Raw genomic sequence first — 59,002 nt, 5'->3', positions numbered from 1 at the left:
TTACTGGTGTGAAGGATGGGTCTTTATTTAGTTTGTGAGCCATCATATCCGGTGGTATCCCTGTCATATCAGCATGGGACCAAGCAAAATAGTCCACGTTAGCTTTTAAAAATTCAATCAACATACCTCGCTTGTCTGAGCTTATATTGGCTCCAACATAAACCTTCCGTTCAGGCCACTGCTCAAATAATATCACAGCTTCGAGCTCTTCAATTGTTGTTTTGACATTTTCATTCTCTTCAGGTTCTTGAATTGTATCAGGTCTCGAGTCTAAATCTGTCTTTTCTTGTTTAGTTGAGGTTTGATCCTTGATACCTTCAACTGTTTCCTGTAATTGTTATTTCTCTTTATTTACGGTGCTCATATCTGTTACAGCATTGATACTTCTGGCTGTCTGCTGATCCCCACGAATTTGGCAAATTCCCCACGGTGATAGGAATTTAATAACTTGATGTAGAGTTGATGGGACAACATCCATATCATGAATCCAAGGTCTCCCCATGATCATATTGTAAGCCATTTCCATATCTATTACCTGAAATTTAGTTTCTTTAACAACACCTGCAGCAAAAATTGTTAGAATTACCTCTGCTTTTGTTACCACACTTGAATTGTCAAACCAGGACAAGGTATGCGCCTTAGGTATCATTTTGTCTTCAGCTTGCATTTCACGTAATACTCTTAATAGTATAATATTTACGGAACTTCCTGGATCAATCAAAACTCGTTTTACATTAGTATCATGTACAAGTAAAGATATTACCAATGCGTCGTTATGTGGTGTCATTACTCCTTCGGCATCTGCGTTATCGAAAGAAATACTTTCGTTTTCTAAAACCTGCCATAACCGTTTCCCGTGTGTTATCGTTACTTTAGAAACCTTGTTGGAAGCCGTATATGTTACACCGTGAATATATTCTCCCCCACTTATAACGTTCACGGTTCTCTTGGGTGAAGGAGGCTTTGGTGGCTCTTGCCTATTTTTCATATAGGTTTGCTTACCTTTCTCACTAAATAACTTAGTGAGATACCCCTGTTTCAATAGATGATCCACTTCACTTTGTAAGAATCTACATTCTGAAGTTTTATGCCCGTGATCATTGTGGAATTCGCACCAATGGTCTGGATTGCGCCTATTTGGATTTGACCGCATCTATTTTGGCCATCGTACTTTATCTCCCATGCTCCTCAAAACAGCTACGAGCTCAGAGGTAGTGACATTAAAGTTATATCCACCAAACCTTGCCTTTAAACTTCTGTCATCATCTCGTGACTATTGTTTGTTTCGGTCATGTCTGAACCTTGATGAAGAACCAGATTCCTTGTTCCTCGATTTTTAATCATATCGTTGACTATCCTGCTTTGACCGTAAGTCATTCCCTGCAGGACCTATGTATGGATCGTACCTATTTTTACCTGATCTTTTTTCTGTTTCTGATCTCCTGGATTTGCTCCTTTCTTTATGATGAAACTGAGGTACAGTATCTTCCTCAATTCGCAACTTCGTACTATACCTGTTATAAACGTCATTCCACGTGGTTGCAGGGAACTCTCGAAGGCTTTCTTTAAGTTTTCTCGTGGCGTCTGAACTTTTGTCATTTAAGTTGCTTGCAAAAGCTATTGCAGCCCAGTTATCAGGTACACGAGGCAAAGTCATCCTCTCACGTTGGAATCTATCAACAAAATCTCTAAGCAACTCTGTGTCCCCTTGTTTAACTTTGAAAATGTCTTCCATTCTTTTTTAAACCTTTTGAGCTCCTGAGTGTGCTTTAATAAAAGAATCTGCAAGCTCAGCAAAAGAGTTTATAGAATTTTCAGGTAAAAGAGAATACCAGGTTAATGCACCCTTGGTGAGTGTTTCTCCAAATTTCTTGACCAACACTAATTCAATTTCTTGCTTGGTCAAGTCGTTGCCTTTTACACATGTAGTAAATGCAGTTACGTGGTCGCGTTGGTCTGTTATGCCATCATATTTCGAGATGTCAGGCATTTTGAACTTTTTAGGGATTGGAAGGGGAGCAACACTTGGTTTCCAAGGTTGTTGTGAGTATTTATCCACATTCACTCCTTTGATTACAGGGGGAACTCCAGGGATTTGCTCGATGCGCTCATTTTGTTCCTTAAGCTGTTTCTGCAAAGTTAGTATTAAATTTTGCAAATGAGAATTATTTGAATTACCTGGTTCTCCTTCCTGTGGTTCACTAGGGGTTCCTCCAGAATTAACAAGGCCAGAACGAGGATTCTCCAATGTATTATTATTATTAGGTGTAGGTGTTGGTGGTGCAACAAGTAATCGACTAACTAGAGCCTGAAGAGCTTTGCTAACCCGTGCATCAATTACTTTTTATAAAGCTTCATCTGCCCCTTCAAAATGTTCAGATTGCTCTTGTTGATCAACACGAGATTCAGGAGCAGGAGTGCCTTCGTGAGATTGACGTGGTGAATTTTTGGGGGAGGGAACCACGTCAATGTTCTGTAAATCTCCTTGATTTTGATGGATTTGATTTTCATGGTTTCCCAAGGTGTTTTCACTATTATTGTTGTTGTTGTTATTGTTGTTTGACATGATGATAACAACGGATAGAATGTAGCTTAAAAGAAAAGATTATCAGTTTCCCGGTAACGGAACCAATTTGTTTAACCAAAAATCTGAGTCTTTGGTCAAAACTAGAAATAAAGAGAAATTCGGGTTACTGATAATCTGGAGACGAACATAATAGAAGATTTCTGAGAATAAGTAGTTTTGTATTTCAGTGTAATCTCGATAATATTTCGTGTCTACAAATGTTGAGTCCTTCTCCTTTTATAGTTGATTCTAGGAGAAGATGTAATGCTTTTGTCTTAATGAGACAATTATGAGCAATAAATGACATTAAAAGAAATGTTACACAATCATTTCTATTTAATTCAAATATTCTAACGTATTTGATATTTAATGCTGTATCTAGACTCTTTTACGTCATCAGATTCGTATCTTCAACTTCTTCCGATCTTCGGTCTTTAAATGACTCGAATAGGTTCGAGACTCGTACCTATTTGAGTAACGGTCCACACCTATGTTGTTTTCTTCCCCCTATCTGTTGTCTCCCGTGCCTCTTGGCTATTTATTGCGTTTTGACCTTTTGATCAGTCCACGTGTCATGACATGTCATCTTCAATATTCAGACTCAGTTTTTTTCCAATACAACTATGAGTAGATAGCTCCACCAAATTGTGTAGGATAGTCTCCACAAAGTTGACTTCAATTTCAGCTGAATACTCATTTTGGATATTGGCATAACATCCTGATTGTATTTCCGCCTTTAAATCTTGCAGGACATCAACATAGATCTTGCGAATGCACGGTTGAATGGGCTTGATCCTCATCTGCAACAAATCAGAAAGCAAAGTATTTATTTTCTCTGGAGCCAAGTCTTGTCTTCCCCCTCTGACAGGGCCTTTTAAATACAACTAGGAAAGAATTGTTGCGTCGCCGGACACAGCTAAAACATGATTTAAGAAATTGACATGAGGTTGGCTCTGAATCTCTATGGACCTCTCTGAAACAAAGCAGATGAAAGTTTTCAGCAATTTCAATTCCTTTAGAACATCTTCTATACGTTCCTTCATTTCCGGAACATAAAGAAGCGAGTAACGGGGATCATCAACCTTCACTAGATTGCAAAGATTCTCCACGACAGTATCAATGAATTCTGTTACAAATTTGGCTGGAATTGGTACTAATGATATTTTAGGAAAGGAGTATTTGGCTCTAGTTGCCATTTCAGTCAACCAAATCTTTTTTTCTACCTCAGAGGCATAGTAATCAAAGTTGTAGGGTCGGTAGATTTTAGAAATGTGAAGTAGAGAATCTTGAAACAAAGCTTCAACTTTCTGAATGAGATCTAGGATGTCGGGTTCATCTGTGAAGCTATGCAAGCTGATAAAAATATCCAGGAATTTGAATTCTCGTTTAAAGAACTTGACTAAACCTATGGAAGCTATAGGGAAGTAGAAACCATTGTCAAGCTGTTGTAGGCTTTCGAAAAGACGATTCTTTGAAGACAGATATTCGTTGGAAGACATCTCTCAAAAGTTGTGATTAGAAGAAACTGTAATGAACTTGAACTGTAAAGAGGAAGAAGCAAAACAACTTAAGCTTCAGATCTGACAGCTTGAAAATTTATTTTGTCAATGTGGACCCTCAATAAGTTTTGATAAACTATTTTGTTTAGAGAAATTTGCATGGTTCTTATTAATTGTCACGTTAAGGATAGTAGACTTTAAGCAATTGCCAGCCTTCTTCCTTTGTCAACAGTTCCTATAGAATATATTCAATATCTGCAGCTTATGGTGATTGGTTGATGAGTTCAGTTTGACCTCTTGACACTAGGGAGAAGCCACAAATATTTTAGAATTCAATGCTAGACAGTGACTTAAAAATTACTACAGTATTGGCAAAATAAGTATGTTCCTTTTCTGAAATCTGTTGTGTGATTGCGTCTGAAAATGTTTTTAATTGTAATTTTCTTTTTTTGAACTTGATAACTAGTTTTCTATAAGCCTAGAGACAAAATCCATTCATATACATTAGTAAATTCTTATAAATATATATATACTCATTGAGAGCATTTTAAAAGGAATCTATACACGTCACTGTGGAAGATAAATGTTACAGGTTTCTGATTGACTGGTTCAGTTGGTTGTCTGATTCAGTTTATCTCTAAGTAACTCGCTTAATCGTTCCAATTTATTAGTTTACACAGATTAATTCTGAAGGGGCAAACTGCATAGACTAAAGTTTTTGGGAATTAACAGTCTACTTTGTAAGATGTGCAAGTAAGGGAGAGATAGGGGATGACATACTGAAGGTATGAATTAATAGGGACTTTTGTTGTGTACTTCCTCCGTTCACTTTTACTTGTTCACTATATTAAAAATATATTTTTACTTTTACTTGTCTATTTTAGCAAATCAAGAGAAAGATAATTTTTTTGTCTTGTTTTACCATTATCATTAATTACTCGTTCTAAAAGTTATTTCCCAAAATTTTTTAAAATACAACCATTATTAGGGGTTACATGATAAAATATATATTATAATTATTATTTCTTAAGGGGTGTGAAAAGTCAAATGTGAACGGAGGGAGTATAATACTATCCCAACAGTGTACCAGCAAAACTTGGCATAATGAATTATCAACTATCTATTAATGGTTCCATTCTTATACCAAAGTAGGCATACTCTCTATTTGGTATAGAGTCCTGATTCAAGAAGAATGCTTTAAAGAGCTGCAAGCACAATGCAAGTAAAATCCTAGACAGAATGCTTTAAAGTGCTGCAAGCACAATGCAAGCAAAATGCAGTCATTAGATATTATATTTACCTGAATCTTAAAAGAGAAGAAAGCAGAAGATGTAAAATACTGTTATGTTCTTTTATTGTATGGCAGACCATTTATACAGATATGTACAGCAGATGCAGCAACAAGATAAACTTGAAAAATATAACATCTATCAGAAAAGAGCCTAAATAGGAGAAGAGAGTTACAACAAATTCCTAAAGATCAGTAACTACAAAATAGAATTCTACAATAGTAAAGAATCCTAGAGTAAGCAGTAATCAGCCGTTATTACGCCCCCGCAAGTTGGTGGTGTCAACAACACCCAACTTGGAAAATTGCTTGACAAATGAGGCTCTTGGAAGTGGTTTCGTAAGTATATCTGCCACTTGATTAGCCGAGTGAAGGTGTTGAACTTCGATTTCCTTGTTTTGAACTTGTTCACGAACAAAGTGAAAGTCAATAGCAATATGCTTCATTCGACTATGGAACACCGGGTTGGCGCAAATGTAGGTGGTACTGACATTGTCACAAAAGATCTGAGGAGTGGCTGATATATGGAAGCGAAGCTCATTGAGTAAACTTCTTAGCCAATTGGTCTCAGAGACAGTAGCTGCAACAACCCGATATTCTGCTTCTGTGGAGGAACGAGAAACAGATCTTTGCTTCTTAGAGGACCATGATATCGGAGAGCTGTCAAGGTAAACAACATAACCTGTAGTGGAGGTTCGATCAAGAGGATCTTCAGCCCAGTCAGAATCCGAGTAGGCTAGAAGACGATGATCACGTTCTTTAGCAATTCGGAGACCAAACGAAGATGTCTGGTGTGTTGCGGAAGCCAAATATATATAGTGTGAATGAGTCACAACTACTATACCAAAAATTATGGCAGCCACTAAATAATAAATAAGACAATGAAGCAACAATAAAAGGAACACCAGAATTTACAAGGTTCGACCAATTTTGCCTACTTCATCAGACACAACCAATATTTTATTCCACTCCAAAAATACAAGTGAAATAATACTAAAGAGAGAAGATACAAATGCCTTAAGAAGATAAGAAGGCAAATGAGAGGTGTGTTTAAATCCTAAACATTAGGCCTCCTTTTATAAGGGAAAAATCCCAACAATTTTTCTCCCCAACCGATGTGGGAGTTTGACAACTTCAACAAATCTCCACCTTGGCAAAATTCCACATCTTCAATTTTTTCTCAATAACAAATTTTGGTTGTGTCTTCATCTTCAATCTTCAGTGTTCAACAATGTTGATCAAATCCAAACAATGTTGAAACTTGACCGCAGTCACCACCTTTGTCAGCATATCAGCAGGATTCTCTGTAGTATGAATTTTCTTCACCGTGACTCCACCTTCTTCTATGATTTCTCGTACGAAATGATACCGAACATCAATGTGCTTCGTCCTTGCATGATAAACTTGGTTCTTCGCTAATTGAATAGCACTTTGACTATCACAAAAAATTGTGATACCTTTTTGTTCAACACCAAGCTCCTTTAGCAATCCTTGAAGCCAAATTGCCTCTTTCACAGCCTCTGTAATAGCCATGTACTCTGCCTCTGTTGTAGACAAAGCAACTGTTGACTGCAAAGTAGACTTCCAACTAACTGGTGCCTTTGCAAAAGTAAACACATAACCAGTAGTTGATCTTCGTTTGTCCAGATCACCCGCAAAATCTGAGTCACAATATCCAACTACAGACTGATTGTCTTCCTGCTCAAAAACTAACCCGACATCTACAGTATTATGAATATACCGTAGAATCCACTTCACAGCTTGCCAATGCTCCTTCCCTGGATTGTGCATATATCTGCTAATAACTCCAACAGCTTGTGAAATGTCAGGCCTTGTGCAAACCATTGCATACATCAAGCTACCAACAACATTTGCGTATGGTACCTTTGACATATACTCTCGTTCAGCTTCATCCATTGGCGACATAGTAGTACTTAGCTTAAAATGGGGAGCAAGTGGAGTACTAACTGGCTTAGTCTTGTCATCTATGCCAAAACGTTGTAGTACTCTCTTCAAATATTCTTTCTGAGATAAACAGAGTTTCTTTGAACGTCTATCTCTAATTATCTCCATGCCAAGAATTTTCTTTGCCTCACCCAGATCCTTCATCTCGAACTCCTTCTTCAGTTGAATCTTCAACTTATCAATTTCTTCCGAATTCTTGGAAGCTATCAACATATCATCAACATATAGGAGAAGATATACAAAGGAACCATCTTTAAGCTTGCGCAAATACACACAATGATCGTATTTGCTTCTCTTGTACCCTTGCCGCAACATAAACTCGTCAAATCGCTTGTACCATTGTCTAGAAGATTGTTTCAATCCGTACAACGATTTTTCAAGTTTGCACACCATATTTTCTTTTCCAGCAACTTTGAATCCTTCTGGCTGAGTCATGTAGATTTCCTCCTCCAAGTTTCCATGTAAAAACGCAGTTTTTACATCCATCTGAACTAGTTCCAAATCCAATTGTGCTACCAAAGCCAACATAATTCTAATGGAGGAATGTTTTACAACTGGAGAAAACACTTCATTGTAATCAATTCCCTCCTTTTGAGCATATCCTTTGGCCACCAATCTTGCTTTGTAGCGAACATCTACTTGGTTAGGAAATCCTTCCTTCTTTGCAAATACCCATTTGCACCCAATTGCTTTCTTTCCCTTCGGGAGATTGGCCAATCTCCATGTATGATTCTGATGAAGGGACTGTATTTCATCATTCATGGCAATCCTCCACTTATCTTCTTCTGAACTTTGGACTGCGTCTTTATAAGTGGTAGGAACATCATCAGCTACAATTGAGGTTGCACAAGCAACTGTCTCTATGAGACGAACAGGTTTCGTTATTGTTCTTTTTGGCCTGCTGGTTGCTATTGATTCAAGTTGTTGTTGAGGTTCCTGAGTTGGAATCTCCTCTACTGGCTCTCCTTCCAGAGGGTAATCTTCATTTGTTTCCTCCTCTGCTTCTTGTGTAGGAAAAATAAATTTTCCCTCAAACTCCACCTGCTTAGAAGCACCTTCATTTTGTTTGGTATCTTCTGTTACCTTATTTACCATAGCAGATTCATCAAAGGTAACATCCCTGCTGAATATTACTTTCTTTGTCATAGGACACCATAAGCGATATCCTTTGACTCCAGAAGTAATTCCCATAAAAATAGCCTTCTTTGCCCTTGGATCCAATTTTGACTCTGTCACATGATAATATGCAGTTGAGCCAAACACGTGCAAAAAGTCATAATCTACAGCAGGCTTTCCATACCATTTTTCAAATGGTGTCTTGCCATCAATAGCAGCAGATGGTAGACGATTAATGAGGTGACATGCATATGTAATTGCCTCAGCCCAAAATTCTTTGCCCAAGCCAGCATTGGACAACATACACCGTACCTTCTCCAGCAAGGTCCGGTTCATACGTTCTGCCACTCCATTCTGTTGTGGTGTATGTCTAACAGTGAAGTGTCGGACGATGCCATCATTTTCACAGACCTTATTGAAATGATCATTTTTGTATTCACCTCCATTGTCTGTGCGAATACACTTGATCCTCCTGCCTGTTTGATTCTCCACCATCGTCTTCCATTTGAGAAAAATTCCCAGCACTTCATCTTTGTTTTTCATTGTATACACCCACACTCTTCGAGAAAAATCATCAACAAAGGTTACAAAATAGTGCTTCCCACCCAATGAAGGTGTTTTGGAAGGACCCCAAACATCAGAGTGTACATAATCCAAAATGCCTTTAGTATTATGGATCGCTGTACCAAATTTAACCCTTGTCTGTTTCCCTTTAACACAATGCTCACAAAACTCCAAGTTGCAAGCCTTTACTCCTTTTAACAATCCTTGATCTGATAGAGTTTTCAAGGATTTTCCTCCAGCATGTCCCAAGCGCATGTGCCATAGCTTGGTTGCTTCTGCCTCTTTGTCGTCACTGGATGTTACTGTCGCTGTCCCAATAACTGTACTGCCACGATAGCGGTACATATTATTATTCTTCCGATTAGCCTTCATTACCACTAGTGCACCGGAGCATACTCTCATCACTCCATTTTCTGCAATGATTTTGAACCCTTTTGATTCTAGGGCTCCCACAGAGATGAGATTCTTCTTCAAATCCGGTACATATCGAACATCTGTTAATGTTCTGATCATTCCATCATGGTTCCTTAATCGTATTGAACCAATGCCATATGAGGTAAGAGGGCTGTTATCCGCTGTGTGGATGACTCCATATTCTCCTTCTTGAAATTCCACGAACCAGTCCCTGTTGGGACACATATGATAGCTACAAGCCGAGTCCATCAACCATATGTCTGATGATGTTGATGACTCTGTTGTAACTAATGAGAAGTCTGAATCATCACAATCAGCTACATTTGAATCCATAATGGCCTTTCCATTGTTATGTTTGGCCTTATTCTTCAACTTCGGACAGTCTTTCTTCCAGTGCCCTTTTTCTCGACAAAAGGCACATTCATCTTTGCTGGGTCTGGATCTTGACTTGGATCTTCCCTTCTTTGTCCTCGTTTGATTTTGAGGACGACCCCTCACAAACAGTGCTTCTCCTTCTCCGCCCTTCTGTTTTTCTCGCTTTCTTTGTTCATAGCTGTACAAAGCTGAACAAACTTCTCTGAGAGAAATTTCGTCATTTCCATGGAGTAGAGTAGTTTCAAGGTGCTCGTACTCATCAGGAAGTGACGCCAACAACATTAAGGCCAAGTCACCATCATCATAAGTTGTATCCATATTTTGCAAATCTGTGACCAACTTATTGAAACTGGTGATATGTTCATTCATCGTGGTACCAGGAACATAGGTGAAGTGAAACAGTCTCTTCTTCATGTACAATTTATTTTGACTGTTTTTCTTCAAAAATTTATCCTCCAGTGCTTTCCATAATTTACTTGCAGAAGTTTCCTTTGTGTATGGATATTTCTGCTCTCTAGCAAGGTAGGATCGAATGCTACCGCAAGCAACACGGTTGATAATTCTCCAATCTTCTTCTCCAATAACATCTGGTCTTTTTTATTCAATGGCAAGATCTAGCCCTTGTTGAAAAAGGACATCTAGAACATCTCCTTGCCACATCCCAAAATGTCCGGATCCGTCAAAAATTTTTACCACAAATTTCGCATTTGACACAATTCTTGTCATAAGCGAAGATGCCAATGATGACGTATTGTTGACACTTGATGTAGATTCTTCTTGTTTATTGTCTCTCATCTTTGACACAAATATTATTTAATAGCTGACGACACAAATCAAGATTATTTCCTTTCTGGTGTGGAAGATCAGACTAAGCTGCAACCACAGAGCATACTCAGACAAAACCTTGACTCAGTTACCAAGATAAATCTTTTCTGATGTGGAAGATCAGACTATGCTGCAACCACAGAACATACTTAGAAGTACCTTGGCTCTGATACCAATTGTTGCGGAAGCCAAATGTATATAGTGTGAATGAGTCACAACTACTATACCAAAAATTATGGCAGCCACCAAATAATAAATAAGACAATAAAGCAACAATAAAAGGAACACCAGAATTTACGAGGTTCGGCCAATTTTGCCTACTTCCTCGGACACAACCAATATTTTATTCCACTCCAAAAATACAAGTGAAATAATACTAAAGAGAGAAGATACAAATGCCTTAAGAAGATAAGAAGGCAAATGAGAAGTGTGTTTAAATCCTAAACATTAGGCCTCCTTTTATAAGGGAAAAATCCCAACAATTTTTCTCCCCAACCGATGTGGGAGTTTGACAACTTCAACATGGTGAAGATACCGAAGAAGACGCTTCATGGCTGTCCAATGAGATATTAAGGGTTGGTGCATGGACTGTGAAAGTTTTCTAACAGCAAAAGCAATGTCCGGACATGTACAGGAAAGATAATGAAGTTTACCAATTATCTGCCTATAAAGAGAGCCATCTACTAGATAATCTTCAGCAGATTCTGGGAAAATAACGGTAGAAGCCATTGACTTTGGAACACCCTTGCAATTGTGCATATTAACTTCCTGTAACAGATCTGTAATGTATTTTTGTTGAGACAACAAAAGGCTACCTGAATAAGAAAATACTTCAAACACCAAGGAATAATGAAGTTGACCAAGATCCTTTAGTGAGAATCGGGTTGCAAGATTTTCAATAATGCTTTGAACACCACGAATTTGATTGCCCGTAACAATTATGTCATCAACATAAACTAGTATATAAGCAGTAAACTCAGAATTATGCATGATGAACAATGATGAATCAGATTGGGATTTGATAAATCCTGAAGCAACAAGATAATTTTTGAGTTTAGTCTACCAAGCCCTGGGAGCTTGTTTAAGGCCATATATAGCTTTGTGCAGCTTGCAAACATGTGTAGGATGTGTAGAAGTTTCGAAACCAGGTGGTTGACGCATATAGACCTCCTCATCAAGACGACCTTGCAGGAAGGCATTATTGATATCAAGTTGATGGATGGGCCAACTCTGTTGTGTCGCAATTGCAAGAATGAGTCAAACAATTGCGGGCTTTATCACAGGACTAAAAGTACATTGAAAATCAAGGCCAGGTCGGCGTGTGAAACCTTTGGCAACTAGGCGAGCTTTGTACCTGTCAATAGAACCATCAGGATGATATTTAACTCGAAAAAGCCACTGACAATCCACCATGTTTTTCGAAGGATCACATGGTACCAAATCCCATGTCCGGTTCCGAACTAAGGCTTCAAATTCATTTTTCATAGCTTCATACCAGTGTGGGACTTGTTGAGCTTGCTTATAGGTTCTAGGTATGGAGGAAGTGGTTTGAACAATAGTGTGAAATTGTTTGGGCTTAAGACTGTTGGTTTTAGACCGAGTAATCATATGATGAGTGGACATCAATGTAGAGTCAGAGGCAACAGGGGAAGGTTGTGAGGCGATGGAAGGTCCAGTGGACTTATTTCGGCATTGTGGATTGAGTCTGATCCTTCAAATGGGGAGAAGGGTGAACTGGTGAGGCAGAACGATTTGGTTGAGAGGAATCATGGCTGGCAACTGAGATTGGTGTGGCAAGAGGAGGGGGCAGCAGAGATGTTGGAGAAGGAGAGGAAGTTTCAGATAATTGAGTGTCGACGCCCCCTTTTTCTATGGGTCGAAATCGGGTATACGACATTGGGAGGACAACTCTATTCCCTTTCGAGAATTGGGTTTAGAAGTTGAAGAGTCGCCACCTAATGATTATAGTGCATTAGGACAATTTTTAGAAGAGTTTAAGATGAAGAGACCAGAGATTAGGGTAAAGGCTAGAAATTATCTCGAGGGGAAGGTGTTAGGCACCCCTCAAGATCCACTAGTGTGGTCCCGACCATGTTACAATTGTGACTTTACAAGTAAACAATCAAGGCTCAAATAAGGAGGGCTTCTCACATACGTTTTGGAAGTAGGTTGAAAGTTTGAAAATAAAGAAGGCAGAAATTTGAAGAAATGATTTTAGACAAGTTCTAAAAAAAAAACAAAGGGGAGGGGGTCCTAGGTTTGTGAACAATATGGATCACATCAATGCAATACCCAGTAATCACTCCTCAGAAGAGGGGCTACATGAGATATTAGCTCATCGGTCATCATCTCCATATTCTACCCTTCCCGTAAAGGTTATTAAAAATGCATGATTTGGTCACGAAAGCTTATTACGTGCTATCCCGTCCCATCCTAAAAGTCCTAGAGGGTATTTTGGACCACTATTCTTACAAGGTAAGGACTAGGCTGAACTCTTAGGTTTAAAGGACAAAATGCTAAGCGACATACATAACAAGTAGGACTACACATAAAGGGAACGCAAAGGCAAATAAAAAGCTCACAGATCCCTCCACAAATAAACATGTAATCAACACGTCTCAAACACATTTAAGGTCTCAAAGATAGGAGTTTTCAGAAAACAGGAATAGAAAACAGCAGTTGAGTTTAGCGACAAATAAAAAATCATTAAAGCATGGTTTTTGAAAATCAAGTAGTGACAGTAGCTTAACGAGGTGCTGGACAAGTATTCAAAATAGCACGATTCTGGGCAGAGAATGGTAACCCAGTAGTTTGAAAACATAATAGAACAAGAATCAGAAAATCAGTGAGAGTAAATAGATGCACAATTTCAAGATTTTGTTTCCAGATAGAGCGGGAGTTTTTTTTTAAAAAAAAACAGAGTGAACTTCAGCAAGAATGGGAGCAGCAAAGTTCAAAATTATAAGAGGCTGATTGGTCTTAAACCGGTAAAACATGATTAATCGATTCTTATTAGGCCTAAAGTTTGTCTAGGCGTCGTATGCATTGCCTAATTACCTTAAAGGGGGTGAACATGCATATTAATTCCAGTTTTAAAAGGACGCAGTTAACCAAACTTGTATTATTAGATTAAACATACTGGTGAGGTGTTCAACAATTGCAACTCAGAAAAAATAAAAACCCTAAGTAACAGGATGTCTAATGCACATAGAAGCTCCTAAAACATGGTCTCTAAATGCTAATGAGAATGTAGCAGTAATTTTATAACAGTTACTTGTTGGTTATTAACTAATCGTGATTACAAAATGAGTATAATAACAGACTGAAAGTAAAGAGCCTAAAACAGGATTACTAATATGTGAGATGCATGCTCTATACATGATATCTATTGCGCAAGTAGGTAAATAAAGTTTTATAAGCATGTTTTCTACCCATTACTTGAACTAAGCATGCATAACCCCTCCCATATTCACTATTCGACCCCAATCATTCGTTTACAAATTATTTCAAACCAAAGATAGCCGAATTACAGTAATAATGAATAAAAAATAAGAAGTTATTCTATAGGGAGCCTTCAACCAGGCCCAATCTTCCAACCTCACTCCTTTCGAGTTTCACAGCCTTTGCCATGGTCTGGGTGCGACAAAGATCCCTAAGGCCCCATTGGGTCCCTGGCCAATACCATCACCCAAACATTGACCAAAAAATGTTGAACAAGTGCAGTGTGGAATTACCAGCCTTGTGCATCAAAGTTCAGTGAGTACTCAGAGGTGCCCAAAGCAATGCTTACACGAAGGGGGTAGAACCTAATCTCTAAGAGTAGTGAGAGTGCGTGATATAGTTTTAAGGAAATTGAGTTGAAAAAAAAACCAGTTTAAAAATGATCCATATAGAATCAGTTCTTGAAAGAAAAACAATAGAAGAGTGTGACAGTTTTGTAAGAAGGTGAGTAAGACAATCTCAGAACTAGAATATCACACATGGTTCAGGGAAGCAAACACAAACATGGTAAAGGGGAAATGGGGACAAGTAGTTCACATATAAGAGCATAGTTGCACATACGTAGACATCAATGAAAACATTTCGGAACTTAAACAGTCACAACACATTTCATCCCAAAGTGCTCATAGAAGAGGTTCAGGATTATTTAGTAGCTAGGAAGGGTCGTGAATACATGCTAATAATGTACTGGGGTTAGGGGGTAAGGAAGAACTGTATTAAACAAGTAAAGGAAGTAGTAGACATGCTGAATTAAGGGAAGGGTAATCACATCAATGAACAAGCTAAGAGGCACGCTAATTGCAATGAAAACAGCATAACCATAAGTAGAAGCATAAAAGAAATAAGAGAAAGTGCAATATGCATAAAAACATGTTGTTTTGGAAGCTGTAAATCAAATAACAGACATACTAGTCAAGAGTGGGATAATAGAGCAGTAGTGTGCAGGGGAGTAGAGCAGTAGTGTGCAGACCAAGAGAGAAGCAATGTATAGAGCAATAAAACAGTAGAGTAACAAGTTACTCAGTCTTGGCTTTTAGCCGACTAGGTAACTAGTAGTCAATAAGAGAAGCGAGCGAGAATGTATAGGAAAGTAAGAGAGAACAGTGAGTATGCTTGCGTGTGTAAGAGAGAGTTCAGAACAGTGTGGTTGTTCGTCTATTATGCTAAACAGAGGGTAAAGTATTTATAGTTTTGAAAACAAGTAAAGAATAGGGTAACAAGTACACAATTATAGAAGCAATACCAATTGAATCAATCACAGGATCAAACTCCTTTTAATTAGGGAGTCATGATTCGAATGGGTACAAGTTATATCAGATAAGGAAATAATCACTTTGACTACTGAATCTACCATAATAGGAGTAGTAAAGCATGTAACATGTAATAAGGGTCAAATACGTAATATTTCAAGTAAGGAAAATATATACTGAATATTTGAAAGTATGTTTATGCGCATAAATATGGTAAAAATATAAATTAACTCTGAAAATTAGTCAAAGAATCACGGATGGGACTAAAAATCACAAGGAATTAGTTCTAAGGAAGGAAAACATCTCACAAATAAGGAAGTGATTCAAAATCAGTGAAAAACTTCTAATGAAAACATATACAAAATCAGGGATTCGAAGAGATGCACAGAATCAACAGAATATTTGGTAAACAATGAATAATTAGACCTATTAAACACAATAGGCACGAAAATCAGAGAACCATAAGCAAGAAATCACAGAAACAGTAGAAGGTTGGAACCCTAACAACAAAATTAAAGCATAGAACTCGGAGAATAACCCAGAAGATCACACAAACAAGCAAATAATATAAACACAAACATATAGTACTCAAAATCAGAAGATAAAGTGATTTCGAAAAGGGGTTCAGAAACCCTAGTTTGAAAAAAAAGGGAACAAAACGTTTAAAACTTGAGGAATCGTAAAGATCGAGTAGAGAATAGTGTAAAACATAAAGGTGTGAGTTAAAATCGTTTAAAAAATACAGAGATTTAAGAGGTCTGGGTAGAGATTAGGGTTTCATAAGAAACCAGTGAGAAGTAGGAGAAACCTGGCTGTGAAACTCAGCAATAATGGTGTTCATAGCACCATCGGACCAAAACCCATCGGAGAAAGACCGAAGACAAACCAGGCAAAACTTTCAGTGACCATCTCGTATGGTGGAGGCTCCTGGGGTCTCCAGGATAGAGGGATTCAGCGAGATAAGGTTTCACGGCGGCTGGTGGTCGAAAGAGGTGAGGCTGGAGGTGGCCGGATAGATGGTGAAGGCCATCGGAGAAGAACCAGAAGGTTCTAGAGAGAAGGAGGAGAGGAAGATACCAAGTAGAGAGAGAGACCGGTCTCGATGAAATGAGGGGTCGAGGGGGGGGGGTAGTTAGAATTTAATTAAGGAAACGAAATCTGGGCCGTTGATCTCATTTGATCAACGGCTCAGATTAAATCGAAGCTGGGCCGAGTTATTCGAAGATTGGGCTGGGCGGATTTGGATGGGGTATTGGGTTAATTAAAAATCTTATGGGGTGGGTTACAATTGGGGCTAAAATTGCAATAATAATAGGTTAGGTATTAAATAGCCAATTTCTCCCTCTTTATTTTATAAAAATAATGAAAATGATTTTTAAAAAAAAATTAAAAGTACTGAAACCATTAGTAATACAAAAATATTGGAACTGATTTTGCAATTATAAAAATACTATTAATCGAAACATGGGCTATAATTGCAATTATATGCAAATTAGCTTTAAAAATACCAAATAAATTTGTAAAAATATGCAAAAATCACCTTAATTATATTTTGGTGTAAATATGAGAAATAAATAAATTATTCACCAAAATAATAATTTTGGAAATAATTATTGGATTTTGCACTGCTAAAATAAATAATAAATTTGTTTTGAAATTTCCTTAAAAAATTTGGGAAAAATACCAAAATACTTGGGCATGCTTATGTATGCACATATATGTTATTTTGAAAGTATTTTGAGTTTAAAAAATACTTAGGGAAAAATTGGGTATTAACAGCTGCCCCTCTTTACCCGGGAAGGATTAAAGAGTTGTCGGGTAAAGATAAGATGACCAATTTTGACCGGAAGTGGCAATTTGAAAGGAGTTCTGACCGAGCTCTGGTTTCTGAGCCGCCTACATATCCCTGGTCTTACAGGAATCAGGCCATATGTAGTTCAGGAACCATTGACGGAATATGCCGATGGAGATTTGAAATGGACGAACGCGGTGTTTAGATTGAGAGAGGTTTCTGAAAATCGATAGGCTGCGGGAACCGGAGCGGGATCGCTCCTGATGAGACGGTCATTGCCAGTCGGTGTACCTGCAAGTAAGCAATACGAGCATATATTGTGCATAAATTTAAACGTGATGCAAATTCCCATTGGACCATGAATGTTGTCTTTGGACGGTTAGGATGATGTCCTTGGACCATGATGTCCCGGGCTATGAAGAGCGTAAATAAAAATTCGCAGGCCATGAAATGATGTTCTCGGGCCATGTAGATGATGCCTCCGAACTATGATGCCTTTGAATAATGATATGCAAAAGATAAAATGGGGTCCTCAGGCCATGGCATGACGTTCTCGGGCTATGCAAATGGTACCTCCGAACAATGACGTCTTTGGACAATTTGGCGATCTTTCAGCCCATGAAATGCAGAAGGTGGCGATCTTTCTGCCCATGAAATGTAGGATATGGCGATATTTCAGCCGATGCAAGACGTAAATAAAAGGTGGCGATATTTCAGCCATGCGAGAGAGATAAGGTGGCGATCTTTTAGCCGATGCAAGAAAATAAAGTGGCGATATTTCAGCCATGCAAGATGGAGACAGAGCTTAGTCTCGGAAGGCAGAAAGGTAGCCTTATGCAATGCAGGAAATGCAAATGGAGGTAGAGCTTAACCTCGGAAGGCAGAAAGGTAGCCTTATGCAAAATGCAGATGGAGACAGAGCTTAGTCTCGAAAGGCAAAAAAGTAGCCTTATGCAGATGATGATGGAGGTAGAGCTTAACCTCGGAAGGCAGAAAAGTAGCCTTATGCGAAATGCAGATAGAGACATGGCTTAGTCCCGAAAGGCAGATAAGGTAGGCTTATGCAATGCAAGGAAATGCAAGATGGAGACAATGCTTAGTCTCGGAAGGCAGAAAGGTAACCTTATGCAATGCAGAGAAATGCAGGATGGAGACAATTCTTAGTCTCAGAAGGTAGAAAGGTAGCCTTATGCAATGCAGAGAAATGCAGGATGGAGACAATGCTTAGTCTCGGAAGGCAGAAAGGTAGCCTTATGCAATGCAGAGAAATGTAGGATGGAGACAATGCTTAGTCTCGGAAGGTAGAAAGGTAGCCTTATGCAAATAATGATGGAGGTAGAGCTTAACCTTGGAAGGCAGAAAAGTAGCCTTATGCAGTGCAAGAATGTAAAATGGCGATTAGTAGTAAGATCTCTTAGCTGATAGCCGATTATGACAATATGACTGCTGGGGAGATTGTGTACGGATAGCAATTGCAGGAACGTGATGGTTCTGAGAAGTTGAATTCTTGGGAAAGTGTGAGTGCATAAATATATCTAATGATATTATGAATTGAGTGCCTGCATCTAAAGAAAAATCGTGAGTTCTGTAAGGGGAAAAGGTTAGTTTGTCTTCCCCGGGCTCTTGACGTTGTGTGTCATTGGGGTAGCATCGCTAAACAACAACAATTCGGATAATAGTTATGCATGATATAGTAAATATAACGTAAGTATATAATCAAAAATAGTTTTCTTTAGATGAACCAACGACTGCGACGTGGTTCCAGACATTGCAACCTCTTTCGCTCCGGAATTTTGAGGGTCCTCCTTAAAATTCTGCCCTAGTTTGCTGAGCGGACATTTTTGACGGCTGTGCTGAATGACTAAAAAAAATCATCTTCGGAATTTTGAGGGTCCTCCTCAAAATTCTGCCCCAGTTTACTGGGTTGGCGCATCTGGCGATGCATGAACTAAAATCAACTTCGAAATTTTGAGGGTCGTCCTCAAAATTCTGCCCCAGTTCCAATAGCGGGGGGAAATGGAATTTTTATTAAATTGTGACCGAACCCATAGGGCTGCCTATGTATCCCCTCTTAAACGGGAATCAGGTCAGGCGTAGTTCAAATTACATCATAAAGGGAATCATAAGTGGTTACACATAGTATCGTTTCACTGCATCTGAATTGATTGGCTTCGGCCAGACTTCTCCGTCAATTTCTGCAAGAATAAGGGCTCCTCCAGTTAGAACCCGGTGAACCATGTATGGACCCTGCCAATTGGGAGAGAACTTCCCCTTGGCTTCATCTTGATATGGGAATATTTTCTTCAACACCAGCTACCCCGGGGTGAACTTCCTTGGCTTAATTCTTTTGTTAAAGGCTCTTGTTCTGATACAACTGACCGTGGCAAACTGCATTCATCCTTTTCCCATCTATAAGAACTAACTGCTCGTAGCGACCTTTTACCCATTCTGCATCATACAACTCTGCTTCTTGTATGATCCTTAAGGAGGGAATTTATACCTCGGTGGGGATGACCGCCTCTGTACCATAAACCAGCATGTAGGGAGTTTCTCCGGTCGATGTGCAGACTGTGATGCGGTATCCCAATAAGGCGAATGATAACTTCTCATGCCATTGTTTGTGCCTTTCGACCATCTTCCTTAGTATCTTCTTGATATTCTTGTTGGCTGCCTCCACAACTCCATTCATCTGAGGCCTGTAGGCTGTAGAGTTCTTGTGTTTGATCTTGAATGTTTCACACATTGCTTTCATCAAGTCGTTGTTGAGATTGGAACCATTATCAGTGATGATTGATTTCGGAATTCCGAACCGACAAACAATGCGATCGCGGACGAAATCTGCCACAACCTTCTTAGTGACCGCCTTGTATGATATTGCTTCGACCCATTTGGTAAATTAATCGATTGCCACTAAGATGAACCTATGCCCATTTGATGCGGCAGGCTCGATAGGTCTGATAACATCCATTCCCCAAGCGGCGAATGGCCATGGTGAGCTTGTTGCAGTAAGCTCGTTTGGAGGCACCTTTATCGTATCTGCATGTATCTGACAGCGATGGCATTTGCGAACATACTGGATATAGTCTATTTCCATAGTCATCCAAAAATACCCTGCTCAGAGTATCTTCTTTGCTAAGACAAAACCATTCATGTGCGGCCCGCAGGTCCCTGCATGCACTTTGTCCAATAGCCTGGATGCTTCTTTTGCTTCGACACACCTTAGTAAACCCAAATTGGGAGTCCTCATGTACAGGATTCCTCCACTGTGAAAGAAGTTGCTGGATAACCTACGAAGTGTGTGCTTCTGAGTAGCGTTGGCAAGTTCTGGATATTCCCCTGTTGTCAGGTACTCCTTGATGTCATGGAACCATGGTTTTCCATCCGCTTCTTCCTCAACGTGGGTGCAATAAGCTAGCTGATCATGAATCTTTACCGGGATGGGATCAATGAAATTTGTATCTGGATGCTGGATCATGGACGATAAAGTAGCTAATGCATCAGCAAACTCGTTCTGGACTCTGGGGACGTGCTGAAATTCTGTCTTTGTGAACCTTTTCCTCAACTTCTGTATGTGATGCAAGTGGGGAAGTATCTTAGAGTTCTTGGTTGCCCACTCTTCTCGAACCTGATGTATGAGCAAGTCTGAATCCCCGATCACTAGCAACTCCTGAACGTTCATGTCAATGGCCATTTTGAGCCCCAAGATGCAGGCTTCATATTCGGCCATATTATTGGTGCAAGGGAACCTTAGCTTGGCGGATACCGGGTAGTGTTGGCCGGTTTCTGATACTAGGACTACTCCTGTGCCAACTCCTTTGAAATTTGCAGCTCCGTCGAAAAACAACCTCCAACTATCATAGGATTCTGCAATATCTTCTCCTATGAAAGATACCTCTTAATCGGGAAAATACGTTTTTAAGGGCTCGTATTCCCCGTCCACGGGATTCTCGGTGAGATGATCCGCCAAGGCTTGCCTTTTGATTGCTTTCTGAGTAACGTAAACAATGTCGAATTCACTTAGAAGGATTTGCCACTTGGCGAGCTTGCCAGTGGGCATGGGTTTCTGGAAGATATACTTCAGAGGGTCCATTCTGGATATGAGATAAGTAGTGTAAGCACAGAAGTAATGCCTCAACTTCTACGCGACCCAAGTCAGAGCACAACAAGTGCGTTCTAAAAGAGAATACCGGGCCTCACACGGTGTGAACTTCTTACTAAGATAGTAGATAGCCTGCTCCTTTCTCCTTGTTTCATCATGTTGTCCCAGAACACAACCGAATGCTCCATCCAATACCGCAAGGTAAAGCAATAGGGGTCTTTCTAGCTTAGGCGGAACCAAGACTGGTGGCGTTGACAGGTATTCCTTGATTCTGTCGAAGGCTTTCTGACAATCATCAGTCCACTTGGTAGCAGCATCCTTTTTCAACATTTTGAAAATAGGTTCACAAATGACAGTGGACTGAGCTATGAACCGACTGATATAGTTGAGTCTCCCCAGGAAACTCATCACGTCCTTCTTATTCTTTGGCGGCGGCAATTCTTGGATAACTTTGATCTTTGATGGATCCAATTCTATTCCTCGATGACTCACGATGAAACCCAATAATTTTCCAACAGGAACCCTGAATGCACACTTGGCGGGATTCAGTTTCAGATTGTACCTCCTCAGTCTGTTGAAGAACTTTCTTAGGTCTTCCATGTGATCCCTGACTTTCTTGTATTTGATGATGACGTCATCCACATATACCTCGATCTCCTTGTGTATCATGTCATGAAAGATGGTAGTCATGGCTCTCATGTAGGTGACACCAAGATTCTTCAAACCGAATGGCATCATTTTGTAACAGTACATTCCCCATGGCGTGATGAAAGCCGTTTTCTCTGCATCTTCCTCGTCCATCCATATCTGATGATACCCAGCGAAACAATCAACGAAAGACTGTAACTCATGCTTGGCGCAATTGTCAATTAGAATGTGTATGTTCGGTAAGGGGAAGTCATCTTTAGGACTGGCAAGGTTAAGATCCCGGTAGTCAACACAAACTCTAACTTTCTTATCATTTTTTGGCACTGGCATGATGTTGGCTAACCATGTCGGATACTCTACTACTGTGAGAACCTTGGCTTTGACTTTCTTGGTAACCTCTTCTTTGATTTTCAAACTCATGTCGGGTTTGAATTTCCCGAGCTTCTGCTTTACCGGTGGACATGTTGGATCTGTTGGCAGTTTGTGAGCTACAATGGATGTACTGAGACCAGTCATATCATTATACGACCAGGCGAATATGTCTTCATATTCCTTTAGGAATTCCGTGTACTCTTTCTTTTCTGATGGTGACAGGTGAACATTGATGCGCGTTTCTTTGACATTCTCTGTATCTCCCAGATTAACCACCTCATTTTCGTCCAAGTTAGACTTAGGCCTATTCTCAAAATTCTCAACCTCTCTGACGACCTCTTCTGGTATATCATCCTCTTCTGAATCCATATCCATTTGTTGCGTTGTCTCGTTGCAAGTCACAATCGTTGGTTCATCGTCAAGGCAAGTAATAGTAGTGCTGTATAAAATAAAGTGAATGATAGAAAAAATAATAAGAGCGAGATATATAATAAACTGAAATGCTTTCAATTGAATTCATAATTGTTTTGAATATCAGAGCTCTTTTCAAAATTAAATACAATGCAGAAATAAAATCAGCTAGTAAAAAGTAAAAATGTGATGCATGGTGCTTTTGTTTAGCCTTGCTACCCCGAAGCTTTCCGGGCCCTGGTGGTTCTGATTGACCAATTGTCGAGGCGCTCTCCTCGGTTCACAACTCGTATAGAAGGGACTTCCTCTCCTTCCTTGAAAATAACACAGCAGTCCATATCATCATCCTCTAGGAACAGATTCTTCACGGCTGCCAATGCTCCATCTTTCTCCGACCCATATATAGTATCTACCGGCTGGAAAGTCTATCCAGGTGAGGTATCAGATGCTCCAGTGGGTAGTAGGAACCGCGCCATGGTGGCGAGCAGTGATTGAACTCTTCCCAAGTGTACTCATACCCCAAACCAAATGTAGTATCATGTTTCTTCAGCTTGATGGGTTTGGTGATTCCCTGGAGGTTTTTTGCCGATTCCCTTTCCAGGTTCGTACCCACACCAATTCAAGATACTTTCAATCTTGTTATCCCACCATTTATCCTTGTCTACAACGTTGACCCTTTCAATGTGGTGGTATGTTTCTCCGCCTATTCTCCTTCTGCCTCCAATCACCGGGATGGTCTAGCGACTATATATGGGGTTGCTACCATCGCCATGAATAATCACCTCTTGGTGATTCCATTTGAACTTCACTGCCTGATGCAGGGTCGATGCTACAGCTCCAGCGGCGTGGATCCATGGTCATCCCAACAGCAAATTGTAGGATGCTGGGACATCTATCACCTGAAAGTCAACGTCGAACCAGGTTGGCCCCATTTGCAAGCATAGGCTGATCTTTCCGATAGTGGACCTTTGGGACCCATCGAAGTCTTTGACATTGATGGCCCTATCTTTGATCTCGTGCAGGCTCTTTCCCAATATTCTGAGAGTTATCAACGGATAGATATTGAGGCTGGAGCCTCTATCGATCAAGACTCTAGTGATGAAGTAATCCTCGCATTGCACGGTGATGTGCAGGGCCATGTTGTGATTCAGTCCTTCCGGAGGCAGCTCATCTTCGTGGAAGGTGATTTTGTGGCTCTCCAGTATTTGTCCTACCATATTTGCTATTTCGCCTCCAGTTATGTTGCTGGGCACATAAGCTTCACTCAATATCTTCATCAAGGCATTTTCGTGTGCGTTAGAGCTCTGTAGAAGAGCTAGGATGGAGATATGCGCTGGTGTTTTGTTCAATTGCTCAACGACTGAATACTCCTTAGCTTGTATTTTCCTCCAAAGATCATCAGGCCCAGTTTCAATATTCCATCCAGAGGCTTGCTTACTGGACTCGGCTAGATGCTCTGGAGTGTAAACTCTGTCTGTTCTGGTCATACCCTACGCAGCAATTGCTTCTCCCGTCTTGGTCTTCCCTTTCCTCCTAGTTTCAACTGTGTAATCCCATGGTATCGCATTTAAGTGGAATGGTGTTATGTCTGACATTGCTACATGAATGGGTACCCTTGGTGGTAACACAACAACTTCAAAGGGTACAGGTGCTTTTGGATCCCCAAACTCAACCTCAATTGGCCCGACCACCTTCGCAGAAGAAGGTTATTCAAATTCGAGAGGTATAGACATGTTTACTTCATCGCCCCTGGAGGGCTGATTCTGCACAACAATTGGGCTAAGTATGACTGCCGGTTTCTTTGGCTCATCATCCTCAGCAATCAATCCTATCGACCCCTTGGGGTCCCAGTCATCTTCGATCTCGATCATGTGAATGTCTCCACCGTTGTGGTCAGGCAGAGGGTTGTTGAGGACATTAGGAGCAGGCTCCTTTGCTACGATAACCTTATTGTCGATCAGAGTTTGAATCTTGTCCTTCAACGAGCGGCACTCGTCAATGGTATGTCCTTACATGCCGGAGTGGTACGCACAGGTCTTATTAGGGTTGACCCACTGGGAAGGATTTTCTAAAGTTATGGCAGGGATAGGGGAGACGTAACCAGCAGCTTTAAGTTTCTCATACAGCTGGTCAATTGGCTCAGCGATGGCTGTATATTGTCTGGGAGGTCTGCGGTCAAAATTTGGTCTGGATCTAGGGAAATTTTGGCGAGTGGGAGGTGATTGGTAGTGAGAGGGTTGTGCATTATAAGCTTGGTAAACAGGTACAGGTTGAGAGTATCTAGGTGAACTGGGTTGATATGCGGGAAGTGGAGATGATTGGTAAACGAGTGGTGGATTTTGGTAAGAGGGTGCAAGTGCTTGGTAATTTGGGATGGACTGATATGTAAGTGGAGGTGACAGGTTAGTGTGGTATTTTAGTGGTGATTTGGCTCCCTGTGTGACCATCACGACACTCACATCCTTCTTCTTGGATGTGCCACCAGACTGTAAAGCCTTGTTGGTGGCCTGCAATGCTTCAAGATTAGTAACCATACCATTCTTAATGCTTTCCTCAATTCTTTCTCCTAGTTTGATGATATCGGAGAATTTCTGGCCCTCAATCAGCATCAACCTCTCATAATATTGTGGATCCTAAGCCCGGATGAAGAATCTATTCATCTATTCCTCTTCTAAGGCCGGTCTGACCTTAGCAGCCTCTGATATCCAATGAGTAGCATACTCGCGAAATGTCTCGGTAGGCTTTTTCTTCAAATTCTGGATGTAGAATACATCCGGTGCATTCTCTGTATTGAATCGGAACCTATCTATGAAATCCGATGCCATACCTACCCATCTTGTCTATTTCTTGGGGTCCTAACTAATGTACCAGGATAAATCATCCCCCTTCAGACTTCTCATGAAGAGTTTCATACGGATTTTCTCATTCCTTCCGACTCTGACCAGCTTATCACAATACTTCCTCAAATGGACTCTGGGATCTCCCGTGCCATCGAACATTTCGAACTTGGGAGGTTTGTACCCCTCTGGAAGTTCAACATTTGGCTGAATGCAGAGGTCTTCATAATTTAGCCCCTCTATACCTTTGTTTCCTTCCATGCCCTGGACTCGTCTGGTCAACTTCTTGCGTTCTGTTGCCAAGTTTTTGATAAGAGAGTCCTTGTCATCAAACTCAGGTGCACTTGAGATTGGTTGAGTATAGTGGGGTACGGTATCTACGTAGATGGGAGTGTTGTGGAGGTGGTCGTTTGTGGTGTTCAGTGGTTCAGGAATGAGTAGTGGAGTGTTGTTTGGAGTGTGGCATGTGTTTCAGTGTTGAGCATGAGTGGTTTGCATCTGTGGTTGTGGGGTGTTCTGTGGAGGTGCGGGATTTTGAGCATTTGGAAAGTTGACATCAGGAGCGGTGAGAGAGAATGATAAATTTGCCAAGTTCCGAACTTGATCCAGTTCTTCTCGGAACTTTAATAATTTTTGCTCAAGTTGGGCAGCAGTTTCCTTAGTAACCGGGGTATCCTGAGGAATCTCAATTCTTTCAATTTCCTTTCTGGCACTTGAATCTCCCATCCCGCCTTTGTTCTTGTTCCGGATAGGACTCGGAGGAGGAGGAGGTGGAGGGCCCTTGGATCTCGTACTATATGATGATGGTGCCAGAATACATGGACTAACCTTTGGGGAGGGGAATAAAAAATAAAAGAAAAACAAAAAACAAGGTAACAAGTTAGTGCGGGTTATGAGAAGAAAATGTTGCAATATTTAAACACATTGTGCAAGAATATAAATCGCGTCCTAATTTGGGTGCCTCGTTGTGCCCGAGGTAGGTCTAGCGACAAATTAATTTGGAGAACTTATAATGCTAAATGCCTCATTTTATTGATAAAAATAAGACGAATCCCAAACGACACTAAAATAGCGAAAAGTAAAAATGTCACTAATGGCCATTGGCCTTATTACATTAAAAGCGAAAAGAAAGACTCCTAACTACTTGGTCCCAGAAGGGACTTCTTCAGGTTGAATGTTCTCGTTGATCAAGTCCTCCAGCTCGCGCAGATTTTCCAGTAAAAATGCTATCGCCAGACGTTCTCCTTTGCCTTCTTCAGCATTTTGACAGTCGATGACTCTTTTCCTCACTTTCCCTTCCAATTCCAGCAAGTTGTACTCCAGGTATTCTAGCTTCTCACTAGCCTTGGTGACTCTCTCTTTCCATTCGTTGATTTGGTTGCTCGATGGGAGGTTTCTCCACCAAGTATACAAGAGTGAAGGTATGTTTACCATACCGAAGTGAGGAACTTTGTCATTCATTTTCTGCAAAACAAAAGGGTTAAGACCTCACCCCCACCGGACTCAACTATTTAATACCAATAATCAGCATAAAAAACATTTAGTTCTCCAAATAAATGTACAAAATATGGTGGCGTCCATTTGGGTTTCAAGGAAACCCAGTGGACTTCAGACAGGGCTATCTTAATGAGTCATTATGTGGACAACATAACTGACTCGGCTAGGTTTGACCATGATGCATGCACAGTTAAACAAAGTAAGGTTTCTATCGGGTTATTAGACAGGTACCCTTGAGCGGACAACTCAAGAGGGAAAGGCACGGAACCGTCGACTGCATCGTTGATCGACTGGTTTTACCGTAAATACGCCTTTGCCGAATTTAAAGGGTGATAATATTGGAAGAGCGCAACCACTCATTATAAGCGTTGCTATGGTATTTGTTTGGCACGAGTGGAATATGATGTTGAAGATGCAGTTTACAAGAATGAAACAAATTGACATGTATTTCCACGTTCATAAGATAAATGATTACAATAATTGCAGTAATTACAACAGTATTGAAATAAAGCAGTAAAGGAAAGCAGTTAAAGGAAAGAAAAGACATGAAGAGCCAAGTCAGTTTCGTAGTGAAAGAATAAAAGACAGTAAATAAAGCAATTAATGAGATAGTAAAGTCACAAGAAACATGCAATGGTAAAAGCCTAAAGAATCCCCAGCAGAGTCGCCATGCTGTCGACGCCCCCTTTTTCTATGGGTCGAAATTGGGTATACGACATTGGGAGGACAACTCTATTACCTTTCGAGAATTGGGTTTAGAAGTTGAAGAGTTGCCACCTAATGATTACAGTGCATTAGGACACTTTTTAGAAGAGTTTAAGATGAAGAGACCAGAGATTAGGGTAAGGGCTAGAAATTATCTCGAGGGGAAGGTGTTAGGCACCCCTCAAGATCCACTAGTGTGGTCCTGGCCATGTTACAATGTGAATTTACAAGTAAACAATCAAGGCTCAAATAAGAGGGCTTCTCACATACGTTTTGCAAGTAGGTTGAAAGTTTGAAAATAAAGAAGGCAGAAATTTGAAGAAATGATTTTAGACAAGTTCTAAAAAAACAAAGGGGAGGGGGTCCTAGGTTTGTGAACAATATGGATCACATCAATGCAATTCCTAGTAATCACTCCTCAGAAGAGGGGCTACATGAGATATTAGCGCATCGGTCATCATCTCCATATTCTACCTTTCCCATCCCGTAAAGGTTATTTAAAACACGTGATTTGGTCACGAAAGCTTATTGTGTGCTATTACCCGTCCCATCCTATAAGTCCTAGAGGGTATTTAGGACCACTATTCCTACAAGGTAAGGACTAGGCTGAACCCTTAGGTTTAAAGGACAAAATGCTAAGCGACATACATAACAAGTAGGACTACACATAAAGGGAACACAAAGGCAAATAAAAAGCTCACAGATCCCTCCACAAGTAAACATGTAATCAGCATGTCTCAAATACATTTAAGGTCTCAAAGATAGGAGTTTTCGGAAAACAGGAATAGATAACAACAGTTGAGTTTAGCGACAGATAAAAAAATTGTTAAAGCATGGTTTTTGAAAATCAAGGAGTGACAGTAGCTTAACGAAGTGCTGGACAAGTATTCAAAATAGCACGATTCTGGGCAGAGAATGGTAACCCAGTAGTTTGAAAACATAATAGAACAAGAATCAGAAAATCAGTGAGAGTAAATAGATGCACAATTTCAAGATTTTGTTTCCAGATAGAGCGGGAGTTTTTTTAAAAAAACAGAGTGAACTTCAGCAAGAATGGGAGCAGCAGAGTTCAAAATTATAAGAGGCTGATTGGTCTTAAACCGGTAAAACATGATTAATCGATTCTTATTAGGCCTAAAGTTTGTCTAGGCATCGTATGCGTTGCCTAATTACCTTAAAGGGGGTGAACATGCATATTAATTCTAGTTTCAAAAGGACGCAGTTAACCAAACTTGTATTATTAGATTAAACATACTGGTGAGGCGTTCAACAATTGCAACTTAGAAAAAATAAAAACCCTAAGTAACAGGATGTCTAATGCACATAGAAGCTCCTAAAACATGGTCTCTAAATGCTAATGAGAATGCAACAGTAATTTTATAACAGTTACTTCCATATTCACTATTCGACCCCAATCATTCGTTTACAAATTATTACAAACCAAGGATAGCCGAATTACAGTAATAAAGAATAAAAGATAAGAAGTTATTCTATAGGGAGCCTTCAGCCAGGCCCAATCTTCCAACCTCACTCCTTTCGAGTTTCATAGCCTTTGCCATGGTCTGGGTGCGGCAAAGCTCCCTAAGGCCCCATTGGGTCCCTGGGCAATACCAGCACCCAAACATTTACCAAAAAATGTTGAACAAGTGCAGTATGGAATTACCAGCCTTGTGCATCAAAGTTCAGTGAGACTCAGAGGTACCCAAAGCAATGCTTACACGAAGGGGGTAGAAACTAATCTCTAAGAGTAGTGAGATTGCGTGATATAGTTTTAAGGAAATTGAGTTGAGTAAAAAAAAGCAGTTTAAAAATAATCCATATAGAATCAGTTCTTGAAAGAAAAACAATAGAAGAGTGTGACAGTTTTGTAAGAAGGTGAGTAGGACAATCTCAGAACTAGAATATCACACATAGTTCAGGGAAGCAAACACAAACAGGGGAAAGGGGAAATGAGGACAAGTAGTTCACATGTAAGAGCATAGTTGCACATACGTAGACATCAGAGAAAACATTTCGGAACTTAAACAGTCCCAACACATTTCATCCCAAAGTGCACATGGAAGAGGTTCAGGATTATTTAGTAGCTAGGAAGGGTCGTGAATACATGCTAATAATGTACTGGGGTTAGGGGTAAGGAAGAACTGTATTAAACAAGTAAGGGAAGCAGTAGACATGCTGAATTAAGGGAAGGGTAATCACATCAATGAACTTGCAAAGAGGCATGCTAATTGCAATAAAAACAGCAAAACCATAAGTAGAAGCATAAAAGAAATAAGAGAAAGTGCAATATGCATAAAAACATATTGTTTTGGAAGCTGCAAATCAAATAGCAGACATACTAGTCAAGAGTGGGATAATAGAGCAGTAGTGTGCAAACCAAGAGAAAAGCAATGTATAGAGCAATAAAACAGTAGAGTAACAAGTTACTCAGTCTTGGCTTTTAGCCGACTAGGTAACTAGTAGTCAATAAGAGAAGCGAGCGAGAATGTGTAGGAAAGTAAGAGAGAATAGTGAGTATGCTTGTGTGTGTAAGAGAGAGTTCAGAACAATGTGGTTGTTCATCTGTTATGCTAAACAGAGGGTAGAGTATTTATAGTTTTGAAAACAAGTAAAGAATAGAGTAACAAGTACACAATTATAGAAACAATACCAATTGAATCAATCACAGGACCAAACTCCTTTTAATTAGGGAGTCATGATTCGAATGGGTACAAGCTATATTAAATATGGAAAGAATCACTCAGACTACTGAATCTACCATAATAGGAGTAGTAAAGCATGTAACATGTAATAAGGGCCAAATATGTAATATTTCAAGTAAGGAAAATATATACTGAATATTTGAAAGTATGTTTATGCGTATAAATATGGTAAAAATATAAATTAACTTTGAAAATTAGTCAAAGAATCACGGATGGGACTAAAATCACAAGGAATTAGTTCTAAGTAAGGAAAGCATCTCACAAATAAGGAAGTGGTTCAAAATCAGTGAAAAACTTCTAAGGAAAACATATACAAAATCAGGGATTCGAAGAGATGCACAGAATCAACAGAATATTTGGTAAACAATGAATAATTAGACCTATTAAACACAATAGGCACGAAAATCAGAGAACCATAAGCAAGAAATCACAGAAACAGTAGAAGGTTGGAACCCTAAAAACAAAATTAAAGCATAGAACTCGGAGAATAACCCAGAAGATCACACAAACAAGCAAATAATATAAACACAAACATATAGTACTCAAAATCAGAAGATAAAGTGATTTCAAAAAGGGGTTCAGAAACCCTAGTTTGAAAAAAAAGGGAACAAAACATTTAAAACTTGAGCAATCGTAAAGATCGAGTAGAGAATAGTGTAAAACATAAAGGTGTGAGTTAAAATCGTTTAAAAAATACAGAGATTTAAGAGGTTTGGGTAGAGATTAGGGTTTCATAAGAAACCAGTGAGAATTAGGAGAAACCTGGCTGTGAAACTCAGCAATAATGGTGTTCATAACACCATCGGACCAAAACCCATCAGAGAAAGGCCGAAGACAAACCAGGAAAAACTTTCAGTGACCATCTCGTATGGTAGAGGCTCCTGGGGTCTCCAGTATAGAGGGAATCAACGAGATAAGGTTTCACGACGGTTGGTGGTCGAAAGAGGTGAGGCTGGAGGTGGCCGAATAGATGGTGAAGGCCATCGGAGAAGAACCAGAAGGTTCTAGAGAGAAGGAGGAGAGGAAGAGACCAAGTAGAGGGAGAGATCGGTCTCGATGAAATGAGGGGTCGGGAGGGGGGGGGGTAGTTAGAATTTAATTAAGGAAACGAAATCTGGGCCGTTGATCTCATTTGATCAATGGCTTAGATTAAATCAAAGCTGGGCCGAGTTATTCAGAGATTGGGCTGGGCGGATTGGGTATTGGGTATTGGGTATTGGGTATTGGGTTAATTAAAAATCTGATGGGGTGGGTTACAATTGGGGCTAAAATTGCAATAATAATATGTTAGGTATTAAATACCCAATTTCTCCCTCTTAATTTTATAAAACTAATGGAAATGATTTTTTAAAAAAAATTAAAAGTACTGAAACCATTAGTAATACAAAAATATTGGAACTGATTTTGCAATTATAAAAATACTATTAATCGAAACATGGGCTATAATTGCAATTATATGCAAATTAGCTTTAAAAATACCAAATATATTTGTAAAAATATGCAAAAATTACCTTAATTATATTTTGGTGTAAATATGAGAAATAAATAAATTATTCACCAAAATAATAATTTTGGGAATAATTATTGGATTTTGCAATGCTAAAATAGACAATAAATTGGTTTTGAAAAATCCTTAAAAAATTTGGGAAAAAATACCAAAATACTTGGGCATGCTTATGTATGCACATATATGTTATTTTGAAAGTATTTTGAGTGTAAAAAATACTTAGGGAAAAATTGGTTATCAATAGTGAGAAACCGAATTACCTGAGATGGTGGCACCTGTTGGGGCAGAGGAGACGAGTGAGTGAGTGTCCACGAGCTGTTGTATATTCTGAGTAGGAAGCTCATAACAGACATTTGAACTCAAAGTATTATCCATTTATGGTTTTTCAGTTGAACAAATCTCCCACGATACATTCTTATTGAGTGTAATTTTCAAATGGGAAAAAATATTTTCAAATGGGAACTGATTTTCCAGAAATAAGACATCACGTGATAAATAAATTTTGAAAGTTAAAGGATCAAAACATTGATGGCAGTAATGTTTATTTGAAAATTTTAAATAAACACATGGTGTCGAACAGGGCTCTAATTTATTTTTGGCATAAGGTTTGAGCCATGGATAGCACAAGCATCCAAATAATTTAATAGAGTCATACTTGGGCATAGTTTGAAATAAATTTTCAAAGGGGCTCTTATGCTGAAGATTGGGTGTAGTGAGCCTGTTTATAAGATAGACAGCTTGTTGATAGGCAAAACTCCAAAAGTGTGAGGGTAAAGATGCTTGGTGCAGCAAGGTTCTAGCAGTTTCAATAACATGTCGGTTTCGTCTTTCGACTAGAGCAACTCTTTGCAGAGTATATGAGGGTGACACTAAGTGTTCTATGCCATGTGTTTTGAGATAGGACTGCAAACATTGAAATTCACCACCACCGTCAGTGTAAAGAGATTGAATTTTGGTGTTGAATTTGCGTTCAAGCAATGGATGCAAAGTTTGAAAAACTTCAAGCGTTTCATTTTTTGATTTCAAAGTGAACATGTATTTTGAAAATTGGTCAACAAATAACACATAATATCTTCTTTTATCAATTGACAAAACCGGAGACGGACCCCATAAATCGCTATAAAGGATTTGCAGTGGCTTGTTACTTTGCAATGAATATTTGGTAAAAGACAACCTGTGCATTTTATTTGAATAACAGGAATTATAAATGGAACTAGCTTTAGGATCTGAAACAGGAAGGGAAAATTATTCAAGATAGTATTTAAAACGCGACAACTAGGATGACCTAAACGCCGATACCACAGGTGAATTGGAACAACCACATTGCATTGAGGAGGACGATGTGCACAACCCGGTGGCCACTCGTACAACCCATCTTTATTCTGCCCGCGAACTAGAGACGCCCCTATACTCAGATCCTTCACAAGATAATGAAAAGGAAAGAATTCAATAGATGAATGATTATCACGACTAAACTCAGAAACAAAAATAAGGTTACTTTTTATGGCAAGAGAACATAAGGTATTGAGAAGTTTAAAATTATAATTTGAAGCACTTATGTTAGAGCTACCAGTATGGGATATTGGTATGGTGTTACCATTGCCCATAATTATCTCTTCGGTGCCGCGGTAATCATGTACCGTGGTTAGGCTTTGAGCATCAGATGCAATATGATGAGTGGCTCCACTATCCATGATCCACGAGGTCTGTTGAGGAGAGAGACGAGCAGCAAAGTTTGCTCGAGCTTGCAGATGATCATGTGACTGCGATCTGCATACTCTAGCAGAATGACCTACACGATCACATAGTTGGCAGCGAAGGTTTTTGTCAAAGGGCCGTCGCTGGTTGTTTCTTCGTGGGTGCCATGGTTGTGTTTGCCATTGCTGATTGTTGGCAGGTGCATTTGGACCTGGACGACGATTGCTGGAGTTAGGATTATTACCCTGACGAGGAGGAGTTGGTGTAGTCTTTTGTGCTACAACAGCGGTAATAGGTGTGGACAACGGCTTCTTGTCTTCCTCGTGCTTTAGGAAAAGCTCATGATCCAGAAGCTTTTCATAAAGCTCTTCATAGGAAATTGTAGAATCTCGAGCACGAATGGCAGAAGAGAGTTCGCGAAATTCAAATCCGAGTCCACTGAGTATTTTAACGATGAGTTCGGCATTTGATACAGGGGCACCAGCAGTTGCAAGTTCATCACAGATTGATCGAACTTGATGAAGATAATCGGTGACCGGACGAGAATCTTTAGTGAGGCGAGCCAATCGATCTCGCAAGCTGAAAATTCTTGTTTGAGATTTGTTCGCATACGCAGTATGCAAAGCATCCCAGGCAGCTTTAGCGGAGACTACAACAGCAATAGTAGGGGCAAGTATAGGATCAGCAGAGGCCAAGATAGCATTTTGAATTAACTGATCTTGGCGATACCAAGGAACAAATGCAGGGTTATCCAAATCTTGATTGTTTTGAGAGATGGTGCGTGTAGGGGCAGGGATGGAGACATCGAGATGCCCATAGAGATTGTGGCCACGCAATAAGCATTGAAACTTGAGCTTTCCACAGGGAGAAATTGTGATTGCCAGTTAATTTTATGGGCAGTTGCGTAAGGGGATTGAATTGGACAATAGTAATGGCATTGTTGACTCCATCAGCATTGGTCACAAAAATATTTGTGGCCATTTGAGTGGTTGGGCTAGTAAGCGGGAAAAAACAGAGGATCAACTCGTGGGAATTTAGTGTTGCTCTGATATCATAAAAGAGAAGAAAGCGGAAGATGTAAAATACTATTCTGTTCTTTTATTGTATGGCAGACCATTTATACAGATATGTACAGCAGATGTAGCAACAAGATAAACTTGAAAAAGATAACATCTATCAGAAAAGAGCCTAAATAGGAGGAGAGAGTTACAACAAATTCCTAAAGATCAGTAACTACAAAATAGAATACTACGGTAGTAAGGAATCCTAGAGTAAGGTGGGCAGCGGCTCAAATGTGAAGGGGTGGTGCGAGATGTACCCTTGGTGATTCAAGGCTGTTCTTTGGTACTAGATCTTTACCTTATATCCTTCTATGGATCAGATGTGGTACTCGGAGTTGCATGGTTGGAGACTTTAGGTCCGGTGATTACGAACTATAAGACTCGCCAATTTGAGTCCTCGTGGGAAGGGGCACAATATAGCTGGTTAGGAGATTCACCCCTTGATGTTCAACCAGTACAGCTCCAGACTATTCGTAGGTTGACTGAGGTGGATGGCATCGCATGTTACTATCGCCTAGAGCTGGTTCGAGATCACAAGCCGGCGACACCTTCCTACCCAGCTGATTTGACAACCATGTTGCAGAGATTTAAGGATGTGTTTTGCAAACCACATAGACTTCCCCCATCTAGAGCTCAGGATCATGCCATTTATTTACAACCTCAAGCAGGGCCTGTGAATGTGAAACCTTATCGTTACCCCTATTTCCAAAAGCAGGTGATGGAACAATTGGTGTCTGACATGATGAAGGAAGGGATAGTTCGACCCAGCACTGCTCCCTTCTCTTCTCCAGTGTTACTTGTCAAAAAAAAGGATGGCACTTGGCATTTTTGTGCGGACTATCGCGCGCTCAATGCCATCACGGTAAAAGACAGGTTTCCAATGCCCACAATCGATGAGTTGTTCGATGAACTTCATGGCGCTCGCTATTTTTCAAAGCTGGACCTGTTGTCTGGTTAGAATTAAGCCCGAGGACGTGGAGAAAACTGCTTTTAGGACTCATGAAGGCCATTACGAATTCTTAGTAATGCCTTTCGGATTGACCAATGTGCCCTCGACCTTTCAAGCTATCATGAACTCCGTATTTCGGCCTCATCTCCGTCGGTTCGTTTTAGTATTCTTCGATGATATCTTGGTCTACAGTGGATCATGGAAATTACATTTGGAACATCTAGCCACTATTCTGCAGTTGCTCAAGGACCACAAATTGGTAGCAAAGGAGGCTAAGTCTTTATTTGGGCAAAAGAAGATCGATTACTTGGGCCATGTAGTTTCGGAGAAGGGGCTATCAGTCGATCCAACCAAAATTCAAGCCATTTTACAATGGCCAGTTCCACGAAATGTAAAGGAGGTTCGTAGTTTTTTGGGACTTGCCGGTTATTATCGCCGGTTTATCCGCCAATATGCTTCTATCGCTAGCCCTATAACGGATTTGTTGCGAAAGGAAACGTTCAAGTGGACTGATCAAGCCCAAGAGGCATTTGAAATTCTCAAGAAGGCATTAGGCTCTGCTCTAGTTCTTTCTCTGCCCGACTTCTCATTGGAATTCCATATTGAAACAGATGATTCAAGGTCGGTGTGAGCACGTGATTTTTGCCCTAGGAGAACTACTCCCAGAAATTCAAAATAAAACAATTTTTCCTTTGTGTGTAATTTTGAGAATTTTCGTGGTGTTTTTGGTTAATTGTTTGTATTTGGCTGGGCATGTTTATTTTGTTTTGATTAATGAAAAAATACAAAAATTACATGTTGCATGTGCATTTAGGATTTAATTTTTACAAATAAGATTAATTAAGTAACTTGTTTTACGAAAATGGAAAAATTATAAAAAAAATAATGTACTTTGCATTTTTTTAGCATTTAATATTGAATTGTGTGATTTTATCGTTAATTGGAATTTAACTATATGTGATAAATGTTATTAGAAGATAATTAGTATTTTTAATAAATTAACTTGATTTATAATTTTAGAAAATAATTTAGGAAGAAAATAAAAAGAAAAGGAAAAGAAAAGAGGAAGGAAATAAATCTGGGCCAATTTAATTAATTTCCCAAGCCCAAACACCCAACCCACCAAAAACCAGCCCAAATCACCCCTATCTGGCCCAATCGACCAAGCCAACAAAATGACGTCGTATGGCCACGTTCAATCTGAACCGTCGATCTCCTAAGATCGAACGGTCCAGTCCACCCCCAGCATCGAAGAAACGACGCCGTTTCAAGCCTGTCGATCCAGGCTGTCTGTTTCATTTGATCCAACGGCCGCAAATCGCCCCATGCCCCGACCCATTCCCATCCAAAGACCAATCCGGTCTCGAGGTGAACGAAACGACACCGTCTCTTCAAGTGAGTTGATCCAAGCCGTCGATCTCAATTGATCTAACGGCTAGGATCAAATCACTTCCCCACATATATAAGTCCAAACCATACCCCGCCTCCAAGCCAAACCCCCCCCCTCACCTCTTCGTGTCTAAGCCTCAGAGACCAAACGAACCCTCCGCCCCTTACCACCGTGCTCCGCCCACCGGAAATTGCCTCACGGCGGTTCCAGTGGTCCAAACGACCCCAAAATTACACCACATCCTCCCCACGACGTCCTCTTTCCAAATTCCGAATCCGTTTTCTTCGAATTAGTACCATACGCTTCGAATTTTCAATTGAAGATCAGTCCCAAAACCCTAGTTCGTCCGTTTGACCCCAAAGTTACACCACTGAACCACCTAGCTACCCTCGTCCCAAATCCCACCCCAGTTCTATCCGAATCTTGTTAGAGCCTTTTGAATTTCAAATCGAAGGCAAACCCTAAAAGAATCAAACTTCAGATTGTACGAAGTTAAAAATTTGAGGTTTTAACCGACTTTAGTCAAGTGTTCTCAGTCGAGAATACTCGATTAAGGTCCGTTTTGGCTTCAAAATTTCAAGACGAAGTGTCGACTGAAACGGATTGAGTTTGGTCTGAAATTTCAAGGTATTTCTTTTATTTTCCTTTTTCTTTTGTTGTTGTTGTTTTATTTTGACTGATTAATTCGTCATTTTCGTCAAGTAGTTCTTCCTCCTCTTTCGAACCTTTTTCTTGGTCTAGTTTTCTTCTGTTGATTAACATATGTTATAAATAGTTTCGTCGATTAATCCGTTCATGTTTGTAGTTTAGTAGTTCTCGTCAAGTTGTTTGGTGTCGATTGTTTTGTTCTCAGCCTCAGGGCTCCATCCAGTATATCCTCAGGGTTCCTACATTTTGTTGTTTAAGGTTAATTTAGAACTATGACTGTTTGCTGTTATTATTGGTTCGAATTGCTTCATTTTGTGTGATGTTTGGTTCCCTTTTCTTGGTTGTTCATCACTTTTGCATATGAGTTCAGTTTGTTTGTCGATTCAGTGCGTTTACAGTGATCATTCATTTTGCCTAAGTTTAATTTAGAATTTTGAATATAGTTAGACATTCCCATGTATCTGTGTCAATCATGGTCTGAAATTTGATCTTGGTAGTTCAATATGACTTTGTTCGGATTCATTGGTCTTTATTTTTATGCTATTTGATCTGATCTGAGTTCTAGCTTGAACTACTGATTGAATTTGATGAGTTGAATTGGTTATAGCTATTGGGGTTGGTACCGATTGAAGGGGGAATTGGGATAGGACAGTAATTTCAGGGATATCAGGAGGGTAATGAGGGGGTTTAAAAGTTTGGCAAATGGTCTTGCTAGTGGGCTGTCAGTAAAGTACTTAATTAACCATTAATCTAATGTGTTAGTGGGGAACAAAACACAATGGTATGGGGAGATTTAAAAGGCATTGATTAAAATATGTTGCCCATACCTGCTTGAACTTTAAATAAAGAAAAGACAATGGTTAATGGGGAACAAAACATACTCTAGTGGAGTTCTAATGGTATCATGGACAGAATTAGTTTCTTAATTATGCCTAGTGTTCTTACGAGCTGGCAGGGTCAGTGTTTGGGTATAAATGGAGGGACTTAGGACAGAGTCAGGGGGTCCTTTTTATCAGTCTTTGAGAGAGTCTTCCATTTTGAATCAGTTTTAAAGAGATATAAAAGTTCAAAAGAAATAAGAGGAGAGTTTTTCAGACCTGGGGTGAAAACAGAAGTCTTAAAAATCAGTTCTGAGGGAGCCTTGAATCAGTTTCTGAGAACTAGAACTCATAGGGAGAGTTTGAGGATCAGTTTTCTTGAGAGCTTTTAAAGCTGAATTCTTCCACACTTTGAAACCTTAAGAGTTTGAGAGAGTGCTTTAGACAATCAGCTCACACTATTACATTGATTTCAAGAACAGAAATAGTTCAAATCTCTCTGTTTCTGTTCTGTGCTTGGGTGTTCAGGGCATTTGAAAATATTTGGTGATTTACTCGAGGGTGCTGGGTATTATCTGATTGCTGAAAGATGTCCTATGACTGCCTAGTCTAATTTCTAGTAGATTCAGTGTTTTGGTTAAGCTTCTTTCTTCCTGGGCTTTGTGACTGTGGTTTGGTCTTGAACTTGGCTCTGTTTGTTGCTGTTGATTGTCAACCTGCTGGTGTTATTGTTTGTTGCTGCTACTGTTGCATTGCTGTGGCTGACCTCTTCTTCTTCCATTGTGACTGATTACCAGGTACACAGCTTGATCTTGGGTAATTATGAACTGAAATGCGAAGAATGAACCTATAATTGAAGCATGAGATCATTTGATTTAGTTTTCTGGTTTATGTATCAGAATGTCTGACTCCTTAATGTTATTAAGACCTTTGCTTGAAGTTGTACTAGTTGGATCGAAATTGTTTATGTCGTAATAAACTAAAAACTGTTTGTATTAGCATGGAATGTTAACCGTTCTGTCTCGAATGTATATGAGTTTTCTTCTGCAGTTTAAGTGTTAGTTGTAATTAGGTTCATTTAAATTGGTAGAATAAGTTGGGTTAGCTTCAGCTAGTTTCCTATTATCTTGTGTTGTAAATATGTTTGAAAAAGTAAGCCAACAATAATATAAACCTTTAGTAGTTACCTTTCTTTTCAATTAGCCATAAAAAGGGATTTTGAGTACCACATTTCATATCTGCTCTAATAACTGGAAGCTGAAGGAAGAAAGTATAAATTACAAAGCAAAACGAATCCACTGTTTAAATATGTCTGATTAAATGATGAGCACATTTGTGAGCCGTTTCATGGCTTGCCCAGCTGCAAGGGTTCGCCCCCTTAACCCCTCCTGTGCGGCTGATTCCGTCCCATCCAGGTTGGGCCCGTCCTAGGCCCAATACCATGCATTTATTAAGAACCCTTGTCCATCGCCTGGATTGGGTTCCTTTGGGCCCAAAAGTTGAAATGGCATTTGGTCTACTAGTGTTTAACTGATAGACTATGGGATTTCTTAACCACAATTAATTAGGATCTTTGTTTTATTTTAGAGACAAACAAAAAATAGGAAATCATAGTCGCTTCTAGGCTAGCCTTTTAAACAATAAATGAGATGAGCCTCGCCGGACAAAGTACATAATTTGCGGGGCCCTCGTTAAATGTATATGTTAAAACACTTAGATTTCAGGACGGGCCGTTTAGCGAATTTCACGGCCTTCCCCAAAATAATAACGCGTTAGTCTCTTTAGGTGCGTATTTTAATAACGTTACCTCCCTAAACTCGGGTGCACATTTATGTGACCCAAATCCAAATCTCAACAAAGTCGGAATGTGTCAAAAATGACGGGTGCATTTATGTGGCGCAGTTCGAGACGCATTTTTACAACGTTGCAATTCTCTTTTAAAATAATAGTAATAAAAGTGGTAAAAAGTTAAAATTTGCATATAGGTTCAGCATGTATAAAATCAGATAAATAAGCCGAATATGACAGTTGAGCGACCGTGCTAGAACCACGGAACCCGGGAATGCCTAACACCTTCTCCCAGGTTAACAAAATTCCTTATCCAGATTTCTGGTGCGCAGAGTGTAATACAAAGTCATTCTTTTCCTCGATTCGGGATTCAACTGGTGACTTGGGACACTATAAATCTCCCAAGTGGCGACTCTGAATCTTTAAATAAAAATCCCGTTTCGATTGTCCTTTAATTGGAAAAACTCTCTTACTCCCCTACGCCCTTGCAGACGTAGGTAAAAAAGGAGGTGTGACAGCACTGGCGACTCTACTGGGGATAAGAACCCAGAACTTCTGGTTCAGGGTTCCAGAATTCGAGCTTAAAATAATTGTTATAATTGGCTTTATTTATTATCTGATTTTATTACCTGTTTGGGCCTAATGTGCTAAATGTTGCTTTTACCGCTTTGATATTATTTGAACTGTATATATAAACTGCTACGTAACCCCTCTCTTCTCTCTCCTGAGGAGTGCACGCTGGTCGTGACTTCTTTCTGTTAGTGTCATATCCCAAAATAGAACAAGGATTCGGAGGAGTTGCAAAACCGGATGATCTTTTGGTTACCGGTACACAGCTCCTATCCTCGGCTCGAGTTGTCCGCTCGGGTAAGCCAGGTCTAGAACAATACACCCACACATTAAACCTAGTATAATAAAACCTCATGCCGGATCCCTAGTAGGAACGTTTGTGTGCATCATATGCATTTTTTGACTTAGGGGACTCAACACAGGGGTTGGGTCCGTCTAGGACAAGCAACCTGAAATGAAATGACCATCATGCTGCATCCTATTTGTTTTACGCATTTATTTGCTTCAAATTTGCATGATGACCGGCTTCTGAAAATACGTGAATATCGAAAAAAGTGGAAAAAAGAGAAAAAAGAAAAATAGCAGTGTACAGAGATAATTACCTATTTTTAGAAAAAACCAGTGCCCAAATAGCGTCGAAACTCTGCCAAAATTTTGAGAAAATGAAAAAAAATGTTTTTAGTGTGATTTACTTGAAAAAAACAAAAGAAAGAAGTCTTGTTTTACAAATTAGTTTATTTTCTTTGCCCGAACTACGCCAGTTTGATTCTCACAGGGTGTGAGATACGTAGGCAACCCTCATCGGGTCCAACTTCCTTTTCGCAAAAATAGCCAAAAGAACAAAATTTTACTTTTATTTGAAAAATAGTTAGAGTGATGCCATTCTTGTCAGAAATAGCCGAATGTCCTTAAAAAGGGCGTCGGAAGGCCGTTTTTGCAAGAACAACCACCTGTGGTCATTTTTTTGCAAGACTTTCACCAGTGAGCCAACACAACCTTAAAATCTTCGTTCTCGAAGTGCTGAAAGACCGTATTTGCGAAATCGGGTTTTTATTTTATTTTTGAAAAAATGTGTGTTAATTTTATTTTGAGTCAAATAAGTCTTAAATTTTAAACACCCCAATAAACATGCAGAATGAGCACGAGTCAGAATTTGTCGGTAACAGTTATGAACAAAATCCCTTTGGAGTTGCGTATGTGGTGGGAAGATCTGGGCAAGTCAGAGCAGGATAAGGTCAATCTACATTTGGGGGTCTCACCGGGTTATTAAAGATCAGAGCTATAAGAGACATCATAAAGGCTTTGGTTACGTTCTGGGACCCGGCCCATAACGTATTTCACTTCTCAGATTTTGAACTCACCCCAACCTTAGAAGAGGTAGCAGGTTATATGGACATTGCTGAGGGGCTAAGGCACAAATATCTGATTGCTCCAAGAGCCGTCAATGCGCACAAGTTCATGGATCTACTGAATATAAGCAAGGGAGGCCCGTACTCTGAGTTGGATAGGGTTTTTTCTACTCTGCAGTTCATATACCAGAGGTATGGACATATAGGAGGGTTCAACGATCCAAAAAGCAGGGTTTGCAGCAAAGGGAATCGGACAAAATGGGATGAACATAGGCGGTTCGCCTTCATGGTAGCGTTCTTGGGCATTGTGGTGTTTCCCCGGAAAGACAGAAATATTGATTTAAAGGTGGCGGGAGTCGTCAAAACCCTGATTACCAACAATAAAAGTATCCGAGATGTACCGAGCTCTCACAGCTTGTAAAGTCGGGGCAGATTTCTTCGAGGGGTGCAGTTTGTTATTGCAGATGTGGATGATCGAGCACTTGTGTCATCATCCTCAGTACATGAGCTATAGATCTATAGACAAAAGCTGCAGTGAAGAATATAACAAGAGGGTTTCAGGGCTCAGATTGCCGGAAGGGTTTGAAGACTGGGTATCCTATCTCCGTGCCGTCACCGCGGTACAAATAGATTGGACATTGGGTTGGCTTCCTGTTGAAGAAATTGTGTATATGCCCGCCACTGGTCCTTACTTCCTCTTAATGGGATTCCGAGGTATTCAACCTTATGCGCCTTATCGGGTGATGGGACAATTGGGAAGATGTCAGGTGGTACACCCAGATGAAGATCTCAGTGTTTATGCAGTCGAGGTTAGCAACGACGACCAATTTCATGAAAAGACCATTTGTTATATATGGAGCAAATGCCAGTATTTGCCGGCAAATACTCGAGTGTGTGACCTATCCAGAGGCGAAGTCTCCCCTGCTTATCTCGCCTGGTATAGGAAGAAGAGAATTGCAAGAGACGAACCAGAACGGCCAACCAAAAGACCTCACCTCCAAGATTTTGCCGAGTCATCGCAAGAACAGTGGGGTTGGCTTGCAAACTACAGGACGAAAATAGGCAAGCTGAAACAACAGATTAGGGACGTGGAGTTGAAAACAGTGTGCAAGCTGTTACCGAAAAAGGGGAAAAGAACAAATTGACCTAAGAAAATGGGGCGCTGAAGGCCCAAACCCGACAAATAAGAAAAGATACTGACAACCAACAAAGGAGTCGGTCGGACGAAAGGTTGATAAATGGGCTAAAAAATCAAATCACCGAATGTCAAAAAGGTTTAGAGAGATCGGAAGCTAGCGTGACGAGAATCCGAGCCAGATGGGCAAAGGGTACAGAAGCGCGAGCAAAGCATATGCGGCAAATAAAGAGGGACTACGAAGGGAACATCGCTATATTGAGAAAAATAATATCCACTCTCAAAGAGCGGATCTTCAGATAAGCCCAAGATGCCAGAACAGATAGGAAGTGCTGCTATGATCTGATGGCCCCAATGGAGAAACAGGTGAATGAGTCAACTCTTTTACAACGCTCAAGTGTTGGGGATGCGGAATCAACAAATAGAGTGATGGCTTATGGAAAGGGATAGAATCAAGGGAAGAATCGACGATATCGGGCACTACATCACCATAAAGTGCCTAGCTTGTGAGGATATGTCCCGTACCACCTTCTTTGCTTCAATAATGATTTATGTCCACCAGATCATGGAAGATTTGAAAGATCTGCAGAGGGGCCTTGCACCAAAGCCCGTGGCGAGGCCGAACGACGCCCCGCGGGCGCCAAAATTCAAAACTCCGAGACATTCATAGTTTGAAGTCTATATGTTCCTTGTCTTCAAAGTCTGTTGTCCGTTGGAGTTTGTATTTCCCTTTTTTCATAAAGTCTGTAGTCTGTATCAAGTCTGTCAGTTTCCTTTCAAAAATGTTTTGCCTTGTAATAGAACGTTTTGCTAATGAAGATTGAAAAATCCAAAAATGGTGTCTTTATTTTTCGCACTTGTGGTCAGAACTACGCACGGTCTGATTCATGCGGGGACATGATACGTAGGCAATCCACATAAGATTCGACCACCATCAAAAAGAAAAAATAAATAAATAAATATATCAAAAAGAAAAAATATATATATATATAGAAAAGAGAAAAAAGGAGAAAACAAAGAAAATAAAGGAAGGCGTTCAAAAGGAGCACAATTATAAGAAGCCAGAATGACGCACGTAACTGAAGCAAATGCATGATAGAAAGGATTAACTGCCTAGTTGCATTGCATCCTCAATGTGTGTTTTCCTATCTGTTGAAAACCCTAACGCTAACAGGTTGCTCCCATTTTGTTCTCTATCAATTTTCAGAAAGGTGGTTGGTTGTGGTTCTAAAGTAACGCTTCCCTGCAACACAAAGGCAAAAGACAATGGCAGAGAACAATAGAACTAAGTGGGTTGGTACCGATGCCCGAAAACAGCTGGTTGAACAGGATTACGGGTTGGTAGAAGAGGTAAAAATATTGAGACAGCATGTGGCAGACATGTATCGGGCATGGATGACTGGGAAAGCACCACCCCCGCCACCTCCTAGCTTCCTAAACTCTGTCCTTACCCAAACACCTAACACAATAACGGATGATCCTCCATACTCTCCATATCTACCCACTTATGACAACTTTTCCAGCCACCCGAGTAGCTCCATCACTCGTTGTCCAACTATATTTTTCCAACGCTACTCCCCTCCTCAACGCTATTTCTCTCCACGAGACTCCCAAAGACATGCTTCACTTTCTAAGTACCCAGCTCCACAAAATGCCTATCCACCCCCACGAGCACACCAGAAACCCCCTGGATCAGGTTTTAGGCCAAATCAGGCATTTAGGAACGAGAGGTTGCTGAAACGAGAAAAGGCTCTCACCCCTATCGGAGAATCTTATGCAAGTCAGTTTGAAAGGCTAAAGCATGTTGGCCGGATTGAGCCGCTCCCCGGATATACTCCAGATCCACGTGCAAGAAGCTTTGATCCTACGGCACGATGCGCATACCACTCCAATGTCCCAGGGCATAGCATTGAGAGTTGCCATTCGTTGAAAAGGAAAATAGAAAGAATGATTCACGAAGGAGTGATTGCGATCGACGACAGTAATAAAGAGCATGTGAACCCTCTTGGGATATTGACTAAAGCTGAAGATGTTGAAGCGGATAGTGGTCTTGGCAATATTGATGCGAAGCTCACTGGCTAAGATGTCGTGCTTGGTAATTGGGAAGACGCTCCATTCCTTGGTCAGCCGGAGTAGAGCTTTTGGTGGTTTATTTTGTTATCATTTATGTTATCCGGGTTATTCTAGGGTTGTGATACGGATATTGTCTTGTGTCAAACCCTCTTATCCTTCCATTTTGTCATAGCGGTTTGCTTAGTTTTGTCCAGGTTTGTTTCAGGTTTGTTCCAAGATTGTACTCTAGTTGCTTTACTTGTCTTGTTGTGCAAACCGTTCCACCGATTGTCTCATGCAAATTCTGGTCTTTTGTTACCTCCAGTCATCTTCTTTGTTTAGTTCTTTTTTATCCTTTTGTGTTTTCTTTTGTTCAAACGTCGATTCTAGTGACATGACATGTGCGCACAGTTTAGGCCTAATCTTAAAAGTTAATTATAAAGCCATTGGGAGATGATCGGGACACTTAAGGGAAATAGGAACAACTTGAGATCATTTGAAGCCCGAGCCACGTGAAACTGGGGCAAGTAAAACATAAAGAAAGCAGAAGATGTAAAATATTGTTCTGTTCTTTTATTGTATGGCAGACCATTTATACAGATATGTACAACAGATGTAGCAACAAGATAAACTTGAAAAAGATAACATCTATTAGAAAAGAGCCTAAATAGGAGGAGAGAGTTACAACAAATTCCTAAAGATCAGTAACTACAAAATAGAATACTACGGTAGTAAGGAACCCTAGAGTAAGCAGTAATCAGCCGTTATTAAATCTAAGGCATATTTATAGAAAACGAGATTCATAGTTAAAGAGAAGGGAAGTGATCGAGAAGACGCTCGGGAAGCTGTACCTGTACCATCAAAATGTCCTACCGTATCATGTTTCAAAAGTGTCTTGACCACAGAAAGTATACCAATATCAATCTATGTTGTGCGGACTCTCAAAATGTTGTCTCACCCGTGTTGGATCCTTCATAAATACACTATTTTTGGAGGATCCGACAACATTTTTGGTATTCCAAGCAACATAGATATCAATCAACAAAGAAGATATCTAATTGATTAAGGCTGCTATCCAACTTATTATTCATCCACAGATGTCTGTTTTAAGAGTAGCAAGTCTTTTCACGCATAAGGTGTCGCATAGGTAAATATGACTTACACCATATGTTACGGATTGAATTATTTGTTCTGTAATCAAATTTTGAAAAGTAGCTATCAACAAATGCAACTGACAGACAATTTCACAGAATTTATTAAGAAATCAACTATTAAAAAAAATTACATAGTGATCTTCCAAATTGCTCCAGCTATAAACTCTTCATACTCTGTTGAAAAAGAAAACCACAATCAGTTAATTCCTGTCCTGAATATCTAGAGCTACAAAACATACAGAAACAAATGGCAAGACAAAGTAATGGTCTTTATCTTTTTGGTGGACAAATTTCTCGCTTGAGGAATTTACAATTTTAGACCATTAAATAATAAAAACTGAATTATTGGATAGATTTACTTTGTATCAGACATGCCTTAGTGTTCATTTATCATCCAACAGATATATACATTTAGGAATCTCAGTTGAAAATAGATAAAACCTTAGGTCACAGTTTCCAGTAACCAGCTCCTCCACCTTGCTATAACAAATCATTTGCAAAACCAACAATTTGCGGATTTAGTCATTACACCCAATCATTTAACCAAATAATATATATCAGGAATGGATTTCTTAGTTATTTGTGTACATCAATATTTGCATGGAGTAGAGTGTTGTCCAGTTAAGAACTCTCATATCCAGAAGATGAAAGCAACAGAAATGAGGATGTTAAGATGGATGTACGGGCATGCTAGTATTAATAAGATTAGGAACGAAGATATTCGGGACAGGGTGAGTGGTCCCCGTAGAGGACAAGGAAGAGAGGCTTAGATGGTTTGGACATGTGAAGAGGATAAGCACATATGCCCCAGCAAGGAGGTGTGATAGGTTACCTTTGGTGAGTCTGAGGAGAGGCAGAGGCAGGCAAAGAAGTACCGGGAAGAGGTGATTAGACAGGATATGACATTGCTTCAGCTTACTGAGGACATTGACCCTCGATAGGAGGGTGTAAAGGTCGAGAATTAAGATAGAGGGTTAGTAAGTAGTCGAGCGTTTTTCTTTTCCATACCAGCAGTACTAGTGTTAGTCTTGTATTCTATTATTCTAAGATTTCTATTACTACATGTTGTTTCTTTCGATTCATTTTCTTATTATCTTGTTGTTGTTATTGCTTGTTGCTACTGCTTTCTTTATATCTCTCCTTGAGCCCAGGGTATATCGGAAACTATCTTCTCAAGTTATAGGTAAGGTCTGCGTACACACTACCCTCCTCAGACCCCACTTATGAGATTATACTGGACTTTTTGTTGTTGTTGTTTACATTGATAAGGTCTATGCTTGATGAGTTTATCTAACTTTCATAGCTAAAAAGTTCCATCTTTTTTAATTCATCGTACTTCTATTTCAAGAACTTTTTATCTTTAATAAAAAGATACTAACTAAATAATAAAGCTTTAATAACAAGGTGTCAAACAAAAGAAATAGTTAGTAAAGGCAACTTATGGTAAGGAAAATACATTTAACAGAGTTTCAAAATCAAGATAGAATGTAGTTTTATTTCCTCAGTAGTGTACCTGAATTAGGATTACTTGAGGAAGAGCTTGAATTTAGTATTTTGATAATCTTCAACTTGCATTTCTTGGATAATGCTGGCTGACTTGTCAACGCAGTCGTTGCATTCCTGTACCTCAATAGATTTCAGAGAAGAGATGACTCCAAAACAAGAAGGGATCTCCTTAAGTTTTTTGCATTCACGCAAAACCAATCGTTCAAGGTTAGGAAAGGCATCCTCGGCGACAATCCATTCTTCTAAGAGAAAATATAAATCTTGTAGTTTCAAGACTTTGAGTTGAGGGAACTCGCCATTGCTCACTTTCCATTCCTTATTGTCATACCTAATGAGCTTCAATTTGAGTACCTGAAGGTTCTGAAGCAGAACAATTTCTGATAGTTGCTGAGTATTCAGGTAAAACGCGGATAGTGTCATGCTTTTGAGATTTGTTGCAGAGATGTAAAAGGGAATGGGTCTAGGAAAACCGCACCTGAATGAATCTTCGGTGTTTCAAGCCATGTTGGAAAATTCAGTACATGGTATTGAAAGCTGTTGCCACCAACTTTGAATATGCATCTCAGCTTCCTAAGATTAGGTGTTCTTCTCAAAACCAAATCCGCATCCTCGACACAAGAGAAATATACAGTGGAAAGAGTTTCTAGATCATAAAGTTTCGCGGAGTTCTCAAGTAATCCTTCTGCATTTTTCATATCCAAGCTGCCTTGTATATTATGAAGATGTCTCAATTTAACCATCTTCCAAACTGTAATGGGTAGTGACAAGCGTCCTCCATATTTTAAAATCATAGTTTCAAGATTCCAAAGATTGCATATGGATGACGGAATCCCGCTAATGTATGCAGCAAAATACCTCAAGTAAACTAGATCAGTTGGGAAAGAATCAATCTTAGTGAACTCCAAATTCAAAACGTTTAGAAACTTGAAACTGTGCAAAATGCGGGAGACTTGGTTAAATGTAAGGCAATCATCAAGCATAAGTACAGAGCCAACAAGGGAACATGACGAGCTCCATTCTCCAATAAAATACTCTTCACCATAAATGGATATGCAATGAGAGAGTTGCTTGTGAGAGTACATGCAGGAAGAAGGATTGGCATTTTGCTCCCTGTGAATATAGATATTAGTAAAATTAAAAGATTAATTGTAAAATTCAACTTAGATACATAATTAACTGAACCACAAGAGTATCATTAATTAGTGTATTACCGTTTTATCCATAAGAGAAGATTCTCTTCTTTTGCTCTCTCCTTGCAGAAATCATGCAATAGGTCATGAATGTGACATGCTTTGATGTTACCCCCAGAACTCCTCTTAGTTCCTGTCACGAATGGAGACAACATTGGGCCAATCCAGGAAGCTGAAGTACAAGTTGATCCACCAAGTGGGTCTAGAAGTTTGCCCAGAAGAAGTAAGAGGGGTCGAATACCAGCCCAAAGGCTAGATGATTATGTATGGGATGCTGACTAATTAGGAGAACTTGTTGTCCAAGACATATCTCAGGAGGGGACCAGTTAGTAGTATATTAATAGAGGAATGGAGACAGAGTAGAGGGGCAAGAGTTTGTTAGAATATTTCCCTATCCTCCCACTATCTTTTCTTTTGTCATTATCATTTCTATCTGTGGCTCTATCCTCCCACTATCTTTTCTTTCTGTCATTGTCATTTCCATTCCAGTGTTTGTTGGTATTTTCCTCTCAACTTGTATTGCATTTTTATCATCAGAAATCAAAGTCCATTTGTTTGCTTATTCTGTTTGTCAGATCATAACAGTTCCCATCACTAGATTTCTTCCAATAAGGTTCTCCAAATAACCTTCGGCTATATCCTCCAAACTCTTGCCTTCACAACTTTTTACAAATCCTTCGGAGATCCACAACCATGTCAACTTTGAAACATTAATCACACTGTCCTCTAGAAATGCTCCAAAGTAAAGAAAGCAAGGCCGCAAATGATAGGGTAAAATCTGATAACTTTGTTCTATAATGGCCCTTGAGTCACTGTGAATATGGGGACCTAAATTGTTGGCTATTTCTTCCCAACATTCTGCTTTCTGCTCCGTCTCTACCAGAATACCAGCAACCAAAACAATTGAAAGAGGTAGCTGACCACACTCTTTTGTTATTTGTTGCCCAATATTCATTAGGAGAGGAGGGCAGCTGTCTTCCCCAAACACTTTTGTTTCGAGTAACTTCCAACTTTCAACATCATCAAACATACGAAGTGAAAGGGGATCACTCTGAAATCTAGTGTAGTTGGCAAGTTCATGGTTTCGTGTTGTTAGAATAATTCTACTTCCATTATTGGCATCTTGAAAACAGCCTATTAGATCATCCCACGCACTTGCTTCCCACACGTCATCAATAAGGATAAGATATCTTTTGGAATACAATGTTTTACGAAGCTCATCAGCTAACTCATCATCACGTTTTTCTCTATGTTTAGAGTGCTCATTAGTAGCATCACGTAAAATCTCCAATAACAAGTGTTTACGTGAATATACCTGAGATACACAACATTGCGCACGAATGTCAAAGTGAGAAACAACAAACCTGTCAGAGTAGAGTCTGTAGGCCAAAGTCGTCTTGCCTAGACCTGGCATGCCGACGATTGAGATAACATCTCGCCCTTTGGTCCCTTTTATTAGTTGGTCTCTTAACTTTTCTATTACATCTTCAAACCCCACAATTTCTTCATTCATCCTTGGAGTCCTTGCCAAATTTGATGACATACGAGCTGTGCTAGCGTTCATTATATCCTCAACCATTTTCTTTTCCTGAATCTCTGCTACCTCTACTTTGATACGAGTTATCTCCTCTACGATATCCAGGAGCCAACGCCCGAGACACCAGTGAGGAACTTCTTTGCTTATATAAGCATCAACTACATATTCCACCTCATATGCTTTGCTAATCAGTTCTGTAGCATAATCTTGGAGTGTCTCGAGCTTATTGTGTTGCTCTTCTGCAACAGCCTTTAGGAAAGGTTGCAAGCTCTCAAGTTCCTTTTCAATAATTTGAAGTTGAATCCTGATGGAAGCAAGAGAATTTGCATAACGGCCCTGGAACTCCTTCAGATTGTTTAAAAGGAAATCGACATAGCCTAGTCCATGAATCCTTGGCAAGTTATATTCAAATGCCTTCCGAATGATAAGATAGGTCATTGCTCTGATAGGCTGAATGTCGCCCAAAAGATCAAGACCAAGTACTTGGCCCACATCCTCCAGTGCTGTGTCGCTATCATATAATGAGTAAATGACAAGTCCAGCATCAACAATAACAGTGTCCATATCTTGAAGACATAAATCAAGGTTTAGTATTGGAAGATGGATGAGATGGTCCCTTAAGAGGATGAGCATCTCTCGGAGGATTGCCATTTGATCATTCAAAGAAACTATTGAACTACGATTACTAACAGTTGGTAGCTCCACCAAATTGTGCACAACAGTTTCCGCGAAGCCACTGTCAGTTGCATTCCATTCTGGTTGTATTGTTGATTTCAAAGCTTGTAGAACATCGCCATAGATTTTGCGGATGCCTGGATTAATGGGCTTAATCTTCATTTGCAGGAGATCAAAAAGCAAAGCATTCATTTCAGTTGGAGCCACATCTTTGTTGTTGTTGCCAGGGCTTGGCAAACACAACCATGCCACCATTGCTGCATGGACAGCCACAATGAAAACATGAGTGAAGAAAATATGTTGGCTTTGAGGCTCTATGTGTTTGTTTGAGACAAAGCAGACGAAAAATCTCAGTAAATTCAGCTCTTTTAAAACCTCTTTTATTTGGTCCTTGGGTTCCAGAACAAAAAGTAGCGAATGCGGATCATCAATTTGCACAAGATCACCAAGAATCGATACAACAGCATCGACGAATTGGAGTACAATTTTGGATGTAGCAACGCCATCCTTGTTGGCCAAAGGTGGTAATTGTTGCGGAAGCCAAATGTATATAGTGTGAATAAGTCACAACTACTATACCAAAAATTATGACAGCCACCAAATAATAAATAAGACAATAAAGTGACAATAAAGGGAACACCAGAATTTACGAGGTTCGGCTAATTTTGCCTACTCCTCGGACACAACCAATATTTTATTTCACTCCAAAAATACAAGTGAAATAATACTAAAGAGAAAAGATACATATGCCTTAAACAGATGAGAAGGCAAATGAGAGGTGTGTTTAAATCCTAAACATTAAGCCTTCTTTTATAGGGGGAAAATCCCCCAACTATTGCTAACCCACCGATGTGGGAAGCTGGAATATTTGACATTTCAACAAATCTCCACCTTGGCAAAAATTCCACGTCTTCAATTTTCTCTCTATAACAAATTTTGGTTGTGTCTTCATCTTCAATCTTCAGTGTTCAACAATGTTGATCAAATCCAAACAATGTTGAAACTTGACCGCAGTCACCACCTTTGTCAGCATATCAGCAGGATTCTCCGTAGTATGAATTTTCTTCACCGTGACTCCACCTTCTTCTATGATTTCTCGTACGAAATGATACCGAACATCAATGTGCTTCGTCCTTGCATGATAAACTTGGTTCTTCGCTAATTGAATAGCACTTTGACTATCACAAAAAATTGTGATACCTTTTTGTTCAACACCAAGCTCCTTTAGCAATCCTTGAAGCCAAATTGCCTCTTTCACAGCATCTGTAATAGCCATGTACTCTGCCTCTGTTGTAGACAAAGCAACTGTTGACTGCAAAGTAGACTTCCAACTAACTGGTGCCTTTGCAAAAGTAAACACATAACCAGTAGTTGATCTTCGTTTGTCCATATCACCCGCAAAATCTGAGTCACAATATCCAACTACAAACTGATTGTCTTCCTGCTCAAAAACTAACCCGACATCTACAGTATTATGAATATACCGTAGAATCCACTTCACAGCTTGCCAATGCTCCTTCCCTGGATTGTGCATATATCTGCTAATAACTCCAACAGCTTGTGAAATGTCAGGCCTTGTGCAAACCATTGCATACATCAAGCTACCAACAACATTTGCGTATGGTACCTTTGACATATACTCTCGTTCAGCTTCATCCATTGGCGACATAGTAGTACTTAGCTTAAAATGGGAAGCAAGTGGAGTACTAACTGGCTTAGTCTTGTCATCTATGCCAAAACGTTGAAGTACTCTCTTCAAATATTCCTTTTGAGATAAACAGAGTTTCTTTGAACGTCTATCTCTAATTATCTCCATGCCAAGAATTTTCTTTGCCTCACCCAAATCCTTCATCTCGAACTCCTTCTTCAGTTGAATCTTCAACTTATCAATTTCTTCCAAATTCTTGGAAGCTATCAACATATCATCAACATATAGGAGAAGATATACAAAGGAACCATCTTTAAGCTTGTGCAAATACACACAATGATCGTATTTGCTTCTCTTGTACCCTTGCCGCAACATAAACTCGTCAAATCGCTTGTACCATTGTCTAGAAGATTGTTTCAATCCGTACAACGATTTTTCAAGTTTGCATACCATATTTTCTTTTCCAGCAACTTTGAATCCTTCTGGCTGAGTCATGTAGATTTCCTCCTCCAAGTTTCCATGTAAAAACGCAGTTTTTACATCCATCTGAACTAGTTCCAAATCCAATTGTGCTACCAAAGCCAACATAATTCTAATGGAGGAATGTTTTACAACTGGAGAAAATACTTCATTGTAATCAATTCCCTCCTTTTGAGCATATCCTTTGGCCACCAATCTTGCTTTGTAGCGAACATCTAATTGGTTAGGAAATCCTTCTTTCTTTGCAAATACCCATTTGCACCCAATTGCTTTCTTTCCCTTCGGGAGATTGGCCAATCTCCATGTATGATTCTGATGAAGGGACTGTATTTCATCATTCATGGCAATCCTCCACTTATCTTCTTCTGAACTTTGGACAGCATCTTTATAAGTGGTAGGAACATCATCAGCTACAATTGAGGTTGCACAAGCAACCGTCTCTATGAGACGAACATGTTTCGTTATTGTTCTTTTTGGCCTGCTGGTTGCTATTGATTCAAGTTGTTGTTGAGGTTCCTGAGTTGGAATCTCCTCTACTGGCTCTCCTTCCAGAGGGTAATCTTCATTTGTTTCCTCCTCTGCTTCTTGTGTAGGAAAAATAAATTTTCCCTCAAACTCCACCTGCTTAGAAGCACCTTCATTTTGTTTGGTATCTTCTGTTACCTTATTTACCATAGCAGATTCATCAAAGGTAACATCCCTGCTGAATATTACTTTCTTTGTCATAGGACACCATAAGCGATATCCTTTGACTCCAGAAGTAATTCCCATAAAAATAGCCTTCTTTGCCCTTGGATCCAATTTTGACTCTGTCACATGATAATATGCAGTTGAGCCAAACACGTGCAAAGAGTCATAATCTACAGCAGGCTTTCCATACCATTTTTCAAATGGTGTCTTGCCATCAATAGCAGCAGATGGTAGACGATTAATGAGGTGGCATGCATATGTAATTGCCTCAGCCCAAAATTCTTTGCCCAAGCCAGCATTGGACAACATACACCGTACCTTCTCCAGCAAGGTCCGGTTCATACGTTCTGCCACTCCATTCTGTTGTGGTGTATGTCTAACAGTGAAGTGTCGGACGATGCCATCATTTTCACAGACCTTATTGAAATGATCATTTTTGTATTCACCTCCATTGTCTGTGCGAATACACTTGATCCTCCTGCCTGTTTGATTCTCCACCATCGTCTTCCATTTGAGAAAAATTCCCAGCACTTCATCTTTGTTTTTCATTGTATACACCCACACTCTTCGGAAAAAATCATCAACAAAGGTTACAAAATAGTGCTTCCCACCCAATGAAGGTGTTTTGGAAGGACCCCAAACATCAGAGTGTACATAATCCAAAATGCCTTTAGTATTATGGATCGATGTACCAAATTTAACCCTTGTCTGTTTCCCTTTAACACAATGCTCACAAAACTCCAAGTTGCAAGCCTTTACTCCTTTTAACAATCCTTGATCTGATAGAGTTTTCAAGGATTTTCCTCCAGCATGTCCCAAGCGCATGTGTCATAGCTTGGTTGTTTCTGCCTCTTTGTCGTCACTGGATGTCATTGTCGCTGTCCCAATAACTGTACTGCCACGATAGCGGTACATATTATTATTCTTCCGATTAGCCTTCATTACCAGTAGTGCACCGGAGCATACTCTCATCACTCCATTTTCTGCAATGATTTTGAACCCTTTTGATTCCAGGGCTCCCACAGAGATGAGATTCTTCTTCAAATCCGGTACATATCGAACATCTGTTAATGTTCTGATCATTCCATCATGGTTCCTTAATCGTATTGAACCAATGCCATATGAGGTAAGAGGGCTGTTATCCGCTGTGTGGATGACTCCATATTCTCCTTCTTGAAATTCCACAAACCAGTCCCTGTTGGGACACATATGATGGCTACAAGCCGAGTCCATCAACCATATGTCTGATGATGTTGATGACTCTGTTGTAACTAATGAGAAGTCTGAATCATCACAATCAGCTACATTTGAATCCATAATGGCCTTTCCATTATTATATTTGGCCTTATTCTTCAACTTCGGACAGTCTTTCTTCCAGTGCCCTTTTTCTCGACAAAAGGCACATTCATCTTTGCTGGGTCTGGATCTTGACTTGGATCTTCCCTTCTTTGTCCTCGTTTGATTTTGAGGACGACCCCTCACAAACAGTGCTTCTCCTTCTCCGCCCTTCTGTTTTTCTCGCTTTCTTTGTTCATAGCTGTACAAAGCTCGAACAAACTTCTCTGAGAGAAATTTCGTCATTTCCATGGAGTAGAGTAGTTTCAAGGTGCTCGTACTCATCAGGAAGTGACGCCAACAACATTAAGGCCAAGTCACCATCATCATAAGTTGTATCCATATTTTGCAAATCTGTGACCAACTTATTGAAACTGGTGATATGTTCATTCATCGTGGTACCAGGAACATAGGTGAAGTGAAACAGTCTCTTCTTCATGTACAATTTATTTTGACTGTTTTTCTTCAAAAATTTATCCTCCAGTGCTTTCCATAATTTACTTGCAGAAGTTTCCTTTGTGTATGGATATTTCTGCTCTCTAGCAAGGTAGGATCGAATGGTACCGCAAGCAACACGGTTGATAATTCTCCAATCTTCTTCTCCAATAACATCTGGTTTCTTTTCTTCAATGGCCAGATCTAGCCCTTGTTGAAAAAGGACATCTAGAACCTCGCCTTGCCACATCCCAAAATGTCCGGACCCGTCAAATATTTCTACCGCAAATTTCGCATTTGACACAATTCTTGTCATAAGCGAAGATGCCAATGATGACGTATTGTTGACACTTGATGTAGATTCTTCTTGTTTATTGTCTCCCATCTTTGACACAAATATTATTTAATAGCTGACGACACAAATCAAGATTATTTCCTTTCTGGTGTGGAAGATCAGACTAAGCTGCAACCACAGAGCATACTTAGACAGTACCTTGGCTCTGATACCAATTGTTGCGGAAGCCAAATGTATATAGTGTGAATAAGTCACAACTACTATACCAAAAATTATGACAGCCACCAAATAATAAATAAGACAATAAAGTAACAATAAAGGGAACACCAGAATTTACGAGGTTCGGCTAATTTTGCCTACTCCTCGGACACAACCAATATTTTATTTCACTCCAAAAATACAAGTGAAATAATACTAAAGAGAAAAGATACAAATGCCTTAAACAGATGAGAAGGAAAATGAGAGGTGTGTTTAAATCCTAAACATTAAGCCTTCTTTTATAGGGGGAAAATCCCTCCAACTATTGCTAACCACCGATGTGGGAAGCTGAAATATTTGACATTTCAACAGTAATGATATTTTTGGAAAGGAGTATTTAGCTCTGATGTCCGACTTGGTTATCCGAATCTTGTTCTGAACCTGAGAGATAAAAGGATCAAAATTTGAATCTGGATCCTCGTGAACTTTGCTGAGGTCAAGTACTACATCTCGAAACAGAGTTTTGATTTCCTGTGTGACATCGCTGAATTCATCTGTGAAGCTCTGAAAGCTGAGAAAAATATTAAGGAATTTGATCTCCCTTTTAAGGAATTTGGTCTGTTCCTTTGATGTCTTCAACAAGAACAAATACCAACGTTGTTCTTCTATGGCTTGCAGAGATTGAAGTAGGGGATAAATATTCTTTGAAGACAAGTATTGATCTGACGACATCTCTCCCGTTTTTTCCAGAAGTTGTGATAATAGAAACTTTTGTGAACTTTATCTGCAAGGTAAAGAAGCAGAGCTTCTGAGTTAAAAATCAGATTTTAAATTTTCTTTCTTCTCTTTGGTTTCCTCTGGTTCAAAATTTTTATACTCCTATCTAGCAATTACTGGTTTCCAGATGTCATTATATTTTATTTGCTTCGACTGTCATTATTTGAAAGAGAATCTTGACGTAACTAGTAAAGTTGTTGTTATGTGACAGGAGGTCACGAGTTCAAGCCATGGAAATAACCTCTTGCAGAAATGCAGGTTAAGATTGTGTAGAATAGACCCTTGACGTCCGGCTCCGGCTTAGTGCACGCGGCTGCTTTTCTTTGGTTTTCAAGTTAAACCAACAAGTCAACTTGTTGTGAGAGCACATTATTAGTTTCCCTGTATGCATGTGCACTGGATTTGTTTATCCATGTTAAGGACATCAGCCTTTGGACAAAGAGCAAAGCCAACTTCTATCATAAGAAAAAGTCATATCACATAGAAATAAATATATCTGTACGAAACAATATACAAATCATCAGATCTGAATAGTCACACCAGAAAACATTAAGTAATTAAAAAGTGTTAGAGCTCATATCTACATCAACCATCAAGTTGACAGATGGAGCAATGCTTATCAAATGAGAAGAAAACTCCAAATTAAATAAATTATCATACCAGATGGAAACAAAAATATCAACACGAAACAATATATAAATCATTACATCTGAATAATCATACAAATTTTAGATGACATTTCAACAGACAGATGGAAAAGTGTTTATTGAATGAAAAGAAAAGTCCCAACATATAGACATAGACATAATCATCAAAAGGAAGCCAAAAGTAAGAAAAGGAAAGTTGTTAGCCTACTGAGATTTACCATCAAACCCATTAAGGATAAGGACTAGCCAATAACACTACTTCACATTATCACTAACACTACGAAATGAAACCATAATTGAAACGACTGTAGGATGAGTGTGTGCTCAAGGATTAGCGCATAACACTACTTCACACTAGCACAGGCTACACGAAACCACATGTGAAACGACTAGAGTGAGTTTATGCTCCCCAAATTCACCCACAGACACACACAACACACTCATAAAATACACCTAAACCAATACATATAAGTATAGTTAATTTGTTGCTTTATGACTGCAATATTATATTATTTTCCTGCAGTTTGTATTTTCAGTTTTATTAGGAGTTTGTTATCATGGTCAGTTCCATGACTTAAAAGTAAGATCATGATCTAATTCAATTTTCTTTTTAGGATATATTTTAAGAACCTGTCTTTCTACAGAATTAACTAAACTCTTTGCATATTATTTTCTCTAAGTCATCTTCTCAGTTTTAGTTTTCATATTTTTCCCTGCCTCTTGTTGTGTTTAAAAGTAGACCCTGTCTTCATCGTGTTTTGCTATCATTTGTGTTTTAAATCTAATAATTGGTGTCAAAGCTTTCATCTTAAGGGATCTGTGATCGAGTTGGAGAAATTATGGATGCTGAAGCGAGTTTCTCACCAATTGCTCTGTCGGTCTTTTATGGAGATAACGATCAGATATGGACAGTGTATGAAGGAAGGTGTATTGGATGCTTTGGATCTCTAGGAAGCTGTGGAACATGATTATGAAATACCAATCCTACTGAATAATCCCACCATGGCTCATATCAAAGCACACAAGGAAAAGAAGACAAAGAAA

General features: G+C 39.6%; 4 protein-coding genes across 4 annotated transcripts; 1 reads left to right on the top strand and 3 right to left on the bottom strand.

The window, feature by feature from the left end:
* Nucleotides 1-3,138: 3,138 nt before the first annotated feature.
* Nucleotides 3,139-4,065, bottom strand: LOC138880094 (putative late blight resistance protein homolog R1C-3). The gene is made up of 2 exons (XM_070159752.1): nt 3,508-4,065; nt 3,139-3,366 (listed from the first exon to the last, which is right to left on the bottom strand). The coding sequence occupies exons 1-2, from the start codon at nt 4,063-4,065 to the stop codon at nt 3,139-3,141; spliced, it is 786 nt and encodes a 261-aa protein (XP_070015853.1).
* A 1,536-nt stretch (nt 4,066-5,601) lies between these two features.
* LOC138880093 (uncharacterized) lies at nt 5,602-34,612 on the bottom strand. Its single transcript, XM_070159750.1, has 5 exons — nt 34,556-34,612; nt 33,253-34,485; nt 33,108-33,159; nt 11,266-11,640; nt 5,602-6,215 (listed from the first exon to the last, which is right to left on the bottom strand). Exons 1-5 carry the CDS (start codon nt 34,610-34,612, stop codon nt 5,602-5,604), a joined length of 2,331 nt encoding a protein of 776 aa, XP_070015851.1.
* Nucleotides 34,613-35,762: 1,150 nt separating this feature from the next.
* LOC138880092 (uncharacterized mitochondrial protein AtMg00860-like) lies at nt 35,763-36,272 on the top strand. Its single transcript, XM_070159749.1, has one exon. It carries the CDS (start codon nt 35,763-35,765, stop codon nt 36,270-36,272), a length of 510 nt encoding a protein of 169 aa, XP_070015850.1.
* A 10,370-nt stretch (nt 36,273-46,642) lies between these two features.
* Nucleotides 46,643-57,266, bottom strand: LOC104229078 (late blight resistance protein R1-A-like). Its single transcript, XM_070159748.1, has 8 exons — nt 56,976-57,266; nt 50,645-51,960; nt 50,028-50,557; nt 49,825-49,976; nt 49,263-49,366; nt 48,666-49,161; nt 48,059-48,438; nt 46,643-46,719 (listed from the first exon to the last, which is right to left on the bottom strand). The coding sequence occupies exons 1-7, from the start codon at nt 57,264-57,266 to the stop codon at nt 48,070-48,072; spliced, it is 3,258 nt and encodes a 1,085-aa protein (XP_070015849.1). The 3' UTR covers nt 46,643-46,719; nt 48,059-48,069.
* Nucleotides 57,267-59,002: the final 1,736 nt, after the last annotated feature.

Source organism: Nicotiana sylvestris, chromosome 10, assembly GCF_000393655.2.
Source record: "Nicotiana sylvestris chromosome 10, ASM39365v2, whole genome shotgun sequence".
NCBI classification, from domain to species: domain Eukaryota; kingdom Viridiplantae; phylum Streptophyta; class Magnoliopsida; order Solanales; family Solanaceae; genus Nicotiana; species Nicotiana sylvestris.
Note: the sequence above shows the minus strand (reverse complement) of the source record. Positions and strands in the feature narration are given on the sequence as shown.

Excerpts from the sequence above, each read along its gene's own strand:
- LOC138880094 (XM_070159752.1), bottom strand. The coding sequence starts at position 4,065 with ATGTCTTCCAACGAATATCTGTCTTCAAAGAATCGTCTTTTCGAAAGC. Across the intron at positions 3,367-3,507 it reads AGATTCAGAGCCAACCTCAT|ATGAGGATCAAGCCCATTCA; the intron begins GTCAATTTCTTA and ends GATTTGTTGCAG.
- LOC138880093 (XM_070159750.1), bottom strand. The coding sequence starts at position 34,612 with ATGGCCACAAATATTTTTGTGACCAATGCTGATGGAGTCAACAATGCC. Across the intron at positions 34,486-34,555 it reads TCAACAATGCCATTACTATT|CTCAAGTTTCAATGCTTATT; the intron begins GTCCAATTCAAT and ends CCCTGTGGAAAG. Across the intron at positions 11,641-33,107 it reads TATTCAAATAAAATGCACAG|GATTTATCAAATCCCAATCT; the intron begins GTTGTCTTTTAC and ends TTGTTGCTTCAG.
- LOC138880092 (XM_070159749.1), top strand. The coding sequence starts at position 35,763 with ATGAACTCCGTATTTCGGCCTCATCTCCGTCGGTTCGTTTTAGTATTC.
- LOC104229078 (XM_070159748.1), bottom strand. The coding sequence starts at position 57,266 with ATGTCGTCAGATCAATACTTGTCTTCAAAGAATATTTATCCCCTACTT. Across the intron at positions 49,367-49,824 it reads GAAATCTAGTGATGGGAACT|AGGAGTTCTGGGGGTAACAT; the intron begins GTTATGATCTGA and ends ACAGGAACTAAG. Across the intron at positions 49,162-49,262 it reads CTTCTCTTATGGATAAAACG|GGAGCAAAATGCCAATCCTT; the intron begins GTAATACACTAA and ends CTATATTCACAG.